Source organism: Rutidosis leptorrhynchoides, chromosome 9 (genome assembly GCF_046630445.1).
Source record: "Rutidosis leptorrhynchoides isolate AG116_Rl617_1_P2 chromosome 9, CSIRO_AGI_Rlap_v1, whole genome shotgun sequence".
NCBI lineage: Eukaryota > Viridiplantae > Streptophyta > Magnoliopsida > Asterales > Asteraceae > Rutidosis > Rutidosis leptorrhynchoides.
The window spans coordinates 47,464,176-47,536,264 of record NC_092341.1 but is presented as its reverse complement, the minus strand read 5'-3'; the positions used below and the strand labels follow the sequence as shown (position 1 = coordinate 47,536,264).

General features: G+C 30.8%; 1 protein-coding gene across 1 annotated transcript; it reads left to right on the top strand.

Annotated features, from left to right (window-relative positions):
* Window positions 1-19,886: 19,886 nt before the first annotated feature.
* On the top strand, window positions 19,887-23,041 carry LOC139866171 (protein neprosin-like). The gene is made up of 7 exons (XM_071854317.1): window positions 19,887-20,129; window positions 20,240-20,326; window positions 20,540-20,755; window positions 20,981-21,145; window positions 21,223-21,276; window positions 21,813-21,959; window positions 22,642-23,041. Exons 1-7 carry the CDS (start codon window positions 19,953-19,955, stop codon window positions 23,017-23,019), a joined length of 1,224 nt encoding a protein of 407 aa, XP_071710418.1. The 5' UTR covers window positions 19,887-19,952; the 3' UTR covers window positions 23,020-23,041.
* The last annotated feature ends 49,048 nt before the right edge of the window (window positions 23,042-72,089 follow it).

The following is a 72,089-nucleotide window of genomic DNA, read 5'->3' as shown; positions in this document are numbered from 1 at the left end:
ATCGGACACGATGGGCGGGGTATTTATATGTACGAATAATCGTTCATTTAACCGAACACGGGAATGGATTAATAGCCACTAGAATTATTAAAACATGGGTGAAATTATGTACAAGGACACTTGGCATAATTGATAACAAAGTATTAAAACCTTGGGTTACACTCAGTCGACATCCTGGTGTAATTATTAAACAAAGTATTAAAATCTTGTTACAGTTTAAGTCCCCAATTAGTTGGAATATTTGACTTCGGGTATAAGGATAATTTGACGAGGACACTCGCACTTTATATTTATGACTGATGGACTGTTATGGACAAAAACCAGACGGACATATTAAATAATCCAGGACAAAGGACAATTAACCCATGAGCATAAAACTAAAATCAACACGTCAAACATCATGATTACGGAAAGTTTAAATAAGTATAATTCTTTTATTTCATATTTAATTTCCTTTATTTTATATTTAATTGCACTTCTAATTATCGTATTTTTATTTATTGTTATTGTATTTAATTGCACTTTTAATTATCGTACTTTTTAATTATCGCAAGTTTATTTTATCGCACTTTTATTATTCGCAATTTCATTATCGTTATTTACTTTACGCTTTAAATTAAGTCTTTTATTTATTTAATATTTTACATTTGGTTTTAACTGCGACTAAAGTTTTAAAATCGACAAACCGGTCATTAAACGGTAAAAACCCCCCTTTATAATAATAATATTACTTATATATATATTTGTATTTTTATAAATTAAACTAATATAGCGTTAAGCTTTGATTAAAAGATTTTCCCTGTGGAACGAACCGGACTTACTAAAAACTACACTACTGTACGATTAGGTACACTGCCTATAAGTGTTGTAGCAAGGTTTAAGTATATCCATTCTTTAAATAAATAAATATCTTGTGTAAAATTGTATCGTATTTAATAGTATTTTCTTGTAAAATTTAATAGTATTTTATACCCCTTAGCTTTAACTATCAAGTATTTTTGGCGCCGCTGCCGGGGAACATCTAGCTTAAAAGCCGGAAGCGCAACGCTAATATAAAAAAAAAATTTATTTTTTACTAATATAAAAAATTACGCTTTTGTAAAAATACGTTTTAAATATTCAAAAATATAAAAATAAAAACAAAAATATAAATATTTTTAAGAGTTTGTTAAATATTTAAGTTTTATAAAGTTTCTTTATTTTTATTTTATAAAAAATATAAGTTTTATTTAAATATTTTGTGTTTATTTAAAATATAAAAAATTTTAAAAAAACCGAAAAAATAAATAAATCTATATAAATCTATTTTTTTAGATTGTTATTTTTATAAAATTATAAAGTATTTCTATTTTTATTTTAGTTTTTAAAACATAAGTTTTAGTTAGTTTTTATAAATATTTTATTTAAATATTTAAACAGAAAATATAAAAAAAACTGAAACGAACGATTTTTGGCATGCACCTAATCTGAAATTTCGAACCCCGCAACTTGCGGAGTTTTTCAGCTTCTAGAACCGCGACTCGCGGAGCCACTCTGACACGGGTACACAGAACCCTAATCAGGCATTAATTACGGTGTAATTATTATTATTAATAATTAAAAACCCTAATTAGGTTTTACTTTTTAATTAATTAAGTTTAGTTTATTTAATTGTTTAGTTATTTATTTAATTTATATATTTAGTTTATTTAGTTTAATTAAATTGTAAAATTAATAGTTTTATAAAATAAATAATATAAAAATAATATTTTTATAAAAATTGTACTTTTTACAACTTTTAGTATATTTTTATATTTTGTTCCTTTTTAATTATTTTAGCGTAATATTTGTGTTTTTCGCTAGTTTTTAGTTTTAAACTTAGTTTTTGCCATAGTTATTTTTATTTATAGATTTTTAGGCCTTGCCGTAAAATCCCTTAAGTGCTTTTTCTTTAGACTAAGATTTAGGTGCTTTAGAATTTTGCGACGCCTTTTTAAGTTTTAGTTTCTTTTTAAGTTATTGCCATTTGGGATATAGTTTTACTTGTAAGCTTTAATATTTTTAGAAGCAACTTTTAATTTTTAGTTTTTAGTGCCTTTTTAAGTTTCAACGCGCTACTTTCTTATTTTTATTTTTCGACGCCTTTTACCTATGTATCAATTATCACTCCACTTAGTAATCTCAATTTGCGATTATAATTTTAAGTTAGTGATAGTAATAAGGTTGGGTTAGTCGAGTGTTTTTAAGTTCTATAAGTCGTTTCTTTTTATTTCTTATTTTCCGACACCTTTTATTTTTCAACCCTTTTCTTTTTCTTTTTCGACGCGCTCTTTTTCTTTCTTATTTCTCGCTATTCTAGTTTTTAGGACATAGATTTTTTTTCTACTTCTTATCTAAATTTCTTAAAATTACGAAAATTTATTTTAAGTGGTTAAATTGATAGACATCAAAATTTTCTGGTTCGTAGTAATAGTTGGATTTGTACGTGGACCGGGTTATTGGAGCCAAACAGTCCTCAATTATATTGAGACCAAATGAATCCTGCCCCTCTGCTGCATCTTTTGGCTATTCGAAACGTGGGCAAAATCAGAAAAGTCTATTAATTGGATAACTTATATAATTTTTCTTTCCTTTTTAAAAACTAATAGGATATTCAGTGAATGCACCGAGCAAGACGTTCACCACCTTTTGTACGTTCACCACCTGTAACTAGATCAAGACATTTAGCAAATATTACCACCGTTGATTTTCCTTTAGAATCGTCATCCAGTCGACCAAGTACTCCAATTCAAATTTTCGATAATCCATTTTTTGAACCCGACCTCACAATTGAGAATCCGGAGAATATTCAGGGACGATTCATAGATCCTGAACCACTAAACTTTCCTCCGGAAACACCAATCATTCAAACAGAGATTGTTGAGGAATGAACCATTAAATCAGAATCCTCTAGTGATTCGGATTCAACAAATTCAATTATGGAGAATCTAGAACCTTTAAGTATGGAAGACCGAATGAGAGCTAAACGTACTGGCCAAGGTCACGCAATTACTCATCCAGACATTAATGCGCCAGATTATGAAATCAAAGGACAAATTCTACACATGGTGACTAATCAATGCCAATTTAGTGATGCACCGAAGGAAGATCCAAATGAACATCTTCGTACCTTTAATAGGATATGCACTCTATTTAAAATAAGAGAAGTTGAGGATGAACAGATATATCTCATGTTATTTCCCTGGACTTTAAAGGGAGAAGTCAAAGATTGGTTAGAATCGTTACCTGAAGGGGCGATTGATACATGGGACGTTTTAGTTGAAAAATTTCTTAAACAATTCTTTCCTGCATCTAAAGCCGTAAGACTTCAAGGAGAAATTATTACGTTCACACAGAAACCGAATGAAACTCTATATGAGGCGTGGACAAGATTTGGAAAGTTATTAAGAGGATGTCCGCAACATGGTTTAGACACCTGTCAAATAGTACAAATATTCAACCAAGGATGCGACATCACTACAAGAAAAGACATCGATATAGCAGCTGGTGGTTCTATTATGAAGAAAACCGAAACTGATGCTTACAAAATTATTGATAACACTGCTTCCCACTCACATGAGTGGCACCAAGAAAAAGATATCGTTAGATCATCTAAAGCATCTAGAGCCGATTCTAGCCATGACTTAGATTCCATTTCTGCAAAGATAGATGCTGTCGAGAGACGAATAGAAAAGATGACTAAAGATATCCACTCAATACGAATTAGTTGTGAGCAGTGTGGAGGACCACATTTGACAAAAGATTGTCTCAGTATTGAACTAACAATGGAACAAAGAGAGAATATTTCATACATAAACCAAAGGCCTGGAAATAATTATCAGAATAATTATCAACCGCCAAGACCGATCTATAATCAAAATCAGAATTATAACCGAAATATTCCATACAACAACCAACAAGGTCCTAGCAATCAACAAGTATCTAACAATACTTACAACCAGCAAAGACCTAATTTCAAAACAAACCACCACAAACTGATGATAAAAAGCCGAATTTAGAAGATATGATGACGAAGCTAGTTGAAACTCAAACGCAGTTTTTCACATCTCAAAAACAAACTAATGAACAAAATGCTCAAGCATTTAGAAATCAACAAGCTTCTATTCAAAACTTGGAACAAGAAGTAAGTAACCTAGCAAGGTTAATAGGTGAAAGAAAACCGGGAAGTTTACCTAGTGATACAAATGCAAACCCCCGGAATGAAACAGCTAAAGCCATTACCACAAGAAGTGGTACAACACTTAAACCACCTGAAATACCTGTAACTTCTGATGAAGCTATTCCTACTCCACAAGAACCACAACCTGAACAAGATAAGGAAAAAGAACCGGTAGTTGAAAAGGTTAATGAAGATAACACAGCTAAGGATAAACCTTATGTTAAACCATACCAATCACCACTTCCTTACCCGAGTAAAATGAAGAAAGAGAAACTTGAAGCCGAGCAATCCAAATTCTTGGATATGTTTAAACAGATAAATGTAAATCTTCCTTTCATTGATGTGATTTTAGGAATGCCTAGATATGCTAAATTTCTGAAAGATCTAATCTCGAATAGAAAGAAAATGGAAGAACTCTCGGCTGTTACTATGAATGCTAATTGTTCAGCAGTGCTGTTGAATAAGATACCAGAAAAACTATCTGATCCAGGAAGTTTCACAATTCCATGTTTTCTGGGTAGTCTTAGTTCAATAGAAGCATTGGCAGACTTAGGTGCTAGTATAAATTTAATGCCGTATTCACTATATGCTAAACTAGACCTTGGAGAATTGAAACCAACAAGAATAAGCATACAACTAGCCGATCGATCAATAAAATATCCTAGAGGGATAATGGAGAACATGCTAGTTAAAGTTGGTACTTTAGTATTTCCAGTAGATTTTGTTGTTCTGGACATGGAAGAAGATTCTCAAGTTCCTCTCATATTAGGAAGACCATTCTTAAACACGGCTAAAGCAATGATAGACGTGTTTGGTAAGAAATTGACCCTAAGTATAGAGGACGAGAGTGTTACCTTTTCAGTTGATAGAGCAATGCAACAACCGCAATCTGCAGATGATACATGCTATTATATTCAAACTATAGACTCACATGCAGAATTGTTAGAAGAATTTCCAGAATTACAAGGAACATGAGAATGTTCTTTAGGAGAAGGTAATGAACCAATTGATGAAGCTGAAATGTTAGCTACACTAATAGCTAATGGATATGAACCAACAACAGAAGAAATTCAAATGCTAAAAGAAGAAGACAGATATCGATATAAATCATCGATAGAAGAACCACCGACATTAGAATTAAAGCCACTTCCAAACCATTTGGAATACGCTTATTTGCATGGTGAATCTGAATTACCTGTAATAATATCGTCTTCTCTTACTGAAAATGAGAAATCACAACTCATTTCTGTGTTGAAAGCTCATAAACCAGCCATTGCATGGAAGATTCATGATATTAAAGGAATAAGTCCTTCGTATTGCACACATAAAATCCTTATGGAAGAAGGTCATAAAACGTATGTGCAACGCCAACGAAGACTAAATCCTAATATGCAAGATGTAGTTAAAAAAGAAATTATTAAACTGCTAGACGCAGGTTTAATTTATCCAATTTCTGATAGCCCATAGGTAAGCCCAGTTCAATGCATGCCTAAGAAGGGTGGCATGACTGTCATTACAAATGAAAAAAATGAGCTTATTCCTACTAGGACTGTAACAGGATGGTGTGTATGTATTGATTATAGAAAATTAAATGACGCCACCAGAAAAGATCACTTTCCCTTACCTTTCATTGATCAAATGCTGGAAAGGCTAGCCGGAAATAGTTACTATTGTTTTCTTGATGGATTTTCCGGATATTTTTAAATTCCAATAGCACCCGAAGATCAAGAGAAAACCACATTCACGTGCCCTTATGGTACTTTTGCTTACAAACGCATGCCATTTGGACTTTGCAACGCCCCTACAACCTTTCAAAGGTGTATGATGGCGATTTTTCACGACATGATAGAAGAATGCATGGAAGTTTTCATGGATGACTTTTCAGTCTTCGGTGATACATTTGAATCATGTCTAGTTAATCTGGAACGAATGCTTATTAGATGCGAACAATCAAATCTAGTACTTAATTGAGAGAAATGCCATTTCATGGTTAAAGAAGGTATCGTTCTTGGTCATAAAATTTCAAAGGAAGGAATTGAAGTGGATAGAGTTAAAGTAGATGTAATTGCTAAACTTCCACGTCCCACCAATGTTAGAGGAGTTAGGAGTTTTCTAGGGCATGCCGGTTTTTATCGACATTTCATAAAAGACTTTTCTAAAATTACCACTCCTATGAATAAACTCCTAGAAAAGGATGCTCCATTCATCTTTTCAGATGAATGTATCAAATCTTTTAATATTCTTAAAGAGAAACTCACTAATGCGCCGATCACGATAACACCAAATTGGAATATACCGTTTGAACTAATGTGCGATGCAAGTGATTTTGCAATGGGAGCCGTTTTAGGACAAAGGATTGAAAAACGATTTCAACCTATATATTATGCTAGTAAGACGTTACAAGGAGCACAAACGAATTACACAACTACTGAAAAAGAACTCCTTGCTATTGTCTTTGCTTTTGACAAATTTCGATCATATCTCGTTCTAGCTAAAACGGTGGTCTATACCGACCATTCTGCTCTTAGATACCTATTTTCGAAACAAGATGCTAAACCAAGATTAATCCGTTGGATCTTACTCTTACAAGAGTTTGATATTGAAATCCGAGATAAAAGAGGAGTAGAAAATCTCGCCGCTGATCATCTTTCTCGTCTTGAAAATCCCGAATTAGAAGTTCTAAATGAATCGGCCATACAAGACAACTTTCCTGATGAATATCTATTGAAGATAGATTATAATGAAATTCCATGGTTTGCAGACTATGCAAACTACTTAGTATGTGGATACCTTGAAAAAGGATTGTCGCACCAAAAACGAAAGAAATTCTTCAGTGATATAAAACACTATTTCTGGGAAGATCTACATTTGTTTAAAAGTTGTCCAGATGGAATAATACGCCGATGTGTATTCGGAGATGAAGCTAGTAAAATTTTAAACCATTGTCACACAGGACCAACATGAGGGCATTATGGACCTCAACTAACAGCAAGAAAAGTTTATGATGCTGGATTCTATTGGCCTACAATTTACAAAGACGCACACCTTCTTTGCAAATCCTATGATGCTTGTCAAAGGGCCAGAAAAATAAGTCAACGTGATGAAATGCCACAAAATGTCATTCAAGTATGCGAAGTATTTGACATTTGGGGTATTGACTTTATGGGTCCATTTCCAAAATCTCATAATAATCTCTATATTCTCGTAGCCATTGATTATGTATCTAAATGGGCGGAAGCACAAGCTCTCCCAACTAACGATGCACGAGTTGTAGTCAACTTTTTAAAACGTCTTTTTGCAAGGTTTGGAACACCGAAAGCTTTAATAAGTGATCGGGGAACTCATTTCTGTAATAATCAACTTGAGAAAGTTCTTAAAAGATATGGAGTAACTCATAAAATCTCCACTGCATATCATCCACAAACAAGTGGACAAGTTGAAAATACCAACCGAGCTTTAAAACGTATTCTAGAGAAAACCGTAGGATCAAATCCGAAGGAATGGTCCATAAAATTGGAGGATGCACTCTGGGCTTTTAGAACAGCCTACAAAACTCCAATTGGAACCACACCTTTTAGACTCATTTATGGAAAAGCATGTCATCTTCCAGTAGAAATTGAACACAAAGCATTTTGGGCTTTGAAGACATGTAATCTTGATTTACATGAAGCTGGACGTCTACGGTTAAGTCAACTAAACGAATTAGAAGAATTAAGACATGAAGCATACGAAAATTCATTAATCTATAAAGAAAGAACGAAGAAATGGCATGATAAAAGAATCAGAAGTTCAAAAGAATTCAAAGAAGAACACAGAGTTCTTCTTTTCAATTCACGATTCAAGCTATTTCCTAGAAAATTGAAATCAAGATGGTCTGGACCATTCATAGTCAAAAGAGTTTTCCCATACGGAACGATAGAATTAATAAATTCAAATGGAATTGAATTTAAAGTTAATGGTCACAGAGTTAAACATTACATAGATAGTCCGATGGAAGTCGACAAAGAAGTTAATCACAATTTCGATACCACGGCTAACTAAGTGTGGGGAGAATCAAGTCTTTTAAAGGATAATATGTATTTCTGTTAGAGTTAGATTTTTTGTTTTCGTGTAGTTCTCGAAAATGGAACCCGAATGGTCTTTCCCTAGCAGACCCTAAAGAACTAGTCTTCTCCCCCCATTCTGAATTTTTAAGTTTTTTAGGAAATGAAGACTGCCTGTGAACTAAACCATGGTCTAATGCTACACGCTTTGATCACTAAACATAATAATGACACACTTCTGAGTGAAATAGTATCAGTAATCAGAGAAAGATGGGATGGAGTAAGAAAAGAATCTAGATGCGAAGATAATAAGTTACAATTTGGTAAAGGAAAATCAAAATCCGCAGCGAAAAGAAGAGCACGACACCTAGAAAGATGTCACAAATGCGGAAAATGGTCACATGGAGGTAAATGTTCAAATAATCAAACCTATTCAAACACCGAATTTGTTACTTTATGCAGAGACGGACCGTTCATATGTTTAGAATAAAAAACACTGAATGCTCGAGGTTACGCCTATGTAGCCATGGAAAACCAATTAAACCGACTATCTTATGAATGGGATAGATCATATAACTAAGAATACTATCTCACAGGTAAGTCTGTACAGTTTTTATTTTTTAATTTTTTATTTTTAACCTTTTGATAATAAACGCTAATTTGTTCGCTATAAAGTATTAAATTGGTATTGAATAAAATTAGGTTTGGCGACCGAAATTATTGATATCATTCAAAAATTTATTACATCACTGCGAAATTTAACGTTTATTCTTAAGGTATAAATATCTTTAATCAATCAACTCAAAATATTTCAAAAATTCGTCATGAGTTAAATTAGGTCATGGAACCGAAATTACTTTACCGAAAAGAGGGGCGCATATTTTTGATAATATTTGATTGATTAAAGTGGAATAAAAGACCAAAAAGATTTTTAATTTTATTTTTACCATGCTTTTAAAATTAATATATAAATCTTAAATTAATATTGTGAACTCTGTAAAATCAATATATTTAAGTTTGTCAATATTTGAAAAATTAATATTTTTAATATAAGTTTGTATGTATAAAAACAAAAATATAATATAAGTTTGGTGTGATTTTTTAATATTATGCATTTTTAATTAAGTTTGGTGTAAATTTTTAATTTTATGCATTTTAAATTTAAGTTTGGTGTGAATTTAAAAACAAAAATTTACTTTATTTCGCTAAGTTAAAAATATGATTTTTAAAAATTCGTCGTAAGTTGAAGACTAGATCTTTGAACCGAAATTGCTTTACCCGAGGGAGGGACGAGAACTTTTATTATCATTATTTTTAATCTTATTGAATTAAAGTATGCCAAAAACATTAAAAAAAAAAAAAAACCCCAAAAATCTAAGCTTTTAAAACAATCGCTTGAAAAAGACAAATTTTAAAATTTTGTCGAGGGACGGACTAGGACATCGATCCGAAACGACCTCATCCTAAAACAAAGGAAAACAAAATTTTAAATTTATTTTATATTTGTTTTTATAAGTTAAGGCTTATTAAAAAAAAAAAAAAAAACCGTGAGTCGCGGAGTTTGAAGAACAAAATCACCGCGACTCGCGGAGAGACCAAAATCCAGAAAAAAATAAAACGGCCAGAACAGATCAGTCAACACACCCAACCCAAAATTACTGCGAAAATACACACGAAAAACACACACAAAAACCTCTGAAATTCACAATTTTTCACCATTTTTCATCACATTTTTTTACTAAAATCATGTTGAGAAGGATGCTATCAAGGAATTACTCAAGAAAAAGGGTAAATTTCTACACCTAAACACCATTTAATCCGAAAATTAGTGTTCTTGAGCAATTTTTTCCCCAATTCGATTTTAATGCTTTTTAGTGTAATTATGCTTAAATTGCTTGTGTATTATGCTTGTATAACCTAGATTGATGCTATTTAACATGATTAGAAGCCTTAAACTTCAAATTTTGAGTAATCTAGGATTTGTGTTCTTGAGCAAATTTGGGGCTTTTTGATATAAACAGGTTATGGCCGATTTTTGTCATGAATTATTGCTAAATTAAGTAGTGTAACATGTTTAGGTAGTTAAATGATCCAAACTTTGAGCCTAAACATGATTTTGAGAATTAAAGTGGACTTTTTCAAGTCTAAAATTCATGAACTTGATTTTTGAGAGATAATGCCATTTGAAACTTGTTTAATTGCTAGTAATGATTATTTTGACATGTTATTTGAGTTGAATGCTTATGAACTTGGTGAACATTTTCGTATATGCTTATTTGAAAAAGTGTAGATTTGATAAAAATATGAAAATGAGCTTATGTTTGATATAAATTGAACATGTCATTTTAATTATTTTGATTGATGATTTTGCTGACACTAATGCATATTTGGATGCACAAATATTGTGTTTGATGTGTTTTGCAGACTGAAAGGGGTGAATCTTCATCCCAAGCTCGCAATGCTCCTGCTGAGAATACGGAACAACAGAAGGTGGATAACTACTACAAACAAGATATACCTCATCCAGTCATGACATTTTCAGATATGCACTTGGAAGATTTGCACCCGAACCTGAGATTTGGCAGACTTTGGATAGATTATCCAAAATACCAAAGGAGCTTGCATACTCTTCATTCTAAAGCTGTTGAAGTACCTAGGGTAATAGAATGGGAACCGTTAGAAGCTGTAGAATTGGCCGGGCCAATTAGGGAATTACTTACACAGAGGTATGGTAATTCTACTTTTAACGATTGGGTACGTTTATTCAACATGCGTAGACCTGTATATAAAGTATGGTGTGAAGAATTATTGTGTAGTATAGAAATAAATGATCGGGTAGTTAGTTTAACCGATCGATCTTTTATTAGATTTTTGTTAGAAGGTTTGATGCGCCACATGTCTTTACTAGACATGGCTCAGGCTTTACGTATATATACGCCTGAGGAGTTAGCATATGCCGATTGTAGAGGGTTGATACTAAATGGTAGAAAGATAGACGAAAATTTTGATACGCATGGTGTATGGAGTCAAATGACTAGCCATCACCGATTTAAAGGGGGAAATTACTCATATTTGGATATAGATAGAGCAGAGTTAAGAGTAATTCATAGGTTTTTAGCCAATTCGATTACACAACGAGGTAAGAATAAGGAAAAGGTAAATGAACAGGATTTGTTTTACCACATGTGTATTCGAGACCCACAAAGTGCTGTAAGTATACCTTATTGTGTGGGTTATTATTTATCAGCTATGGTTAGGGGGATGAGACCGCATAGCATAATAGGAGGTGGTATATTTATTACTTTGATTGCTGAATATCTCGGTGTGGATATAAGTCGGGGGAGATTATTAGTCGAAGAACCAGAACCCCGCGATACAATAGGTTTAAATGTATACCATGGTGCGAAGGTTTTGAAGAGGCGAAATAACGCCGCAGTACAATACCATGGTAGACATCCACAGGTTGAGAGAAACCAACAGCCAGGTAATGTGGGAGGGGGAAATGAAATGACAGAATTGCAAAGGTTTATAGCTCCACAAGAGTACGAAAATGCTAGACATCGAGCATTTGAAGATTGGCAAGTTCATCAAAACCAAATCATAGCTTATTGCCAACAAATAGGTAGAAACTATATTCCTACTCCATCGCCCGTATTTCCTCCCTGGTCTATAGAGATCCAACCACCGTATCCTACGTATAACCCAGCCGAAGCATTTTATAACACATATGGTTATGCATGGAACCCCTACTGGTATCAGTATCATCCCTAGTCTACTTAGTTTTATTTATTTTATAATTTGTAATGTTGATACATTTAATACTTATGTTAATATTGTAATAGTTTTTATAATTTTCTAATTTTTTTATTAGATTTTAATAATTTTTGAATGTGGGGTAATATACCAAACTTCAAAAATATGTATATATGTTTGCAGTTTATCTTATGTACACAACAGGGTAAAACAACGCATTTTCAAAGACTGGCATTAAGTTCAGCAAAAGCAACTAATTTTGACGACAAGATGCAAAATATATGTGAAATAACAACAAGACGGAATGAACAAATGATGTGCACCATTTATCATTCAACACAAACAACAATATGTTTGGAAACTTTGGTAAAATTTAATCATTTCTACGCTAATCACCCTCAATAATTTAAATTGTTACTGATTTCTTGCAAATGAGGGCATTGCAAGATCTTAAGTGTGGGAAGGGGTTAAATTCTTTCGGATTTTTAAAATTTTTTATCTTAAACACTTGGTTACCATTAGAAATACTAGTAAAGTAGTAGTTGTATTAGAATCTAGTGCTCTCTGATAATAAAGAACATCCCTAGTCTTATATACTGACTACCCAATTCTAGTAAAATTTTTCAAAATTTTCAATTAAATGAACTCAAAATCATGTTTATACATATTTATGAACGATAAAACTAGGTTTTAACACCGAAATTATTGTTACCTCGGAAAGGACATAAATTGAGAAACAAACCAAAATGTTAAAATTCATTTAAAATGGAATAGAGGACAATAAAAAGGAAAATAAAAGCCAAGTGTGGGAAAATTTACCAAGATATTTTAAACATATGTCACATATTTCTGTAACAAATAACTGAAAATATTTTTGCTTTGGACTAAACTAAACTGTTTTACCCGATGAAAGAAAAGAAGAGATGGATCTACACGATGAATCAATTCCATCATTAAAAGGAAGTAAAGTCTTCCGAAAAAGATACGCGCTTCTTGATTTAGGTCATGAAGTTGTCGTCCAGACCAGCTGTAGTTTGATGAAAAATCTAGAAAAGTCATCTCTAAAATCAGCAGGAAATCCACGGACCTCAGCATAAAACAGGGTCGCCAAGTGGTCAGATTTATCCTAACCATGAGAAGGATTTATCTCGTAAAATGGGGGGCACCGTGCAAATTAGCTGGATAAGACTAATGAATCAGATCCCCAGAAAGGATAATCTCCTTAAAGATTAAAAATCAGCTTTTAAGACTGATATTACTCAATCCTAGAGATTGACCTTAAAGATTGAGAATTACAAACTCATGGAATTCAATGATATCTAAACTCGAGCTTGAACGAGAAAATATTTTGATCAAATTATAAACCGATTTGTTTTCTGAAAACCCATTTTCAATGCGTTCATTACCACTGAACATAAAATCCTAGGAATTCACCTGGAATTCATTAGGTCACCTGAACCAAATTGGGTGTCAACCATAAGAACGGTGGTTGCATAGCATGGTCGAAGACAGGACCTTGTGCCAGACCAGAAAATTATAAGGGTGAGCTTTACTATTGCTCCTACAAAGGATGGTAATTGCGTCCGACACTTTATAGACCATAATTAAAAGCATGTCAGGGGACATTGCATTAACAGTTGCTTGTTCAACGCTTTCCTTTACAACCGGACGGTAGTTTATCGAAAGGTAATATTCGGAGCAAGTATACTGGACGTGTTGCTTTCCCAATACAAGGTTAGCAAGTGGGTGACACAAAACCACAAGTTTTGAGCTAAAGTTTTCAAAACTAAAACCCACCAAACCCACAAAAATAATTTGCAAACACCGGTGAAGGGTTATTCCGGAAAACTTATATAGGGTAAAAACTAGATTTAATTTTCAAAAGATCAAATGTTTTCATAAAGATCCAATTTCTTAAAGGATCTAAATTTTTATAGTCATGTGGGACTGTAAACCACATCGTTACTACCATTGTTTATACCGCCGTAAAGAAATCACTAATGTACAAAGTGTGAAGAATAAAGAAGTGATTCTAGTATTTCAAGACTATATTGCTTGAGGACAAGCAACGCTCAAGTGTGGGAATATTTGATAATGCTAAAAACGAACATATATTTCATAGCATTATTCCTCAAGAAAGACAATATTTTAGTTGCAATTGTTCTATTTACAAGTGATATTCGTTTAAATAATAAAAGGTGAAGACAAAAGATAGATTCGACGAATTGAAGACGCAAACGAACAAAAAGCTCAAAAGTACAAAATACAATCAATGAGGTTCCATATATTGATAAGAAACGTCTCAAAATTACAAGAGTACAAGATTCAAAACGCAAAGTACAAGATATTAAATTATTCGCAAGGACGTTCGAAAATCCGGAACCGGGACCAGAGTCAACTCTCAACGCTCGACGCAACGGACTAAAAATTACAAGTCAACTATGCACATAAATATAATATAATATTTAAATAATTACTAAAATTATTTATATATTATATTTATTTATATAATCGTCTGCAAACAAAGAGCTAAAGTTGAGTGAGCTGTAAAATGAAACTCCGCGACTTGCGGAGTTCGAAGACCAAATGGGCCGCGACTCGCGGAGCCCCCAATTTTGAAACAGCCTATAAAAGCAACGCAGTTCGACGAGTAAAAATATCCATAAAATCTCTCTTTCTCTATATGTAAACGTAATATATATATATTTTTTAATTTTAATTTTAATTCTAATAATAAGGGTATGTTAGCGAATGTTGTAAGGGTGTAAGTCAAAATTCTGTCCGTGTAACGCTACGCTATTTTTAATCATTGTAAGTTATGTTCAACCTTTTTAATTTAATGTCTCGTAGCTAAGTTATTATTATGCTTATTTAATCCGAAGTAATCATGATGTTGGGCTAATTACTAAAATTGGGTAATTGGGCTTTATACCATAATTGGGGTTTGGACAAAAGAATGACACTTGTAGAAATTAGACTATGGGTAATTAATGGGCTTTATATTTGTTTAACTAAATGATAGTTTGTTAATGTTAATATAAAGATTTACAATTGGACGTCCCTATAAATAACCATATACACTCAATCGGACACGATGGGCGGGGTATTTATATGTACGAATAATCGTTCATTTAACCGGACACGGGAATGGATTAATAGCCACTAGAATTATTAAAACATGGGTGAAATTATGTACAAGGACACTTGGCATGATTGATAATAAAGTATTAAAACCTTGGGTTACACTCAGTCGACATCCTGGTGTAATTATTAAACAAAGTATTAAAATCTTGTTACAGTTTAAGTCCCCAATTAGTTGGAATATTTGACTTCGGGTATAAGGATAATTTGACGAGGACACTCGCACTTTATATTTATGACTGATGGACTGTTATGGACAAAACCAGACGGACATATTAAATAATCCAGGACAAAGGACAATTAACCCATGGGCATAAAACTAAAATCAACACATCAAACATCATGATTACGGAAAATTTAAATAAGCATAATTCTTTTATTTCATATTTAATTTCCTTTATTTTATATTTAATTGCACTTCTAATTATCACATTTTTATTTATTGTTATTGTATTTAATTGCACTTTTAATTATCGTACTTTTTAATTATCGCAAGTTTATTTTATCGCACTTTTATTATTCGCAATTTCATTATCGTTATTTACTTTAAGCTTTAAATTAAGTCTTTTATTTATTTAATATTTTACATTTGGTTTTAACTGCGACTAAAGTTTTAAAATCGACAAACCGGTCATTAAACGGTAAAAACCCCCCTTTATAATAATAATATTACTTATATATATATATTTGTATTTTTATAAATTAAACTAATATAGTGTTAAGCTTTGATTAAAAGATTTTCCCTGTGGAACGAACCAGACTTACTAAAAACTACACTACTGTACTATTAGGTACGCTGCCTATAAGTGTTGTAGCAAGGTTTAAGTATATCCATTCTTTAAATAAATAAATATCTTGTGTAAAATTGTATCGTATTTAATAGTATTTTCTTGTAAAATTTAATAGTATTTTATACCCCTTAGCTTTGACATCACGGGTACACATAAAAAAATATATATATGCAAGTTGAATAAAATTTGATTGTTTGATAACGATATGTAACAAAATTCTTGTTTTTTATCTGCAAATGGAGATCGATACGAATCAGATATAGTACAAATCATGAGCAGAAGATGAAAACTTTTTGTAAAAGTCGATTGTGATTTCTAACAGAATGGTACGATCGATTTGGTTGTTTAACTCTTTCAGAGACATGAAACAAAAATTGGATAAAGATGATAGGAACGTGAAACAGATTTGATTCTGTGTTTTAATCCGTATTCAATCTAAATTTAATAATTATAATATTAATACAAAAATACTGATTTGTATGTTGTATCTGTATATATATATATATATATATATATATATATATATATATATATATATATATATATATATATATATATATATATATATATCTGATTTTATATATCTGTATATATATCTGTATTTATATATCTATATGTATATATTTGTATTTACATATTATGATTAATCTTATTAATTAATAAATATAACTATAATAATAATACACTTAAAAATTTATATTAATATACTAGTAATCATAATAATATTATTATTAATGAATATGATAATAATAACTATAGAATTTATAAAGATAATATTATTAATATTAATAATATAATATTAATTATAATAATACTAATATTATTAATGATTATAATAATATTAGTAATAATAATACTATAACAGTTTATATATCAACTTCATATCAATATGTTATATATTGAAAATAATTATATATATAAAATAAAATATACTAATTTTAATATTAATATTAATATTGATAAAAATAATGAACGTAATAACTATATTTCTAATTACATATATTAATATTACAATTTATTAATTATGTAACATTTACTAATTATATTTAATATATATTGAATATTTAATATTCATACATTTTATATATATTACAATATATATATATAATATTAATTATATAGACATCATATATATATATATATATATATATATATATATATATATATATATATATATATATATACTTACATATATACACATTTATTTACACACAACAGTTCGTGAATCGTCGGAAATGGTCGAAGTTAAATGAATGCAAGAAAACAGTTCAAAAATTTTGAGACTCAACCTAACAGACTTTTCTTATCGTGTCAAAAATATTAAATCGTATCGAGAGTTTGGTTTAAAATTAGTCGAAATTTTTCGGGTCGTCACAATGTTAGTGCTATTTTTGTGTCTAGTAATCATATCCAACATCAGCACACTAAACATATTAAACTTGATATTCATTTTGTTCTGGAAAAGGTTGCACGTGGAGAAGTTAGGGTAATGCATGTTCTATCTCGTTATCAAATTGCAGTATTTTTACAAAAGGCCTTCCGCAGATTATCTTCAATGATTTTTGTTCCGGTATCAATGTCCGTGAACCTCCCGTTTTGACTGCGGGGGACTATTAGTCATTATACGTTTAGGAAATATATTTTTTATTATCTACAGAATAGATAGATATTATAGTTGTTATATGATTCTATTTTCTTATTTTATTCCTTGGTGACCAAGGCTTTGATATATATATATATATATATATATATATATATATATATATATATATATATATATATATATATATATATATATATATATATATATATATATATATATATATATATATATATATATCGATTGAATCAATGAGAAGAGACATTGCAATTCATACTATTATATAAACTTAATGAGATCAAATTGTGTTAAAAATTTATAGGCGAGCTTCATTAAGATCCAAAATTATGCACCACCCTAAATATTTATGATGATTTTGAGAACTTTGATAAGTGATAGCTATAACTTGGACCATTAAGGAGGTCCTGAAAATTGAATTACATACAACAATAATCAATTTGAATACATATTTTGTTGTGTAAGTATTCATGTACGTATGTCTAATTGATAGCTGTAAGACTGTTATTATTATTTCTCTTTTTGAAAATAGTCATAAAACTACATAAAAATAAAATCATAGTTGAAATATATGTATCTTGTTATGTGCTCTTAAGTCAAAACTGAAGCATTATATTTAAGAAGTACAGTTTTAAAAATTTACTTTAGTATATTAAAGTGTAACCTTGATTTTTTTTTTTTTTTTTTTTTTGAAATGCAAGATAGAAACTTTCATTAATCACGAAAACACAACATACATGTACATGAAACGTGGGTTACAGTGAACAGCCCAAATACACAAATTTTACATGGGAGCCGAGATAGCAACTCAAAACGAAACGAACACGAATATAGAAACACAACACGAGCACGAAATTACAATGTTATAGGCTTAAAAACACCGATGGATTTGTTAACCAGTTTTGCCAATTGATATGGTTTCCTTTGAGTTTTCTTGAGATCCAGTCGAACGCCTTTACTTGAATTTCGTTTATCAACACCGAGGGACACGAGATTTTATTCTTGAACACCGTAGAGTTCCTATTCTTCCAAAGATAATACACGCATACCCAACGAACCGCTTGCCAAATCTTGGAGCCTAGCTTTGAGACATTTGGTGATGAACCATCTCGAAGTAGTTGATTTGCATTTAGGCTTGGATTGAAACCGATACCCCACCAATTAAAGAGGCTTGACCACACATCCTTAGAGACTTTGCACGATATTAGAAAATGATCAACCGATTCGACATCCTCATCACACACCGGACAACGAGTGCTATGAAGATCGATACCCCGGTTGTCGAGTTCGACACGCACCGGGATTCTTTTTTTTTAAATCCTCCAAACAAAGACCTCAAGTTTTTTTGGAACAAGAGTGTTCCTTTCGGTTTCAGCAGACGGGGAAGACAGTCCAGGATGCATATGCGAAAAGATGATGTTATAGAGTTTTTTTACCGAAAAGATACCATTGCTTGCTAGCGCCCAGCTCATCGTTTGACGTTTGTTGAAATCGAACGAGATAGATTGGAGCAGCCTAGTGAGCTCGTCCAACTCCCCTTGAGTTCTGCCTGAAGGACAACGCGACCATTCCCAATTTACTAGCCTAGTGAGCTAGTAACCTTGATTTAAAAGTTCAATACATAATTCATTAATATACGTGTATAGGTATATATTCTAACCAACATAATTATTTAATCATCATTAAGTTTTGTGATTGATTGCTAACTCATGTTCTTTATTTTACTCACCTTTATGGTATTCAACTTGGCACAAACAATTAAAAAAGAAAAATATACATATACAATTATAAAATATTATTTAAGGTAAAGTATCACGGAGAACAATTTTTCTACCTAAAAAATATATAAATTGAAGTTGAGTAACATTATATATTATATTATTATATTATATTATATTTTTATATATAACATAATTGTTTAAACAAAAATTATTAGAAACTCCTACACGCCTAAGAAATTGTCAACATCAAATAAAAATAAATTTTTTAATAAACTTTTTAGGAAAAAAAATAGAATGATATAATATTACTTATAAGTATGTCTAATTATATGAGTAATAGTAGGGGTATCTTGTAGTTATGTGACCTTATAATAAGTCATTTAGATATAAATGTGGGATTGGGTATGTTGTTGTTGTTGTTAGATATAAAGTGAAAATATTTTGTAAAACATTTTAAAAACTCACTCTCTTTGTCTTTTGAAACCTCAAGCTGCTTCTGTCTTGTATGCATATGCATTTTGTATGTTTTCTTCCTTGTGACAAAAACTTGCTTGGAATAAAACCAAAAACTGTTTCTTGAATCAAATCTCACTTCTGTTAGAAGGAGACAACTCCAACTACATACAAACACAGATATATTATAACTAATGTTACCTTAGAATACAACCAAACACCAACAAAACAAAAATGGCTTCTTCTTCTTCTTCTTCCAAAATCTTATTTACATTTGTTTGTATACTAATGTTTGTACCCGTTGTACCGAAGAATGTAACCACTTTCAACCCAATGCAAGAGTTGAAAAAGCTAAAAAGAATTAAAAATCATCTCAAGAAGATCAACAAGCCTTCAGTCAAAACCATTAAGGTATTTTTGTTATTTAGTTTCATGTTTTTTTTCTTTCTATTTTCAACATTTTCTTGAATGTCAACTACTTGAATATATATTTATTTTTATTTTATATTTTTTGGAAGCAGAGTCCTGATGGAGACTTGATAGATTGTGTTCTTTCTCATCTTCAACCAGCATTTGATCATCTTAAGCTCAAAGGACAAAAACCATTGGTATTATTTACTTTTTAGCTACTGTTTTCGATTATATATATAGAAAATACAATGTCAAGATCTTAGATGGGTTGTGACATTTTATTTTTTTTTTATTTTACACGGATAAGGTTTTCCTGTTCAGACTCTTGAAGAAGGGAGTACTCAAATGTACGGAGCCTAACCAGTTATTATTAATATATATATATATATATATTTTTTAAATAATTTTAGGAACCACCATTGGAGAGACCAAAGGGACATAACTCAAGTGATGAAAACATGGAAACCAGTCAGTTATGGACACAAACAAATGAAGTTTGTCCAAAAGGTACTATTCCAATTAGAAGAACTACTGAAAATGATGTTTTACGAGCGAGTTCTCTAAAACGATTTGGAAGAAAGATCGTAAGAGGTGTTAGACGCGATACAACGAGCGGTGGTCATGAGGTTAGTACCAAATTTAACCTATTCACAATGCACTTAAATGCTATATTTCAACAAAAAACTTGTATGTAATTATTAATTACTTAATATGGTCATTTATATTGTAGCATGCTGTTGCCAATGAGGCCTTGCTTCATTGGTATCCATGTTTCATGGATTCGAGAGTGACCCAGGTTCGAGTCTAACAACTAACAACTAACCTTGCCTTTCAAAAAAAAAATATTGTAGCATGCTGTTGCTTTTGTGAATGGAGGGCAATATTATGGAGCTAAGGCGAATATAAATGTATGGGCACCTGCTGTTACAGATCCATATGAATTTAGTCTGTCACAAATTTGGGTTATTTCTGGTTCATTTGGAAACGATTTAAATACCGTTGAAGCTGGTTGGCAGGTACTTTTTAGCTAATTATTCCACGATGATTACTTGTTTTTTTAGTAAAGATGCTACATAATTAATGATTATTTCAGGTTAGTCCGGAGTTATATGGAGACGGTTACCCTAGATTTTTCACTTACTGGACAGTAAGTACCATCAACTTATTTTTTAACTGTATCATAATGTGAAATGAAAAAAGTTGGTGTGTGGTTACTAAAGGTTACAAAATGGGTGGGTCAGGTAGATTGCGGTAACCTTAGTGTTAATTTAGAGATAAAACCAGGTCTGTCTCAACAATGTAGAAGACCCTGAGCGAAAATAAAAATGGACCTTAGTAAACGTTAAATATTTTAATACTTATAAAAACGTTATACTTAGATTTATCTATTTATTTATTTGTTTACAATGCCTTTAACTATTTAAAATTTATTTTATTATAACTTTAATCGGCAATTTTTTATTTAATTTAATTTAAGATTTTGAGAAAAGTATATATATTCAAAATTTTAGGCCATTCTAAATTTATAAATTTATGGGCCATGGGCGGTTGTCCATCTTGCCCCTGCTTGAAAACGCATGTGGATAAAACATAATTCAAAATGAATTATTAATGACAATTGGGTTGAAATTGCTACCTTCAGATTTTCAATAGCAAACACCTAATGTTGTTTTATTGTAACAGACTGATGCATACCAAACAACTGGATGCTACAACTTATTGTGCTCAGGATTTGTTCAAACAAACAACAGAATTGCAATAGGTGCTGCAATATCTCCAAGATCATCTTACAATAGTAAACAATTCGACATCGGCCTTATGATATGGAAGGTAAATCTTAATAGCATGATTTATATTCTTGTCTTTTCAAGTAATTGCACTATATACTTCAAAGACTTTACATTTTGTGTGGGTCATCAATTAGGTGTCTATCTAACTTTCTACAAAGATACAGTTGCACATGCTTGTATGAATAATTTAATTTTTCTATTTTTTTGACCATTTTATGGACTAAAACTTGTAAAGCAGTTTTTTCTGCTAATAACACTAATCTTATTGTAGTATTAAATTATAAGATTCTCTTTTTTTCTTCGAGGAAGTGGTCTCCCATGTGTAGACTTTTTCTTTATGTTAGACGTAGACTATTAAACTAATGTAGCGAATATTACTAAGTTGATGTCATATTATATTTTTATAAAATAATCAGTATTGTAAATGTAAATTGCAATAGATGTTACTATGTATAAAACCATTTCTTTGGCCCCTAAATAGTCAAGAACCGTATGTTTTAGTTAATTTACATTGTCATATATATTTTTTATTCAAAAGGTCACTATGGTAATTTTACGTCATTAAGAAAGTTCATTCAGAATAACTATCAAACACATATTATCATAATCGAGTTCATTCGGTACATTTGAATCATTGAGAATTTGAACCATTAATCATTCATTGTTATCCTACGCACCCTTAATGTGTTTAAGCAAATCTAAATTTGTGTTTACATGTGTAGGACCCTAGACATGGACACTGGTGGCTGCAATTTGGGTCAGGACTACTGATAGGCTATTGGCCGTCGTTTTTGTTTAGTCATTTACAACGTCACGCAAGTATGATACAATTTGGAGGGGAGATAGTGAACACGAGATCAAGGGGATATCACACGTCAACACAAATGGGTAGCGGTCATTTTGCAGATGAAGGATTCGGAAAAGCTTCTTATTTTCGAAACTTGAAGATTGTTGATTGGGACAATAGTTTGCTTCCTTTAACAAATCTACATTTATTAGCTGATCATCCAAATTGTTATGATATAAAAGAAGGAAAGAATAATGTTTGGGGGAATTATATATATTATGGAGGTCCAGGTAGGAATGGAAGGTGTCAATAAAGGTAATAACTTGGTTTTTTTTTTTCTTCAATTATATGGTTAACTAATATAATTCTTTCATATGTGAGTTTTCTTTCATTTTTATTAATTTTTTTTTTTTTTTTTGGGTATATTAGGTGATATAAAATGATTGATATTATGGTTTGTTATTGAGTGTTGACTATCCTTATTTTATGGTGCATGTGCAATAGTGTGAAATGGTGTATGATAAAACAAAACCTTGACACATATATAAAAAAAAAAAGTCAATGACTTGGATATCTACTACTATTTCTGTGCTATTTTTTGGTTACTGAAAGGGACCTATAATTCATAAATGTAACCTAATCTTGGTGTACCAAACACACTTCTATCACCATCATCGTAACATTATTCATTTTATACGCCTTAACTAACTGTGAACGTACCTTCGGTTGCGGGTCATACGTGTAAACCCTCAATTAACTGTGGACCTGCGGGGCTGCGGTCGAGGTTCATACATGTAAACTAAGGTGATGTGTATTATGAGTATTGGTTGGAGCGCTAATATCCTCACAAAAGATCTCAGGTTCAAACCTCATTATTAGCATATCTTAGGGTAGAGGTTTGGAAACAATCACGGCATAACTTAGTTTGATCGCGTACATATGTGTAGAAAATTAACACCTCCCATGAACAACAAACCTTATTTGTTTACCCGTTTTATGTAACACATTTGTTCAACAAGTCAAAGAAACATCGTGCAAGGAAGGAGAACGCGGATGATGGTAAACTTTTGTTGAAATTGTAGTTACTCCATCCGTCCCAAATCTATTATCCTGTTTTGACTTTGAGTGTCTTTTTCTTCCAACTTTGACTTTAATTATTTTTGTTTGTATTATACATTATTCGATGAAATTTATATCAATGGAATGGTTTTCGAATGTATTATATAACGGTATAACATTCATCAAGTATTATGTAACACATAAAAAATAATTTAAAGTCAAAGTTGAAAAGAAAATACTTTTAAGATTAAAACATGATAATAGATTTGGGACAGAGGGAGTATAAAATTACAAAGGTTAGCACATGTGAGAATAGAACTATGTTTGTTATCAAGCACATATATAACAGAGGTATTCTATAAAAGTAACAAAATGGAGCTAAACAACCAACCTAAATATCACAGTCCATTCATTGTATGTAATATGACACAAAAAATCTCATGTTCATCATCGATTTTATGACATGTCACAATCTTTTCTTTAGCTTGATTTCGAAGTCTACCAATTAAGCCTATTACTCCGAAACTTCAGATATCCGGAAATAAACAGCCCTACAGGTATGAAAGCCCTAACCTGTTGAAGAAGAAATGGATCCTACATAATAAAATTTAATATACATCTCAGTTAACACTTATAAAATTAGGATTCCTTTAAACTCGGTCAACTTTGCATAGTTTATGGGAGATAAGACAAAACAGACTTGCAAACCCAACCCACATAGATTCTTGAGCATTTAACAAATAATGAACCAGAGGGGCAATTCCAAAATCTTGTTTTGTTTTTATTAATTGTAACACAAAAATTCAAACCATATCACATTTTTATAACAAGTCAATGATAGAAACCAACAATATCTAACTCAGTTCCCAATGGGTTTAAGATGTGTTTTCTTTGTAGTCACAAACTACTTAAAAACCATAAGTACGAACTCAAAAAACAGAAGCTATGAGAGATTATAGGCGTTAAAACAGTTGTGATTATTTTGATATTGTGTCTTCTTGTAACATTTAGATTTATCATGAATACAATAAATCATATTCACCTAGCACAAATAACAAACAACAAGATTTTGCAAGCTTTTGTGATGCCTCAAATACTAGATTGTGAACTTGATGATACCGTCCACTAGGAACAAAAATAGTTCATCATGATCATGTGTGCATTCCAACCATAAAGTCATCATAAAATAGGGGCGAAGCCAGGGTTGTAGATCACTGGTGGCACAAAAAATAACTGAGTATATCAAGTCATAACAAAAGCATATCTCGACTTGCGATTGCAAACTGCTCAACGAAAAATAAGAATTAATAACTGATAAACCTAATGATATTAAAGATGCTAAATCACCGAGAGAAAATGTCTCTTGTTGATGCCGAGTGATCTTAGAAAAATGACAAATAAAGCTTATAAAGTTACAATATATACAGATTGTGATATAGGTTGAGACATGCAATTTAGAATACATATAAAAGAAAATAATTGTGATGATTATTATCAATCATAAAACTCGTAAAAATTGTGATGATCAATATCAAATCATAAAAATCTTCTTATATTGTACAGCAATTTTCTTAGAAATCTTGATAAGATTACTATCGTAGACATGCTCAAGAATTGTAAAATTGACACTTTTAAAATGTCGACAAAGACTTTAGGCTTAGTCAGTGTTAACAATCTATATTCTATATGGTATATTAAAATATCTGCACCCTGTGAATTGGTCCATTAAGTGAAATTGAGTTGGGTGACTGGTGTCACTACAAGAAACTGAGGATGCTACTAATTTAAAAGCCCGCAAAATTTACACTTCAAGTGCATTCTTAATGGTGGCACAGTCACCCATTGAGCCTCATGTGGCTCCGCCATTGGCATAAAACACACAAATGTAGAAGATTAAACAGATGTAAAAGGTAGAGTTAATAGGCAAAAGGTTAGCTAGGGATTTACAAAGAAAAATTACCTTTTTAAAGATTACAAAATATATTTTCACACACTTGTTCAAGTATATCTTATACATAACTTTTCAGGTTTGTGGATGTACAAACAATGAAAAAGATACATCATGAGATTACGAATAATTTCGTTGCACCTATATAGGTCTCAAAACCTTGTACATAAGAATGTACTTAACATTATAACGTTTAGTAATGCGTACTTTCACATGATGTTAAGCCTAGTGAACAATATGTTGTAATCAGATGATTTTTTATAAACATACACAAAACCTTTAATATTCATATGCTTTAAAGAAAATCATGATATAGCCCCTCGAAGGTAAGATAACGTTCAGGAAGTAAAAAAAAAAAAAAAACAATTTCTTATTCCACATACATTGGCTGACCAACTATAAGATTTTAAAAACATATTCATGCATCTGATAATGGTCAAGATACGAATTTAGCTAATCATCTAGAAAAAAACAGAGATGTTTCATATGCTGTATACTCTGGGTACTCCTGAAATCTTCATAATAATATAAGATTACATGATAATAATATACAACAAATAAAATGCCCGTTCATGCTTTAATGTCCAACATCATACACTTCATCTAAGTATAAATCATTAAGATCAAGATCAATATCATCCTCGTTTCCACCCTCAGCTCTATTTGAAGGATCAACATTTTTGATGTTTTGAACTAGTTTTGACCAATGCCAAATCTCATCTACCAATGGTGAAACACCAGTAGATAGATTTTCAGTAACACTTACATGTATAAACTTGGTGTATGCAGCTTAATTTAAGAATTCAACATATTGTCCACGATATATATTCTATTCATACATGTATAAACTTGGTGTATGCAGCTTGATTCAAGTTTCACCTACAGTTATACGATATGAATTGTGATGGACCATGTTCAGTATCTGCTAACGACTCATTTTAGTGAGGACGTATATGAATATATGATATCTAACAAACACGACAATAACACTTTCAGTGATATCAGAACATGTGTGATTGGTCATTAGTTACATACACATGTTTTTAAATAGGCTTTACACGCACATTAGAAGTTGAATCTTGAGTTATTCAAATTGAATAAATTTGATTGAAAATCAGTCCCTGCACTACGTAGGAAATACCCAAGTTAAGTTATAATTGCCTAAGCTCATGGTATGCATTAAACAAGATTTATGCATTTCTAGCTATAATTCATCTCAAGTAAAGTTCTAAGTATTCAAATTGTATCCAAAATATAATCATGAGTTACATATGCGAACATTGGATAGTTTCAACATTCCTATTCACCACATATCACACACATGGAGTCTAAGTTCTATATATGGTTTAAGTTAACAAATCAAGATATACAAATCACAACACAATTCAATTCAATTCAATTAATACTGTACAATCCAAGTGCAACTTATTTAAACTAGAAAAATTAGGGCACCTGGATTTTAGAAATACCGAAATTAGAAGAGATGAAGTGAAATAAACACAAAGTAACTTTCTCAACGCTCCGGAGTAATATTTATTCCCATTATTTTTCCGATAAGTTTTTCTTTCACTCCGGCGATCAAAGCTCCTAAACATCGGCGAGCCAGAAAATGAGAGTATGATATGAGTGAGGGAGTTCTTTATTTTTTATCCATACAAACCTCACTTACTATCATCAAAAATTGATCTTGAATAGGCTGTGTTTTTGGGCCTATTTGATTGTTCTTCCCTTGTACTTTTATATTAATTGGACTTTTGAATCCAAGGAACTATAAGACGGGTTTGTTTTTCTGTTTGAACTTTTTTCTCAGTTGGTCCCTCTATTATACACCAAATCGCTACTTTGGTATCTCGGTTTTTAATTTGGCAATCAGCGTCCCTTAATTATTTTAATTTTGCAATTCGAGTCTCTCCGTCAAATTTCTGTTAAAAAGGTCCGTTAACCCCTGTCATGTGCAATGCATGTGAGGGTATAATCGTCTTTTTACTCTTTTCTTCATTAAAAACAAGGGACTACCGGCGCAAAATATTTTATAATTATATATTTTTAATTTATAAATTTATAAATTAAAAATCTTATAATCATAAATTAAAAATATATAATTATAAGATATAAGAAACCTAAATTAAAGATATAAGATTATATTGTTGGTTTTATAAGATTATATATTTTTAATTTATAAATTTATGAATTCTTACATCTTAACGATCGACAACAACGAGTTCATACTCCGTACGTTGGAAGTTTGTTATAATGGTGAATTGATGGAAGGGTGGAAGTATTACTGGAACACCGACAAAAAAACGTTTAAGTTGTGGGAGATTTCGATCTTCTTTTTATCAATCTTGCACGATATACTCAAGTTTGGTTATGTTTGTTTATTTAGTAAACAAATGACATGAACATGATAATTTGTTCGTTTGGCTAAATGAATGAACACATACATGTATCTCGTTCGCCATATTTGTCAGGGTTTATGGTCACATGTTATATCTATTGCAAACCAATTGATTAACTTACTGTAAATTTGAAAGCTTTTTATACATTATATAAAATTATTAATTAAGAGTGTGTTATATGTTTGTTTAAACTAAAAAAATCTTGAATCATGATTTATATATTATGTCTCTTTGTATGTTTTCACTGTGTTCGTTTATGTTTGTTAACTTATCAATGGCCGAACATAAACGAATATGAACACACTTATGTTTTTTAATGAAAAAATATGACTATATGAACATGATATTTTGTTGCAGTGAACTTGACTTTTTCTTGTATTTGTTTGTAATAGGTGAAGATTCTTGTAGATGATGATGGTAATGAAGGGGTTGGTGAGCTTTGTGTCAAAAGCCATTCATTATTCAAGGAATACTGGAAACGTCCCGAGGTATCAAATAAAAGGTTTAAAAAAACTTTAAATAATATGGAGTAGTAACAATATCATGTCACATGTTTTGTAGTTTAAAACTGAATCATTTAAAACTGTTGGGTAACTAAGGAATCATTTATAGAAGGTGGCTTTTTTAAAACTGGTGATGCTGTTAAGGTTGATGAAGATGGATATTATGTAATTTTGGGACTTAAGATTCATCTACTGATATCTTCTATCGTATTTTCGCTTTTTCTCGTCATGTAAATATACTCTATTGTTCTCGTCATTATAAATGGGGCTAAGGGGTTGCAAATGTATCAAACTTTACCAAAAGTTTTATTTTATTATACTTTAAAACTAATTATAGCATCCTTTGATCAGGTACTAATGCTGATATAATGAAGGTGGGTGGATACAAGTTATCAGCATTAGAGATCGAGGCGATTCTTTTGGCTAATGTTTTAAGAGAGAAATTGTAATATCACGATCTTGATTGGTTAAATTACCAGAATTCAAGATAAAAGATAGAACTATCAAGAAATTATGTTCTTGATATGTTTATATACTAGATAGAGTGTAAGAGTCGTGTAACATGGCACATGATGACGTTATGATCTGTGAATCATCACGTTCTATTAGAAACTCTGCATGACTTACTGTAATATAATCACGTTGATCAAGTGTCATTATATTATACTAACTCATGCTTCAGTTCCCAACACTACTTTAATAACATTCATAATTTAAGTTCAAACTTTTCAGAATTTAGAAACTAAAACAGCTTCCTTTCTGATGTAACACTGATATCGCGAAGAGATAAATGATTTCAGATAAGAATAGTTATGAAAATATCTTCAGAAATATTGAGGATATTTATAATGAAAGATACGATGATATCTTATAATTTCTAATATCGAAAGATGATAAAGAAGATTTATCCGTAAATGTTTAGAGTCAAGAGCAAGGTATTCGTTAATGACTTCAGCAGACACTGAATCATTTAGATTCTTTGAAGGCAGGTTTAGTCTTTGTGATTTATCCACAACCTCCTTCTTAGTTTGCTCAATTCATTTTTCAGTACCAAATTTTCTTATTTTCTGAGCTTTTACAACTCACTATTCTTTATCATTAAACTTTTGGCTGTTAAGGTTGTCTACTGTTTTTGCTGCTTTATTCAGCTTTTTTTTTTCTTTTTCAAAATGCAGAGTATTGATTTGTAGACTGGGTGCTTATTCAGAATTTCAGAATTGAAGTACGTAAGTCCAGGAGATAGACGTTATATGTATATATATTATTGTTGATGTAGAACGCTGCAAAATTCGAGAATAATGATTGAAGCTTTTTGATATGATAACTATCGTTACAAGATGCAGATGGGCATATGATGGGGTTTCGATAAATATAATGATTTTCGTAAAGTCAAAGATCAACAAAATTGTTGGTAAGTTTCCTGCTAATGTGGTGGGACATAAATGGTTCCCCGAAAACGAAGACGAAAAGGGCAAATGTATATATCAAGGTTACAATGAGGTTAATCTGAATGAAAAAGTCAAAGTTGATTTGCTGGAGGTGTGACAAAATTGGCTAATTTGGAAACAGATTGCAAAGTTATTTTCGGTAATAACAACACCAATGGATCATAGATTCGTGTTAAACTTCTACTTAAATTCCAAGAGTTTTCCAGGTGTATGACTATATCCATAAGTCTTTCCTTTCGTAGGTAACGTGTGGTTGGATCATCATCTTGGTTGTTTCTTAATTGAGATGTTTTTAAGAATCATGCAGGGTTTGAACGCAGATTGTAATCAACATATGATGTTTTAGAATTTTGAATAACATAATTATTTTTCTGGGTTTTATGAATAGGAGTGATGTTCTAGCACAGTTTTGAAGTCAAAGTATAACTTTGAAAGATGTAGGAATCTAAGAGTGATGATATCGGTTATATCTCGACTTGGATTCTAATATGTTAAAATCAGAATATGTAATTGAATTTGAATGAGTATGGTTGTTTTGATTTCTATGAAAGAATATATCTCGTTGTGAAAGTAGTGAGTATAGTTGATGATTTGTTGAATCAGAATCAAAGAATGTAACATATTAATTGTGAATTTATATATTTCTCGGGTATTACCTACCCGTTAAAATATTCTCACCATTAACAGTTTGTACAAAAAAATTTTTAATTACAATCTTTATGAAAATATACCTACATATATATTTTCTTTAGATATAATCATGGATTTAATGAGTTAACATAATATTAATCTCATCTGGTTTTCAATTAGAACCAGAATAAGTAATCTCTAAAACTTTTAGAAACTACATATTCTCTGCAGAATATTTCTTCGATGAAGTTATGAATCAATACTTCATCGTTTGTTGCTGTTGGTATTCCTTTGTATCTATGGTGCGTATGACGTTGATGTTCGAGGTACAGATTGTGATGTTGAGGTGTGTGATGCGGACGTTGTTGTTGGTGGTGGTAATGATACTATTGGTGTTGATGATGGTGGTACTGTTGATGCCGGTGATGCTGCTGGTGCTTGTAATCTTTGCACCATATTCTCCAAAGCTACTACCCGAGGGAAGCTCGTTGACTTCTTCTACTACACCGAGATGATTGGCGGTTCGGACGAGCGGATGAATAAGATCCAGAATTTGAGATAGTATATAATCATGACGAGATACTCTGGAGATGAGAGAGAAAATGGTATTACGAACAGGTTCGCCGGTAAGTGCTTCAGGTTCTTCGCCAAGAGGGGAATGTGGTGGATGGAAGGGATCACCTTCTTCTTGTCTCCAATGACTAAGTAGGCTATGAACCCATCCCCAATTCATCCAGAATAGGTGATGGCTGATTGGTTGGTTCATTCTGGTTACGCTGCCATTGGAGCTCGAGGAGTTCGAGGAATCAAGTGAGAAATCCATATTATATGATCGGATACAGATTTTTTGATATGAATGGGTGTTGAATACTGAATGATATGTTCGTCTCCTTGAATACGTATATATAGCAAAAAGATTCCGTAATTTACAGAGAAAATTTAGGAAAAGTGTCAGACAAAGTCTACTATGATAGATATGCTAAAATATGAGTTCGTCTGTACACTATCTATGCAATAAATGCAGGAAAACGTGTCTAGACTTAAGAATGATAAGTAAGTAATTTTCGACAAGAAATGATAAGCAAAACTCGACAAAAACATATATGGTCATAGTACAGACTCACTAATGCATCCTAACAATTACCAGTTAAGCACACTAATGCAAATTCTGGTTCACTATGACCTCAAGCTCTGATGCCAACTGTGATGACCCGTCCAAATCCATTTGGACGAATACATCATTCATTGATTTCATAGTGAGGTTTTGACCTCTATATGATATGTTTTGTAAACATTGCATTCTTTTGAAAAGGCACACCATAAATGAATATATAAATCCAAGGTTTTCAACATCTGATGATTTCTACGTATAGACAATCACCGTATATAATAGTTTTTAACAATACATCCGTTGACAATACAGTCAAATAAGATACATAGTGATGATTTTGTGAATGCAAAGTTTTCACAAATGAAGCATGTATGACTCCATGCACATAGCTTGTATAACGTATAAGCAAACAGCGGAAGACTTCTAGAAACGTGAGAATAAACATCCTTAAAAGTGTCAACACAAAGGTTGGTGAGTTCATAGTTTTAATGTTGCGCATAATCTGTATATAAAGGTGGATCACAAGATTTTAGTTGTTTCATCCGAAACGTTCATCAAAAGATTCTACGAAATTGAGCACCCTGGTAACTAAACTTTAACGTTATAATAAGTACCCCTGTTTTAACATACATGCAACCAACATGTACAATACACGCAATTCAACGTGTACTAAACTCAAATAGTATACGTCTGTTTTATAGTTCAGGCTAGGGTTTCTATACCTGGAACAGACGGGGACGTCAAGCCCTATGGATCCATAAATAACTACTCGCGCCCACCAGTTCTTATAACTGACAGTTACTAGTTACCAAAGCTAAGGGATTTTCGGTTCAAACTCGGTGTAAAATTTAGTATGTACTTGTGTCCATCGCGTATAAACTAAAGTGCATGTATTCTCAGACCAAAATATAGATTGCAAAAACAATTAAAAAGGGAGCAAATGAAACTCACGATACTGTATTTTGTAGCAATTATTCATATGACGGCACTGAACAAGTGCAAGGTTGGTGTCCGATTCACGAACCTATATATATATATATATATATATATATATATATATATATATATATATATATATATATATATATATATATATATATATAAAACATATAACAAGCTAGGTCAGGTCATAGTGTATCACAAATCCTAATGCTCGAGACCGACATGCAAAAGTTAACAAAAGTCATCTCAAAAAGTCAACTTTGACAATTGTTTAACAAAATGAGATGTGTCTTATATAAGAATTCATTTACTCGACTAGTAGTATTAAAAAATACAATTTATTAATCTTATTAACAAGTTGTTTAAATATTAATTGTAGATTCAAAAGCAATTTTAATTAACGTCAGTCATAATTTAGTTGACCATAGCTTTTAATCCATTCATCGAAATCACGCGATTTCTAAATGAAAAGTTATTAATTTTTCGATAGCTTTCCAACGACATGCATATCATATACTTATATTAGTAGCATATGTATTAAATTCGTGATTCATCATAAATTATTTAACGACGAAATTAAGCAAACAAGCATGCATAATCATATATACTCGAGCACCAGACATGGATACCCTATTAATATATAAAAGATAAGATATGAATGCTCGCGTATCAATATTGTGATTCAATATTGCAGGAAAGTACGTAGACGCAACGGAAATGATAAACGCTAGGTTGACCTCACGAACAATACCCACGAACATTACCCATAACCTTCATAGCTATAACCCATAATTTCCTTAGCTTTGACTTACTCGAAGACTTGTTTTGAAATCGTTTGGGCATAACCTCGTCGTAATATTTTATGTATAATAATACTAATAATAATACTCCTAACTAAGATTAATAATAAAATTAATCTTAATAACAATAATAATAATAATAATAATAATAATAATAATAATAATAATATAAATATATATATATATATTTATATATGTTACAGAGAGCGAGAGATATAGATTGAGGTGTAATTCGTCGAACACTGGCCTTTTTATAGCACATTTTTGATTTTGACTGCTCCGTAATCGTGGAGATTTTGTACCTTACAGCTCCGCGATCGCAGAGCTCCCTGAGCCATTTCACACCTGATTTGTTTTCTTGTTTGTCGACATATTATTTTATATTTAATATATATAATTTATATTAATTAATTTTATATTATATTCTATTCTCGTGCATGGTTGACTTGTAACTTTAGCTCCGTTGTCTTGTACGTTGACGCTTGACTTATGTCCCGGTTCTGGTTTCTCGAACGTCCTTTCGTACGCTTAGAAAACGCGTACTTTACGTTTTGCGACGTGTACATTTATCAATAATTAGACTTAATCAATGATAAACTATATTACCCGAAGTATAACTTAATCATTTGAGTGCTTTGGTCATTTGCTTCTATAAATCATCTCTTCATTACCTATTAAAATATATTTAATAATATCGAAACGTTTTATATCAAAATTACATTCTTTTAACAAAACATTTTAATAATAAAAATTCAATTATATTGAAAATGTTTTCTTACATTAAATATTATGATAGTTAAATAATTAACTTATGAAGAATCACGAGAAAAATATTGTAAAGCATGCATTGAAAATTAAGCATGAATCTCTACTACTTTTGTCTAATTCATGTTATTTGACACTTTGTTCTCACTTGTAGATTACACTAATATTTATTCCGAATATCGTTAAAAAGAAAAGTTTTCTTAAATCAAAGTGGACCTCACAACAGAGACCCGTAACAATAACACAATCTATAAGAGATTTGATAAATATCTTTTAATTCCGTAGATGAATATATTAAGCATATATTGAGACAAATACGCTTAATGTAAAGTATTATACATTTAATACTTTGTTAACGTTTTCAAGTTATATATATATATATATGTATGTAAATTTACATATGTATGTACATATATATATATATATATATATATATATATATATATATATATATATATATATATACATATATATGTACATACATATATGTATATATATATGTACATACATATATGTACATATATATGTACATACATACATATATATATATATATGTATATATATATGTACATATATATGTACATATATGTATGTACATATATATGTACATATATGTATGTACATATATATGTACATACATATATGTATATATATATATATATATATATATATATATATATATATATATATATATATATATACATATTCATATCCATTTATATAATCGTGCGTGAATCGTCGAAATTTGGTAGAGGTTAAATAAATACATGAACATAGTTCAAAATTTTGAGATTCAACTTAACAGACTTTGCTTATCGTGTCAGAATCATATAAGATTAAGTTTAAATTTGGTCGAAAATTTTCGGGTCGTCACAGTACCTACCCGTTAAAGAAATTTCGTCCCGAAATTTGAGTGAGGTCGTCATGGCTAACCATAAAAATGTTTTTATGACGAATATGAGTCGATATGTGGGGTTTTATCATGATTGAGAAGTATGAATAAAATAATTCGATTGCTCAAAGCGTATGAGTGAAGCTTATCGTAAAAGAATGAAATGAGAAAATAGTGATTCGTTTTATCTTTTGACGTAGTCACCGTTGATTTCCGGATTTCAAGGGATTTAGAGAAAATCTTCGTAATAAGATTTGGTTCTTCAGTAATTAAGGAAATTAGGATCTTCTTTGGTTAAATGCAATAATCTGTTTCGATTGCTCTGTCGGATATTTCACTATAAATGCACTACCTTCGTTTCTTTATTTCCTCAGCTCACATCTTCTATTCTTTCTCCCTCAATTCATACTTTAAAGTATTCGTCAATATGCTCCAACCAGTTCTGATTCTTGATATACTGCTAACTTTCATATCTGTCATTCTTCTTTTTCATCTGCCTCAGGAAGAATCTATTTACTTTTACTATACTCTTGGTTTTATAGTATTTTTAGTCCTCCCGTGTCGTTATATTGCTATATCATTGATATACATGGTTTGTAATTTCTGGGTTGTTGTTGAGCTTTATATCTTCCCTTATATTTCGATGTCTCTGCTTCTGTCTTTCTATAATCATTGACATCCACAGTTAATGCTCTCTTCTATTTGCTGCGATTTATACTCCCATTTCAATTTCGGAGCTTCATGATTTTGTTTTCTCTTCGCAAGTAATGGTCCAGAATTCATAGGTATGGAGTTTCGAATAAACATGGCTAATGTTTTAAGAGAGAAATTGTAATAGCATGATCTTGATTGGTTAAATTACCAGAATTTAAGATAAAAGATAGAACTATCAAGAAATTATGTTCTTGATATGTTTATACGATAGAGTGTAAGAGTCATGTAACATGGTCGTGTAACATGGCACATGATGACGTTATGATCAGTGAATCATCACGTTCCATTAGAAACTTAGCATGACTTACTGTAATATAATCACGTTGATCAAGTGTCATTATATTATACTAACTCATGCTTCAGTTCCCAACACTACTTTAATAACATTCATAATTTAAGTTCAAACTTTTCAGAATTTAGAAACTAAAACAGTTTCCTTTCTGATGTAACACTGATATCGCGAAGAGATAAATGATTTCAGATAAGAATAGTTATGAAAATATCTTCAGAAATATCGAGGATATTTAGATATGATGATATCTTATAATTTCTAATATCGAAAGATGATAAAGAAGATTTGTCCGTAAAGGTTTAGAGTCAGGAGCAAGGTATTCGTTAATGACTTCAGCAGACACTGAATCATTTGGATTCTTTGAAGGTAGGTTTAGTCTTTGTGATTTATCCACAACCTCCTTCTTGGTTTGTTCAATTCATTTTTCAGTACCAAATTTTCTTATTTTTTGAGCTTTTCCAACTCACTATTCTTTATCATTAAACTTTTGGCTGTTAAGGTTGTCTACTGTTTTTGCCGCTTCATTCAGCTTTTTTTTTTCTTTCAAAATTCAGAGTATTGATTTGTAGACTGGATGCTTATTCAGAATTTCAGAATTTCAGTACGTAAGTCCAGAAGATAGACGTTATATGTATATATATTATTGTTGATGTAGAACGCTGCGAAATTCGAGAATAATGATTGAAGCTTTTTGATATGATTTGTAGACTGGTTTGTCGATTTTTAAAACTTAAGTCGCAATTAAAACCTACTGCAAAAATAATAAATGTAAATAGAACTTATTTTAAAGCGTAAAGTAAACGACGATAATTAAAAGTGCGATAATTAAAAAGTTCCATAAATAAAATAAGGGTAAATAAAAGTGCGATGAGATATAAAATAAAGGAATTATGCTTATTTAAACTTCCGTAATCATGATGTTAGGCGTGTTGATTTTAGTTTATTACCATGGGTTAATTGTCCTTTGTCATGGATTATTCGATATGTCCATACGGTTTTGTCCATAATAGTCCATCAGTCATAATTATAAAGTGCGATGTTCTTCGTCAATTTATCCTTATACCCGAAGTCAATTATTTCAACTAATTGGGGATTTAAACCGTAACAAGGTTTTAATACTTTGTTAACAATTACACCAATTACCCTTGTATGTAATCCACCCCTGTTTCAATGAGTCCATTGACTATTAATCCATCCCCGTGTCCGGTAAAATGAATAATTATTGGTATTTATAAATATTCCGCCCACCGTACCCAGTCAAGTGTATGTGGTTATATATAAATACGTCAAATTATAAATCTCTATATTAATTTAACAAGGTATCATTTAGTTAATATAAAGCCCATTAATAGCCCATAGTCTAATTTCCACAAGTGTCGTTCTTTTATCCAAACCCCAATTATGGTACAAAGCCCAATTATCCAATCTTAATATTTAGCCTAACATCACGATTACTTCGATTTAAATAAGCATAATAATAACTTAGCTACGATACATTAATTTAAAAACAAAATTAACCATAACTTACAATGGGTATTAAGAGCGTAGTGTTACACGGACAGAGTTTCGACTTACAAACTTAAAACATTCGATAACATAACCTTATTATTATTAATCTTAAATTAAAATTAAGATTATAAATATATATTCGGATATAGATTAGAAAAAGAAAATAGAAAAAGATGTGTGTATTTTCGGCAGAAAACGTTGCATTTTATAGAATGTGGCCTGCTACAGTAACTCATGCGACCGCATGAGTTTTCTTCTTCCAGGCCATGCGGTCGCATGGCCGCCTTTTCCTGGTCATATACTTTTTAGCTCCTAGCTTGTCGACATATTTATTTAATATATATATATATATATATATATATATATATATATATATATATATATATATATATATATATATATATATAATTTTATATAATTATATATATATTATATTATATTATATTCATGTGCATAGTTGACTTGTAATTTTAGCTCCGTTGCGTCGCGCGTTGATAGTTGGCTCAGGTCCTGGTTCCGAATTTTCGAACGTCCTTTCGTACGATTTAATATCTTGTACTTTGCGTTTTACGTCTTGTACTCTTGTAACTTTTGAGACGTTTCTTATCAATAATTTGAACCACTTGGATTGTACTTTGTACTTTTGAGCTTTTTGGTCGTTTGCTTCTTCAAATCGTTGAATCTGTCTTTTGTCTTCACCTTTTATTATTTAAACGAATATCACTTGTAAATAGAACAATTGCAACCAAAAGCTTGTCTTTCTTGAAGGATAATGCTATGAAATATATGTTCGTTTTTAGCATTATCAAATATTCTCACACTTGAGCATTGCTTGTCCTCAAGCAATATAGTCTTAAAATAAAAACATACTTGAATCACTTCTTTATTCTTCACACTTTGTACATCTGTGATTTCGATATGGTAGTATGAACAATGACAGTAATGTTGTGGTTTACAGTCCCACATGACTATGAAAATTTAGATCCTTAAGAAAATTGGATCTTTATGAAAACATTTGATCTTTTGAAAATTCATGCTAGATTTTACCCTAGACAAGTTTTCCGAAATAACCCTTCACCGGTGTTCGCAAAACTATTTTTATGGGTTTTGTGGGTTTCAGATTTGAAAATTTTAGCTCAAAACTTATGGTTTTGTGTCACCCAATTGCTAACCTTGTATTAGGAAAGCAACACGTCCAGTATACTTGCTCCGTATATTACCTTTCGGTAAACTACCGTCCGGTTGTAAAGGAAAGCGATGAACAAGAAACTGTTAAGGCAATGTCTAATGACATGCTTTTGATTATGGTCTTTAATGTCGGATGCAATTACTATCATTTGTAGGAGCAATAGTAAAGATCACCCTATACTTTTTTGATCTGGCACAAGGTCTATCTTCGACCATGCTATACAACCACCATTCTTACGGTTGACACCCGATTTGGTTCAGGTGACCTAATGAATTTCGGTGAATTCTTAGGATTTTACGTTCAACAGTAATGAACGCATTGAAAATAGGTTTTCAGAAAACAAATTGGTTTGTAATTTTGATCAAAATATTTTCTCATTCAAGCTCGAGTTTAGATATCATCGAATTTCATGAGTTTGTAATTCTCAATCTTTAAGGTCAATCTCAAGAATTGAGTAATATCAGGCTTAAAAGTTGATTTTTGATCTTTAAGGAGATTATCCTTTTCTGGGGGTCTGATTCATTAGTCTTATCAAGTTAATTTGCACGGCGCCCTCCCTATTTTACGAGATAAATCCTTCTCATGGTTAGGATAAATCTGACCACATGGCGACCCTGTTTGATGCTGAGGTTCGTAGATTTTTTGCTGATTTTAGTGATGACTTTTCTAGATTTTTCGTCAACCTACAGCTGGTCTGGACGACAACTTCCTGACCTAAATCAAGAAGCGCGTGTCTTTTTCGGAAGACTTTACTTCCTTTTAATGATGGAATTTATTCATCGTGTTGATCCATCTTTCTTTCAGATATATTACAGTAAAACGGGTAAAACTGATTAGTATTGTTCAAAGTAAAAGTACCTGCAATAAGCTTGTACATATATGTGATATATATTTTAAAGAACTTGGTAAATTCTTCCCACACTTAGCTTTTATTTATATTTTTCTTTGCCTTTTTATTCTCCACTATTCCATTCTTAAATGAATTCAAGCGTTTTGGGTTGTTTCTCAATTTATGTCCTTTTCGAGGTAACAATAATTTCGGTGTTAACACCTAGTTTTACCGTTCATAAATATGTATAAACATAATTTTGAATTCATTTAGTTGAAAATTTTTCAAATTTTCACAAAATTTGGCAATTAAACTAAGTGTATCAATTAAATGTTTAAACCGAAAGAATTTAACCCCTTCCCACACTTAAGATCTTGCAATGCCCTCATTTGCAAGAAATCAGTAACAATTTAAATTATTGAAGGTGATTAGCATAGAAAAATGATTAAATTTTACCAAAGTTTCCAAACATATTGGCGTTTGTTTGTTTTGAATGATAAATGGTGCACCTCATTTGTTCATTCCGTGGTGTTGTTACATCACATTTATTTTTCTTTTTGTCGTCAAAATTAGTAGCTTTTGCTGAACTTAATGCCAGTCTTTGAAAGTTCGCTATTTTACCCTGTTTTGTACAATTGACAATATACATAAAATATAATCATGCATGGTAATTTGAAATGGAACTTATTATCCCACTTTCAAATCAAATATGAAATATTAGTACAAAATAATAAAAGTGTTAAAAATTACATAAAAGTATCACAATATTATATGTTTTAACATAAGTTGCTAAAAATAATAAAAGATAAAAATCACCGATGTAACTGTATCAATCTGGATAGGGGTTCCAGTTCATGTCATTACTCTGGTTCCATGGTTGGTGATAGGTGTCCTGGTAGGCTTGGTTGGGGTTATACAGGGTAAAGGGTGGTCGCATATTGGGCTGATGTGGCGGATAGTAAGCAGGTCGAGTCGGGACGTAGTTATGTGGCACCTGATATGATAGCTGGCTCATGATCTGGTGCTGATGATAGGTCCATCTATCATGCTGGCGTTTCCTGGAATGTTCGTACACATTCTCGGCGTGCCACTGTTCATACTGATGATGCCTAGCCTGGTTATTCATTTCTACCTCATACATATGCTGATAAACATCAGTATAAGTATCCCTAATGACATCTCTAATGTCATCCGCTTCCTCCATCTCCTCATTCGAACCCATTTCTACCTGTGGATGGTTGCCCTGATATTGTATTGCCTGATTGCGTCTCTGAGTCAATACCTTTGCACCTTGATAGACCCGCAAACCTAAAGTCTCGTCCTGTTCCCTACATACCATCATCGGACCCCCTTGATCCCTATCTACACCTAAATACTCTCCAATGAGAGTAACAAAAATACCTCCTCCTATTATTCCCCCGTCCTGTATTCCTTCCACCATTTTAGACAGATAAAAACCAACCCAGTAGGGGATATTAACAAAGCCTCTAGTATCTCGAATACACTTAAGGTAAAATAAATCGTGAAGGGTCATTTTCTCCTTGTTGTTACCTCTTTGTGTAATCGAGTTAGCTAAAAATCTATGTATAATATGAAGCTCGACTCTATTAATATCTAAATAGGAGTGTCTTTCACTCCGCGTAAAAACATTATAATCTAACATACGCCTCCAGACGGCGTCAGCATCAAAATTTCTATCTACCCTCTCACCATGATAAATCAAATTTGTACAATCAGGTAATAGTAATTCAGCGGGAGTGTAAATCTGTAAAGCCCTGGCCATGTCCAGCATGGACATCCTGTACATTCTACGGCCAAGTAAAAATCTAAGAAAATTCCTATCGTCTAACCTATCTACATCCTTATCTAACGCTATAGTACTCATAAGCTCAACACACCACTCCTTATATACAGGCCTACGAGTGATAAATAAACGTTCCCAATCAGGAAAAGAAGAGTCCCCATACCTTTGGATCAGTAGCAGCCTAACTGGGTTAGCTAGGTGGACCCTTTCCAAAGGTTCCCAATCGATTACCCTCGGTACTTCCACATTTTTCGTCACCAGTTTAAATTTGTTACTTTGGTACATTGGGTAAGCTCTCCAACTTCGATCAAATCTCAAATTGAGATGCAACAGCTCTTCATGAATCGTTGGGTGTTCTATTATATGGTGAATCGGAAATTGTACGTAGGCATTAATGAGTTCTTGTTCCGGATCATAATATGGTATGTGTTGATCAATATGATATTGTTGTTCTTGTTGTTGTTTGATGTTATGCGAGGTGTATATAAAATAGCTTAAATTTTTACTAGGAAATACTATTAAATACGATACAATTTTACACAAGATATTTATTTATTTATAGGATGGATATACTTAAACCTTGCTACAACACTTATAGGCAGTGTACCTAATCGTACAGTAGTGTAGTTTTTAGTAAGTCCGGTTCGGTCCACAGGGAATCTTTTAAACAAAGCTTAACGCTATATTAGTTTTATTTTATAAAAATACAAATATATATATATATATATATATATATATATATATATATATATATATATATATATATATATATAAGTAATATTATTATTATAAAGGGGGGTTTTTACCGTTTAATGACCGGTTTGTCGATTTTAAAAACTTTAGTCGCAGTTAAAACCTAATGTAAAATATTAAAAATAAATACAAGACTTAATTTAAAGCTTAAAGTAAATAACGATAAGGAAATTGCGATAAATAAAAGTGCGATAAAATTGTGATAATTAAAAAGTACGATAATTAAAAGTGCAATTAAATACAATAACAATAAATAAAAGTGCGATAATTAGAAGTGCAATTAAATATAAAATAAAGGAAATTAAATATGAAATAAAAGAATTATGCTTATTTAAACTTCCGTAATCATGATGTTTGACGTGTTAATTTTAGTTTTATGCCCATGGGTTAATTGTCTTTTATCCTGGATTATTTAATATGTCCGTCTGGTTTGTCCATAACAGTCCATCAGTCATAAATATAAAGTGCGAGTGTCCTCGTCAAATTATTCTTATACCCGAAGTTAAATATTCCAACTAATTGGGGACTTAAACTGTAACAAGGTTTTATTACTTTGTTTAATAATTACACCAGGTTATCGACTGTGTGTAACCCAAGGTTTTAATACTTTGTTATCAATTATGACAAGTGTCCTTGTACATAATTTCACCCCTGTTTTAATAATTCTAGTGACTATTAATCCATTCCCGTGTCCGGTTAAATGAACGATTATTCGTACATATAAATATCCCGCCCATCGTGTCCGATTGAGTGTATATGGTTATTTATAGGGACGTCCAATTGTAAATCTTTATATTAAAATTAACAAACTATCATTTAGTTAAACAAATATAAAGCCCATTAATTGCCCATAGTCTAATTTCCACAAGTGTCGTTCTTTTGTCCAAACCCCAATTATGGTACAAAGCCCAATTACTCAATTTTAGTAATTAGCCCAACATCATGATTACTTCGGATTAAATAAGCATAATAATAACTTAGCTACGAGACATTAAATTAAAAAGGTTGAACATAACTTACAATGATTAAAAATAGCGTAGCGTTACACGGATAGAATTTCGACTTACACCCTTACAACATTCGCTAACATACCCTTATTATTAGGATTTAAAATTAAAATTAAAATTAAAATATAAATATATATATTATGTATATATTGAGAGAGAGATAGATTTTTTTTGATCAAACTGCGTTTGCTTTTATAGGCAGTTTTTGAAATTGGGGCTCCACGAGTCGCGTAATTTTTTGCCTTCAAACTCCGCAAGTCGCGGAGTTTGTAATTCCAGCTCACCCAGCTTTGGCTCTTTGTTTGTCGACGGATTATATAAATAAATATAATATATAAATAATTTTAGTAATTATTTAAATATTATATTATATTTATGTGCATAGTTGACTTGTAATTTTTAGTCCGTTGCGTCGAGCGTTGAGAGTTGACTCTGGTCCCGGTTTCGGATTTTCGAACGTCCTTGCGTACAATTTAATATCTTGTACTTTGTGTTTTGAATCTTGTACTCTTGTAATTTCGAGACGTTTCTTATCAATAATTGGAACCTCTTTGATTGTCTTTTGTACTTTTGAGCTTTTTGGTCGTTTGCATCTTCAATTCATCGAATCTGCCTTTTGTCTTCACCTTTTATTATTTAAACGAATATCACTTGTAAATAGAACAATTGCAACTAAAAGCTTGTCTTTCTTGAGGAATAATGCTATGAAATATATGTTCGTTTTTAGTATTATCAAATATTCTCACACTTGAGTGTTGCTTGTCCTCAAGCAATATAGTCTTGAAATACTAGAATCACTTCTTTATTCTTCACACTTTGTACATCAGTGATTTCTATACGGCGGTATAAACAATGGTAGTAACGATATGGTTTACAGTCTCACATGACTATAAAAATTTAGATCCATTAAGGAAATTGGATCTTTATGAAAATATTTGATCTTTTGAAAATTAAATCTAGTTTTTACCCTAGATAAGTTTTCCGGAATAACCCTTCACCGGTGTTTGTAAATTCTTTTTGTGGGTTTGGTGGGTTTCAGATTTGAAAATTTTAGCTTAAAACTTGTGGTTTTGTGTCACCCACTTGCTAATCTTGTATTAGGAAAGCAACGCGTCCAGTATACTTGCTCCGTATATTACCTTTTGGTAAACTACCATCCGGTTGTAAAGGAAAGCGTTGAACAAGCAACTGTTAAGGCAATGTCCCCTGACATGCTTTTAATTATGGTCTATAACGTGTCGGACGCAATTACTATCCTTGGTAGGAGCAATAGTAAAGCTCACCCTTATAATTTTTCGGTCTGGCACAAGGTCCTGTCTTTGACCATACTATGCAACCACCGTTCTTACAGTTGACACCCGATTTGGTTCAGGTGACCTAATGAATTCCAGGTGAATTCCTAGGATTTTACGTTCAATGGTAATGAACGCATTTAAAATGGGTTTTTAGAAAACAAATCGGTTTGTAATTTTGATCAAAATATTTTATCGTTCAAGCTCGAGTTTAGATATCATTGAATTCCATGAGTTTGAATTCTCAATCTTTAAGGTCAATCTCAAGGATTGAGTAATATCAGTCTTAAAAGCTGATTTTTAATCTTTAAGGAGATTATCCTTTCTGGGGATCTGATTCATTAGTCTTATCAAGCTAATTTACACGGTGTCCTCCCCATTGTACGAGATAAATCCATCTCATGGTTAGGATAAATCTGACCACTTAGCGACCCTGTTTGATGCTGAGGTCCGTGGATTTCCTGCTGATTTTAGTGATGACTTTTCTAGATTTTTTGTCAACCTACAGCTGGTCTGGACGACAACTTCATGACTGTAACATCCGTGTTATATCCGTCCCACATCGGTTGGAGAGGGGAACGAAGCATGCCTTATAAGGGTGTGGAGACCTTTCCTAGCATGACGCGTTTTGGGACCACAAGCGCAGCAGATCCCATGAGAACTCTGCAGTTAAGCGTGCTCATGCGAGAGTACTACCAGGATGGGTGACCTCCTGGGAAAGTGCTCGTCGTGTTTGGTTGCCAAGAAAAATCCGTGAGCAACCTACGGGGGAGACAAGGGTACGTCCCTATCTCTGCAAAGCGGACAATATCATGCTACGGGGAACGTTTTACCTGTGGTGTTACAGAATGGTATCAGAGCCAGGCCCCGGACCAAACGTGCACAGCGAGGACGCTGTGTCCCTTTAGGGGGAGGATTGTAACATCCGTGTTATATCCGTCCCACATCGGTTGGAGAGGGGAACGAAGCATGCCTTATAAGGGTGTGGAGACCTTTCCTAGCATGACGCGTTTTGGGACCACAAGCGCAGCAGATCCCATGAGAACTCTGCAGTTAAGCGTGCTCATGCGAGAGTACTACCAGGATGGGTGACCTCCTGGGAAAGTGCTCGTCGTGTTTGGTCGCCAAGAAAAATCCGTGAGCAACCTACGGGGGAGACAAGGGTACGTCCCTATCTCTGCAAAGCGAACAATATCATGCTACGGGGAATGTTTTACCTGGGGTGTTACAATGACCTAAATCAAGAAGCGCGTTTCTTTTTCGGAAGACTTTACTTCCTTTTAATGATGGAATTGATTCATCGTGTAGATCCATCTCTTCTTTTCTTTCATCGGGTAAAACAGTTAATTTAGTCCAAAACAAAAGTATCTTCAATTATTTGTACAAAAATATGAAAGGATCCGTTCATATACATTATAAACGATTCACAATAGTTGATTACATCGCGAGGTATTTGACCTCTAGATGATACGTTTTACAAACATTGCATTCGTTTTAAAAAGACAAACTTTCTTTACATCAAAAATTGACGGCATGCATACCATTTCATATTACATCCAACTATAATTGACTTAATATTAATCTTGATGAACTCAACGACTCGACTCCAAGTAATATCCTTAAAATGAGCTAATGCACAGCGGAAGATTTCTTTAATACCTGAGAATAAACATGCTTTAAAGTGTCAACCAAAAGGTTGGTGAGTTCATTAGTTTATCATAATCAATCATTTCCGTAATAGTAATAGACCACAAGATTTCAGTTTCTATAAATATCGTACACTCGCAAGTGTATAAAAGTATTCTATAAGTTGTAGGCACCCGGTAACAAGCCTTAACGTTCATGTTTTACCCTCTGAAGTACACCAGATCAGGTGTGTTTAAAATAACCTCGAAGTACTAAAGCATCCCATAGTCAGGATGGGGTTTGTCAGGCCCAATAGATCTATCTTTAGGATTCGCGCCTACCGTACATAGACAAGTAGTTTAATGTTACCAAGCTAAGGGTATATTTCTGGTTTAAACCCACGTAGAATTAGTTTTAGTACTTGTGCCTATTTCGTAAAACATTTATAAAAACAGCGCATGTATTCTCAGTCCCAAAAATATATATAAAAGGGAGCAAATGAAACTCACAATACTGTATTTCGTAGCAATTATGTATATGACGGCACTGAACAAGTGCAGGGTTTATCTCGGATTCACGAACCTATATTAAGTATATATATTTATATGTTGGTTAATATCTGTCTAACAATTTAGGTCAAGTCGTAGTGTATCACAATCCTAACGCTCGAGATCGACATGCAAAAGTCAACAAAAGTCAACTTGACCCAAAATGACTTCCAAAATCTATACATGATTATTATATAACTTATATATAGTCGTTTTATATATTTAAATATAATTATCAGATCTTATTATACTAAATAATACAAGTCATTTATTAATAAATAAAAATTTATATTAAAATTCATATATGATAAAAATATACTTTTATATATCTCAAGTAATAAAATTTATAAAATTCACTTAATATCATAAAAATATAGTGGTATGTATTATTAATGTAATTATATTACGTGTGGTAAAAATATCTTTGTACATATATTTATTTGATAAAATAATATTGATAATAATAATAATGATAAAAATAATAAAATGATAGTTTCAATAAAAATATTAATTTTTAGTAATAAAGATAATTTTAGTAATAACATCAACTAATAACAATTATAATAATCGTTTTAATAATAATATTAAAATTAATGATAATTCAGTTGACCATATTTTTTAATCCGTTCATCGAAACCACACGATTTCTAAATGAAAAGTTATTAATTTTTCTTCATCTTTTCAAAGACATGCATATCATATACCTTATCTCAGTAGCATATGTATCAAATTCCTGATTTATCATAAACTATTTAACGATGAAACTAAGCATACAAACATGCATAATCATATATACTCGAGCACTAGTCAGGGATACACTATTAATAAATAAAAGATAAGATATGAATGCTCGCGTATCAATATTGTGATTCAATATTGCAGGAAAGTACGTAGAGGCAACAAAAATGATAAACGTTAGGTTGACCTCACGAGCAATACCCTCGATCAATACCCATAACCTCCATAGCTATAACCCATAATTTCCTTAGCTCTATCCCGTTTGAAAACTTATTTTGAAATCGTCTGAATATAACTCTGTCGTAGTATTTTATGTATACTAATAATATCTTGAAATAATACTAAGTAATATATATATATATATATATATATATATATATATATATATATATATATATATATATATATATATATAATTCGATTGAGAGAGTTTAGAGAAATATATTTTCAAGTTTCTATGAAATAATGAAACCTATTGAATTCTATTTATAATAGATTTTTGAATTATTAAAATATGAATTATTAAAGTGAATTATTAAAGTATGAATTATTAAAGTGAATTATTAAAGTATGAATTATTAAAGTGAATTATTAAAGTATAAATTATTAAAATGAATTATTAAAGTGAATTATTAAAGTATGAATTATTAAAGTAAATTATTAACGTATGAATTATTAAAGTTAAAGTAAAGTAAAAGTAAAGTAAAGGTAAAGTTAAAGTATAGTAAAAGTATAAAACTATGTACGTATAATACGCGTATAAATATATATAATATTAATTTAAATCGTTATATATATTTGATAAAATAAAATAAAATATCGTTATTTTTATCATACTGGTTAAGTAATGAGTGGTCAAAAAGAATAGATTTCTTAAATCACAGTGGACCTCATAACATAGGCCCGTAATCATATCATAATGTATCTGATAATTCAATCATTTGATATTATCTCTTAATTCTGTCAATAAATATATCGAAACAAATACGTTCATGTAAAGTATCATATATCTAATACTTTGTTAATATTTTCAGTTAATATTATATATTATATATACATATCTATATACACATAATTGTTTGTGAATCGTCGAACACGGTCAAAGGGTAATTGATTACATGAATGTAGTTCCAAACTTTTTGAGATTCAACATTACAAATTCTGCTTATCGTGTCGGAAACATATAAAGGTTAAGTTTAAATTTGGTCAGAAATTTCCGGGTCGTCACAGTACCTACCCGTTAAAGAAATTTCGTCCCGAAATTTGATCGAGGTCGTCATGGCTAACTTTAAAAATGTGTTCATGACGAATATGAGTTGATAAATAGAGTTTTATCATCATTGAGTAATATAGATAAAATAATTTGATTACGCGAAGAGTATAAGTGAAGCTATCGCAAGAGAGTGAAATGAGTAAACGTATATTTGTTTTAACCGATGACGTAGTTATGATGGATTTCCGGAATTCATGGGATTTAAAGAAAATCTTTGCAATAAGATTTGGTTCTTCGGCGATTAAGGAAATCAGGATCTTATTTGATTAAATGCGATAATCTGTCTCGATTTCTCTGTCTGATATTTTACTATAAATCCACCCCCTTCGTTCCTTTATTTCCACAGCTCACACCTTCTAGTCTTTCTCCCCAATTCATACTTTAAAGCATTTGTTAATATGCTTCATTCAGTATTGATTCTTGATATACTCTTAACTTTCATATCTGTCATTCTTCCTTTTCATCTACCACCGGAGGAAGTTATTTTCTTCTACCATTACCTTGGGGTTATTGTGTTTTTCATTCTCTCGTGTCTTTATATTGCTATACGCATTGATATACATGGTTTGTAATTTCGGGGTTGTTATCGGGCTTTATATTCTCCATTATATTTCGGAGCTTCATGCTTTCGTTTTCTCTTCCCGACCTTAAGTCAAGCGGATAATGGTCCAGAATTTGTAGATATGAATTTTTGGAAGAATATAGTTAATGTTCCAAGAAGAAAATCGTAATGGCACGATCTTGATTTGGCAAATTACCAGAATATCCGAAAATATAGAGCTATCAAGATGATATGTTCTTAATATGTTTGGAAATTGGGTAGAATGTAAGAGTCGTGTAAATAGTACATGATGACGGTATGTTCTGTGAATCATCACGTTCCATTAGAAACTCAGTATGACTTACTGTAATATAATCATATTGATCAAGTGTCATTATATTATACTAACTCATACTTCAGTTCCCAACACTACTTCAAAAACATTCCTATTTTAAATTCGAATTTTTTTTTCTTCAGAATTTAGAAACTAACACAGTTTCTTTTTATGTTGTAACGCAGATATTGCGAATAGATAGAAGATTTCGGATAAGAATAGTTGTGAAAATATCTTTAGGAATATCGAAGATATTTATAATAAAAGATACGATGATATCTTAGAATTCTTAACATAGATGGATGATGAAGAAGATTTTTCTGTGAAGGTTTAGAATAAGAAGTAAGGTGTTTGCTAACGATTTCAGTAGACACTAAATCATTTGGATCCTTTGAGGGCAGGTTTAGTCTTTGTGATTTGTCCACAGCCTCCTTCATGGTCTGCTCAATCCGTTTTCCAGTTTCAAACCTTCTCTTTTTCTCAGCTTTACCACCATACTATTCTTTATCATCAAACTTTTGACTGTTAAAGTCGTTTATAGTTTTTGCTGCTTCATCATTTTTCCAATTTCGGAGAACTAGTTCATAGTTTGGGATGTTTTTCAGAAAATTCACATTCGAAGTATGTAAGTCTAGGAGATAGACGTTATATGTATACATATAACTTTTGACGTAAAATTGTCGCGAAATTCAAAATACTGATTGCTAATTCCCAGTAGTTGGTGTGACAATTATTGTTACAGGATGTAGGTGAGTACATGATGGGGTTTTAATGAATAAGTATAGTGGCTTTTCGGAGAGGCTTAAGTCGAAGGTTAATGAAGTTGTTGATAAGTTTACTGCTAATGTGGCGAGATATGAAAGGTTCCCCGGTAACAATGATGAAGGGGTAATTGTTATAATAAGGTTTATTCGTATAAACAAATGAAGGTGATTTGCTGAAGCTGTGACAAAACTGTCTATTTTGGAAAGAGATTGAAAAATTATATTTGGTAATAAATATCAAACGATATGACACGGATACGTGTTAAACTATAACTTTGGTTTCGAGAGCTTTTCAGGTGCATGACAGTGGGTAATGTGTGGTTGGATCATCATCTCGCATATCTTTAAGAATTTCGAAGTGTTTGAACACATATTGTAATTGTTAATATACATATGATGTTCTAAGATTTTGAATGATATAAATATTTTTGTGAGTTCCATGAATAGAAATGAGGTTCTAGGACAGTTTTGAAGACAAAGTATAGTTTTGAAAGATGTAGGAATCTAAGAGTGATGATTTCAGTTATATCTTGAATCGAATTCTGTGATTTCAAAATCAGAATATGTTATTAGATTTTGAATGAGTATGGTTGTTTTGATTTCTATAAAAGAATGTATATTGTTGTGAAAGTAGGGAGTATAATGGATGATTTGCTGAATCAGATTCGAAGAATGTAACATATTAATTGTGAATTTATATATCTCTCGAGTATTACCTACCCGTTAAAAACAATTTTCACAATTAATATTTTGTACAAAAGAATTTTATTACAGTCTTTATAGAAATATATATGTGTATATTTCTTCAGATGTAATATAGATTTAATGAGTTAATATTAAATTAAACTCATTTGATTTATGGTTAAGGCTAGGATAGATAATTTCTAAACTTTAGAAATTACGTAATCGTCGTAGAATGTTTCCCCAATGAAGTTATGAATCAATACTTCATCGTTGTGGTATTCCTTGGTATCTACATGGCGTATGACGTCGATGCTCATGGGACAGATTGTGAAGTTGAGGTTTGCGATGCGGTTGTTGTTGGTGTGGTAATGGTACTGTTGATGTTATTGATGGTGGTACTAGTTATGCTGCCGGTGCTGCTGCTGGTGTTTGTAACCTTTGCACCATATTCTCCAAAGCCACTACCCGAGCGCGAAGCTCGTTGACTTCTTCTATTACACCAGAGTGATTGTCGGTTCGGATGAGTAGATAAATAAGATCTAAAATTTGGTGTAGTATATAATCATGACAAGATACTCTGGAAATGAGAGAGAAAATGGTGTTTCGGACAGGTTCGTTGGTAAGTGCTTCAGGTTCATTGCCAAGAGGGCAATGTGGTGGATGAAAGGGATCACCTTCTTCTTGTCTCCAATGGTTAAGTAGATTACGAACCCATCCCCAATTCATCCAAAATAGAGGATGGCTAATTGGTTGATCCATTCCGGTCACGCTGCTTTCGGAGCTCATGTGGAAATCCAAATCGACATAGCTGTCGGAATCCGAGGAACTCGAACTGGTTGAGGGATCCATCTTGTATGATCAGGGGAAGAATTTTTGGTATGAAATAGATTATAGAATTTAGATTTGGTATTCTACAATACATAATTTACATATGTATATATAATACCAAAAATCCCATAAATTACGGAAGAATCTTTGAAAGATGTCAGTCAAAGTTCACAGTAACAGATATGCTAAGATAAGAATTCGTCTATACATTATTATGCAATAAATGTAGGAAAACGCGTCTAGACTTAAGAATGATAAGTAGGTAATTTCCTAAGGATGGTAAGTAGATGATTTCCGACTTAAAATGATAAGCAAAACTTTTGACATGCAGACACGGTCGAAGTCCAGACTCACTAATGCATCTTAACAACTATCAGTTAGACACACTAATGCAAGACCTGGTTTGCTAAGACCACCGCTCTGATACTAACTGAAAGGATCCGTTCATATACATTATAAACGATTCACAATAGTTGATTACATCGTGAGGTATTTGACCTCTAGATGATACGTTTTACAAACATTGCATTCGTTTTAAAAATACAAACTTTCTTTACATCAAAAATTGACGGCATGCATACCATTTCATATTACATCCAACTATAATTGACTTAATATTAATCTTGATGAACTCAACGACTCGAATGCAACGTCTTTCAAAGTATGTCATGAATGACTCCAAGTAATATCCTTAAAATGAGCTAATGCACAGCGGAAGATTTCTTTAATACCTGAGAATAAACATGCTTTAAAGTGTCAACCAAAAGGTTGGTGAGTTCATTAGTTTATCATAATCAATCATTTCTGTAATAGTAATAGACCACAAGATTTTAGTTTCTATAAATATTCGTACACTCGCAAGTGTATAAAAGTATTCTATAAGTTGTAGGCACCCGGTAACAAGCCTTAACGTTCATGTTTTACCCTCTGAAGTACACCAGATTAGGTGTGTTTAAAATAACCTCGAAGTACTAAAGCATCCCATAGTCAGGATGGGGTTTGTCAGACCCAATAGATCTATCTTTAGGATTCGCGCCTACCGTACATAGACAAGTAGTTTAATGTTACCAAACTAAGGGTATATTTCTGGTTTAAACCCACGTAGAATTAGTTTTAGTACTTGTGCCTATTTCGTAAAACATTTATAAAAACAGCGCATGTATTCTCAGTCCCAAAAATATATATAAAAGGGAGCAAATGAAACTCACAATACTGTATTTCGTAGCAATTATGTATATGACGGCACTGAATAAGTGCAGGGTTTATCTCGGATTCACGAACCTATATTAAGTATATATATTTATATGTTGGTTAATATCTGTCTAACAATTTAGGTCAAGTCGTAGTGTATCACAATCCTAATGCTCGAGATCGACATGTAAAAGTCAACAAAAGTCAACTTGACCCAAAATGACTTCCAAAATCTATACATGATTATTATATAACTTATATATAGTCGTTTTATATATTTAAATATAATTATCAGATCTTATTATACTAAATAATACAAGTCATTTATTAATAAATAAAAATTTATATTAAAATTCATATATGATAAAAATATACTTTTATATATCTCAAGTAATAAAATTTATAAAATTCACTTAATATTATAAAAATATAGTGGTATGTATTATTAATGTAATTATATTACGTGTGGTAAAAATATCTTTGTACGTATATTTATTTGATAAAATAATATTGATAATAATAATAATGATAAAAATAATAAAATGATAGTTTCAATAAAAATATTAATTTTTAGTAATAAAGATAATTTTAGTAATAACATCAACTAATAACAATTATAATAATCGTTTTAATAATAATATTAAAATTAATGATAATTCAGTCGACCATATTTTTTAATCCGTTCATCGAAACCACACGATTTCTAAATGAAAAGTTATTAATTTTTCTTCATCTTTTCAAAGACATGCATATCATATACCTTATCTCAGTAGCATATGTATCAAATTCGTGATTTATCATAAACTATTTAACGATGAAACTAAGCATACAAACATGCATAATCATATATACTCGAGCACTAGTCAGGGATACACTATTAATAAATAAAAGATAAGATATGAATGCTCACGTATCAATATTGTGATTCAATATTGCAGGAAAGTACGTAGACGCAACGAAAATGATAAACGTTAGGTTGACCTCACGAGCAATACCCTCGATCAATACCCATAACCTCCATAGCTATAACCCATAATTTCCTTAGCTCTATCCCGTTTGAAAACTTATTTTGAAATCGTCTGAATATAACTCCGTCGTAGTATTTTATGTATACTAATAATATCTTGAAATAATACTAAATATATATATATATATATATATATATATATATATATATATATATAATTCGATTGAGAGAGTTTAGAGAAATATATTTTCAAGTTTCTATGAAATAATGAAACCTATTGAATTCTATTTATAATAGATTTTTGAATTATTAAAGTGAATTATTAAAGTATGAATTATTAAAGTGAATTATTAAAGTATGAATTATTAAAGTGAATTATTAAAGTATAAATTATTAAAGTGAATTATTAAAGTATGAATTATTAAAATGAATTATTAAAGTGAATTATTAAAGTATGAATTATTAAAGTGAATTATTAAAGTATGAATTATTAAAGTTAAAGTAAAGTAAAAGTAAAGTATAGTAAAAGTATAAAACTATGTACGTATAATACGCGTATAAATATATATAATATTAATTTAAATCGTTATATATATTTGATAAAATAAAATAAAATATCGTTATTTTTATCATACTGGTTAAGTAATGAGTGGTCAAAAAGCATAGATTTCTTAAATCACAGTGGACCTCATAACATAGGCCCATAATCATATCATAATGTATCTGATAATTCAATCATTTGATATTATCTCTTAATTCTGTCAATAAATATATCGAAACAAATACGTTCATGTAAAGTATCATATATCTAATACTTTGTTAATATTTTCAGTTAATATTATATATTATATATACATATCTATATACACATAATTGTTTGTGAATCGTCAAACACGGTCAAAGGGTAATTGATTACATGAATGTAGTTCCAAACTTTTTGAGATTCAACATTACAAATTCTGCTTATCGTGTCGGAAACATATAAAGGTTAAGTTTAAATTTGGTCAGAAATTTTCGGGTCGTCACAAAATATGTGATATATATTTTGAATAACTTGGTGAAAATTTCCCACACTTGGCTTTTATTTTCCTTTTTATTGTCCTCTATTCTATTTTAAATGAATTCTAACATTTTGGTTTGTTTCTCAATTTATGTCCTTTCCGAGGTAACAATAATTTCGGTGTTAAAACCTAGTTTTATCATTCATAAATATGTATAAACATGATTTTGAGTTCATTTAATTGAAAATTTTGAAAATTTTTACTAGAATTGGGTAGTCAGTATATAAGACTAGGGCTGTTCTTTATTATCAGAGAGCACTAGATTCTAATACAACTACTGCTTTACTAGTATTTTTAATGGTAACCAAGTGTTTAAGATAAAAATTTTAAAAATCCGAAAGAATTTAACCCCTTCCCACACTTAAGATCTTGCAATGCCCTCATTTGCAAGAAATCAGTAACAATTTAAATTATCGAGGGTGATTAGCGTAGAAATGATTAAATTTTACCAAAGTTTTCAAACATATTGTTGTTTGTGTTGAATGATAAATGGTGCACATCATTTGTTCATTCCGTCTTGTTGTTATTTCACATATATTTTGCATCTTGTCGTCAAAATTAGTTACTTTTGCTGAACTTAATACCAGTCTTTGAAAATGCGTTGTTTTACCCTGTTGTGTACATAAGATAAACTGCAAACATATATACATATTTTTGAAGTTTGGTATATTACCCCACATTCAAAAATTATTAAAATCTAATAATAAAAGTTAGAAAATTATAAAACTATTACAATATTAACATAAGTATCAACATTACAAATAATAAAATAAATAAAACTAAGTAGACTAGGGATGATACTGATACTAGTAGGGGTTCCATGCATAATCGTATGTGTTATAGAATGCTTCGGCTGGGTTATACGTAGGATACGGTGGTTGGATTTCTATAGACCAGGGAGGAAATACGGGCGATGGAGTAGGAATATAGTTTCTACCTACATGTTAGCAATGAGCTATGGTTTGGTTTTGATGAACTTGCCAATCTTCAAATGCTCGATGTCTAGCATTTTCATACTCTTGTGAAGCTATAAACCTTTGCATTTCTGTCATTTCATTTCCCCCTCCCACATTACCTGGCTGTTGGTTTCTCTCAACCTGTGGATGTCTACCATGGTATTGTACTGCGGCGTTATTTCGCCTCTTCAAAACCTTCGCACCATGGTATACATTTAAACCAATTGTATCGTGGGGTTCTGGTTCTTCGACTAATAATCCCCCCGACTTATATCCACATTGAGATACTCAGCAATTAATGTAATAAATATACCACCTCCTATTATACTGTGTGGTCTCATCCCCCTAACCATAGCTGATAAATAATAACCCACACAATACGGTATACTTATAGTGCTTTGTGGGTCTCGAATACACATATGGTAAAACAAATCCTGTTCATTTTCCTTTTCCTTATTCTTACCTCTTTGTGTAATCGAATTAGCTAAAAACCTATGAATTACTCTTAACTCTGCTCTATCTATATCCAAATAAGAGTAATTTCCCCCTTTAAATCGGTGATGGCTAGTCATTTGACTCCATACACCATGCGTATCAAAATTTTCATCAATTTTCCTACCGTTCAATATCAACCCTCTACAATCGGCAGATGCTAACTCCTCAGGCGTATATATATGTAAGGCCTGAGCCATGTCTAGTAGAGACATGTGGCGCATCGAACCTCCTAACAAAAATCTAATAAAAGATCGATCGGTTAAACTAGCTACCCGATCATTTATTTCTATACTACACAATAATTCTTCACACCATACTTTATATACAGGTCTACGCATGCTGAATAATCGTACCCAATCATTAAAAGTAGAATTACCATACCTCTGTGTAAGTAATTCTCTAATTGGCCCGGCCAATTCTACAGCTTCTAATGGTCCCCATTCTATTACCCTAGGTACTTCAACAACTTTAGAATGAAGAGTATGCAAGCCCCTTTGGTATTTTGGATAATCTATCCAAAGTCTGTCAAATCTTAAGTTCGGGTGCAAATCTTCCAAGTGCATATCTGAAAATGTCATAACTGGATGAGGTATATCTTGTTTGTAGTAGTTATCCACCTCCTGTTGTTCCACATTCTCAGCAGGAGCATTGCGAGCTTGGGATGAAGATTCACCCCTTTCAGTCTGCAAAACACATCAAACACAATTTTTGTGCATCCAAATATGCATTAGTGTCAGCAAAATCACCAATCAAAATAATTACAATGACATGTTCAATTTATATCAAACTTAAGCTCATTTTCATATTTTTATCAAATCTACACTTTTTCAAATAAGCATATACAAAAATGTACGCCAAGTTCATAAGCATTCAACTCAAATAACATGTCAAAATAATCATTACTAACAATTAAACAAGTCTCAATTGGCAAATATATCAAATAAATCAAGTTCATGAATTTTAGACTTGAAAAAGTCCACTTTAATTCTTAAAAATCATGTTTAGGCTCAAAGTTTGGATCATTTAACTACCTAAACATGTTACACTACTTAATTTAGTAATAATTCATGACAAAAATCGGCCATAACCTGTTTATATCAAAAAGCCCCAAATTTGCTCAAGAACACAAACCCTAGATTACTCAAAATTTGAAGTTTAAGGCTTCTAATCATGTTAAATAGCATCAATCTAGGTTATACAAGCATAATACATAAGCAATTTAAGCATAATTACACTAAAAAGCATCAAAATCGAATTGGGTAAAAAATTACTCAAGAACACTAATTTTCGGATTAAATGGTGTTTAGGTGTAGAAATTTACCGTTTTCCTTGAGTAATTCCTTGATAACATCCTTCTTAACATGATTTTAGTAAAAGATTTGATGAAAAACGGCTAAAATTACGAATTTCGGAGTGTTTGTGTGTGTATTTTCGGGTGTTTTTCGCAGTATATGTGTGTGGGTGGTGTGGACTGATCAGTTCGATCCCTTTTATTTTTTTTTTCTGGGTTTTGGTCTCTCCGCGAGTCGCGGCATTTGGACCTTACAAACTCCGCGAGTCGCGGTGCTTTTTTTTTAATAATCCTTAACTTATAAAACAAATATAAAATAAATTTAAAATTTTGTTTTCCTTTGTTTTAGGATGAGGTCGTTTCGGATCGATGTCCTAGTCCTTCCTTCAACAAAATTTTAAAATTTGTCTATTTAAAGCGCGGTTTTAAAAGCAAAGATTTTTGGATTTTTTTTAATGTTTTTGGCATACTTTAAATCAATAAGATTAAAAATAATGATAATAAAAGTTCTCGTCCCTCCCTCGGGTAAAGCAGTTTCGGTTCAAAGAACTAGTCTTCAACTTACGACGAATTTTAAAAATCATATTTTTAACTTAACGAAATAAAGTAAATTTTTGTTTTTAAATTCACACAACTTAAATTTAAAAATGCATAAAATTAAAATTTACACCAAACTTAATTAAAAATGCATAATATTAAAAATTCACACCAAACTTAATTTTAAAATGCATAAAATAAATTCACACCAAACTTATATTATATTTTTGTTGTTATACATACAAACTTAAAAATATTAATTTTTCAAATATTGACAAACTTAAATATATTGATTTTACAAAGTTTACAATATTAATTTAAGATTTATATATTAATTTTAAAAATATGGTAAAAATAAAATTAAAAATCTTTTTGGATTTTTATCCCACTTTAATCAATCAAATATTATCATAAATATACGCCCCTCTTTTCGGTAAAGTAATTTCGGTTCCATGACCTAATTTAACTCATGACAAATTTTTGAAATATTTTGGGTTGATTGATTAAAGATATTTATACCTTAAGAATAAACGTTAAATTTCGCAGTGATGTAATAAATTTTTGAATGATATCAATAATTTCGGTCGCCAAACCTAATTTTATTCAATACCAATTTAATACTTTATAGCGAACAAATTAGCGTTTATTATCAAAAGGTTAAAAATAACAATAAAAATAAAAACTGTACAGACCTACCTGTGAGATAGTATTCTTAGTGATATGATCTATCCCATTCATAAGATAGTCGGTTTAATTGATTTTCCATGGCTACATAGGCGTAACCTCGAGCATTCAGTGTTTTTTCTTCTAAACATATGAACGGTCCGTCTCTGCATAAAGTAACAAATTCGGTGTTTGAATAGGTTTGATTATTTGAACATTTACCTCCATGTGACCATTTTCCGCATTTGTGACATCTTTCTAGGTGTCGTGCTCTTCTTTTCGCTGCGGATTTTGAATTTTCCTTTACCAAATTGTAACTTATTATCTTCGCATCTGGATTCTTTTCTTACTCCGTCCAATCTTTCTCTGATTACTGATACTATTTCACTCGGAAGTGTGTCATTATTACGTTTAGTGATCAAAGCGTGTAGTATTAGACCATGGTTTAGTTCACAGGAAGTCTTCATTTCGTAAAAACCTAAAAAAAATAAAAATTCAGAATGGGGGGAGAAGACTAGTTCTTTAGGGTCTGCTAGGGAAAGACCATTCGGGTTCCATTTTTGAGAACCACACGAAAACAGACAATCTAACTCTAACAGAAATACATATTATCCTTTAAAGACTTGATTCTCCCCACACTTAGTTAGCTGTGGTATCGAAATTGTGATTAACTTCGTTGTCGACTTCCATCGGACTATCTATGTAGTGTTTAACTCTGTGACCATTAACTTTAAATTCAATCCCATTTGAATTTATTAAATCTACTGTTCCGTATGGGAAAACTCTTTTGACTATGAATGGTCCAGACCATCTTGATTTCAATTTTCCAGAAAATAGCTTGAATCGTGAATTGAAAAGAAGAACTTTGTCTCCTTCTTTAAATTCTTTTGAACTTCTGATTCTTTTATCATGCCATTTCTTCGTTCTTTCCTTATAGATTAACGAATTTTCGTATGCTTCATGTCTTAATTCTTCTAATTCGTTTAATTGATTTAACCGTAGACGTCCAGCTTCATGTAAATCAAGATTACATGTCTTCAAAGCCCAAAATGCTTTGTGTTCAATTTCTACCGGAAGATGACATGCTTTTCCATAAGCAAGTCTAAAAGGTGTGGTTCCAATTGGAGTTTTGTAGGCTGTTCTAAAAGCCCAGAGTGCATCCCCCAATTTAATGGACCATTCCTTCGGATTTGATCCTACGGTTTTCTCTAGAATACGTTTTAAAGCTCGGTTGGTATTTTCAACTTGTCCACTTGTTTGTGGATGATATGCTGTGGAGATTTTATGAGTTACTCCATATCTTTTGAGAACTTTCTCAAGTTGATTGTTACAGAAATGAGTACCCCGATCACTTATTAAAGCCTTCGGTGTTCCAAACCTTGCAAAAAGACGTTTTAAAAAATTGACTACAACTTGTGAGGACCCGTCCTAATCCATCCGGACGTAGTCCATCTCGATTATAAACGATTCACAATAGTTGATTACATCGCGAGGTACTGGACCTCTATATGATACATTTTACAAACATTGCATTCATTTTTGAAAAGACAATCTTTCATTACATCGAAAGTTGACAACATGCATACCACTTCGTAGTATATATTACTAAAATGGACTTAATAATAATATTGATGAACACAATGACTCGAATGCAACGTCTTTTGAAATATGTCATGAATGACTCCAAGTAATATCTCTAAGATGAGCAAATGCACATCGGAAGATTTCTTTCGTACCTGAGAATAAACATGCTTTCAAGTGTCAACCAAAAGGTGGTGAGTTCATTAGTTTAACATAAATAATCATTTCCATCATTTTAATAGACCACAAGATTTCATATTTTAATACACATCCCAAACATAGAGATAAAAATCATTCATATGGATTGAACACTTGGTAACCGACATTCACAATATGCATATAAGAATATCCCCATCATTCCGGGATCCTCCTTCGGACATGATATAAATTTCGAAGTACTAAAGCATCCGGTATGAAAGGACCCATCCTAATCCATCTGAACGAAGTCACCAACATCTGGGTCCATTGCGATGATCGACTCCAAATAATGTCTTTACAAATGAGCAAATGCACAGCGGAATGTTTCTTTCGTACCTGAGAATAAACATGCTTTAAAGTGTCAACCAAAAGGTTGGTGAGTTCATTAGTTTAACATAAATAATCATTTCATAATTTTAATAGACCACAAGATTTCATATTTCCATTTCTCATAAACATACGTCCCATGCATAGAGACAAAAATATCATTCATATGGATTGAACACCTGGTAACCGACATTCACAATATGCATATAAGAATATCCCCATCATTCCGGGATCCTCCTTCGGACACGATATAATTTCGAAGTACTAAAGCATCCGGTACTTTGGATGGGGCTTGTTGGGCCCGATAGATCTATCTTTAGAGTTCGCGTCAATTAGGGTGTCTGTTCCCTAATTCTTAGATTACCAGACTTAATAAAAGGGGCATATTCGATTTCGATAATTCAACCATATAATGTAGTTTCAATTACCTGTGTCTATTTCGTAAAACAGTTATAAAAAACAGCGCATGTATTCTCAGCCCAAAAATATAAAGAGTAAAAGGGAATAATGAAACTCACGCATATAAATATTGTAAAACAGTTATTAAAACAGTGCATGTATTCTCAGCCCAAAAATGTAATGATTAAAAGGGAGCAAATGAAACTCACTATACTGTATTTTGTAGTAAAAATACATATGACGACATTGAGCAAGTGCAGGGTTGGCCTCGGATTCACGAACCTATATCATTTGTATATATATATTAAAACCTATAATCGTAATCGAACAAATTATATATATATTTTTTAGTGATTTTATATCAATATCTTATATATTTTATTATGTATTCATTTTGTATATTAAATATAATCTGTGTTTGCAAATTAATAGTTATAATAATATTAGAATAAGTAATCTAATGGTAATAATAATTGTAATACTAATAATAATAATAATAATAATAATAATAATAATAATAATAATAATAATAATAATAATAATAATAATAATAATAATAAAAATAATAATAATAATAATAATAATAATAATAATAATAATAATAATAATAATAATAATAATAATAATAATAATAATAATAATAATAATAATAATAATAGCAATAATAATAATAATAATAGCAATAATAATAGTTTTAATAAATAAATAAAAACGATAGAGTTAAGGTAATGATACTTTTAGTAATTATAGTAATTAATAATAATACTAATCAGATTCATCTTAAACTTCGTGTTAAATTTCTAGATTTATAACTGTCGTTCCTATTTTGTTAATTCATAAACATACTCCTAATTGTACATACCTTCATATAATTATAAGTATTTTCCATAATTTTACCATATTAACATATTGTTAACTTCCAAATATCAATGTTATTAACATGTTCATATTTATATTAATAATAATAACAATAATACAATAATGATAATACTAATAATTTTTAATGATAGTACTAGTTATAATAATACAAGTTTTTTTTTTATATAACCATAATAATAATTATGTTATTATTATTAGTAATAACAATAGGAAATAAACATAATATCAATGAATAATAATACTAGCAATAATAAACAATAATAATACTAATATTAATAATTACAACAATAATAGTCATATTAATAATGTTCATATTAATAATACTAATCATAACAATAACAATAACAATAATAATAATTAGTATTAACAATAGTATTAATAATAATAATAATAATAATAATAATAATAATAATAATAATAATAATAATAATAATAATAATAATAATAATAATAATAATAATAATAATAATAATAATAATAGAAAAGGGAATAAGGTGTATACCCTCTTAAAAAATAAAAGTTCCAAAGGAGACTCGAACTCGCGACCTCCCGCTACTACCCCAACACCCTTAACCGTTGGGCCGTCGCCCTTTTTCTGTTTTATAACCCGTTTGTTTTAATATAACCTGTATATCATTTAATCCTTACTCTTCTTCCTCCTCCAACATAAACGATTCCAACCCAATTCAAACTATAACCGAGAATCACAAGTGGATTTAGGAGTTAAAATAAATTAATCAGTATGGGATACTTCTATGAAATCAAACAAAACAAAAAAAAATGAAAAAAAAAACATAAATAAGAAATAGCTGCTGTCGCAGCTTTTAAAAAAAAAAACAATATAGATTTTCGATTTTTAGGACGTTTTAACAGAAACTTTCTACACGAAATAATTTGGAAATCATGTATACAAACTTTAGGAATCATCAATTATTCCATAAACTCAAAAACGAACTCGAATTTTTGAAATTACAAATCAGTTGACTTTTAAATTTTTACGTTTGACTCTTCAAATTCGAGTTTGATTTGACGAATTAAAACCTGAAAATTTGGAGAAACCTTCACGAAGTGATTTAAAAGCTTTCTGTATTTTTACTTCTCTTCAATTTGTTTCGAAACAGATCCGAGGTTTAATGGGTTTGAAGGATGAAAAAAAAATATATATAAACTAAAGAACGAATTGTCTTTCTGCTATTTTTCTTTCGCACAATTAAAATGATATCATCATATTGTGATAGAATGATTGATACAGAAGTATTAGTTGACCTTTGTAGGAGTCGAAAAGTAATCACGGATCAGGAAGAGAAAAAAAAAATGAAGAAAACAAAACACTGATTGGAAGTATATACGGGTTCTTTTTTTTTATATTTATATTTACATATAATATATATAATACTAAAAATAATAATATTAATAATAATAACAATAGTAACTCTTAAGGAATATGGTAATAATATCTAGATATTATACTAATTTTTGATACAAATATTAATATACACATGAATATAATAATAATAACATGTTAATTATATTATAACTTGTAACTCTATATATATTTGTATATATATTTATATATATATTATTGTATTTAGATATATCTGTATACCTATATGTATTATATTTAGTCTCATTAATTAGTAAATATAATTATAATAATACTTCTTATAGTAATGAGAGTAATAATATTGTTGTATTAATTTTTAATATGTTTATATTACATGTATAATTTGTAATTTTTATTACATAGTAACTTACATTGGATAGTAATTTCTTAAATATATGTATATCTATATAACAATAAATATTAATAGAAATTTAATATCATGTATCTTATTTTACATATTTAATTTTAATTGGTAAATTATATTTCATAATTTTAAGTTAATATACATATACTTACATTTATATATATCTATACATATTTATTTACAAATAATTGTTCGTGAATCGCCGGGAATGGTAAAAAGGGCAAATGCATTTAAGTAAACTGTTCCAAAGTTTTGAGACTTAACTTAACAGACTTTGCTTATTGTGTCGAAATCATATAAGAATAAAGTTTAAATTTGGTCGGAAATCTCCGGGTCATCACAGTACCTACCCGTTAAAGAAATTTCGTCCCGAAATTTGAGTGAGGTCGTCATGGCTAACAATAAATATGTTTTTCTTGACGAATATGAGCTGATAAATAGAGTTTTCATCATTACAGAATAATACAGATAAAGTAATTCGATTATTCGAAGAGCACGAATGAAACTATCACAAAAGATTGAAATAGGAAAAAAATAAGGATTTGTCTTAACTTTTGACGGAGACAGGGTTGAATTCCGGAATTTAAGGGATTTATAGAAAATCTTCGAAATCAAAAAGATTTGATTCTTTGGCGAATAAGGAAATTAAGATCTCTCGAATTAAATGCGGTGATCTGCTTTGATTACTCTGTCTGATATTTTCATTATAAATTAAACTCTTCCGTTCCATTATTCTCACCCTTCCCATACTTTCCTTCTTATTTCATACATCCAAAAGATTCTGAAAATGCTAAATCCAGTTCTGATCCTTGTCCTCATCCTTATTATCGCAACAATCATTCTCCTTTTCCAACTTCCACCAGAGGAATCTGTTTTCTTCTACTTCGCCCTCGGGATTATAATGTTTTTAATTCTCCCGTGTCTTTATGTTGCGATAAACATTGATATACACGGTTTGTAATTTATGTGTTGTTATCGGCTTTATATTCTCCCTTATATTTCAAAGCTCTATGCTTTTATTTTCTCTTCCCGACTTCCAGTCAAGCGGTTAATGGTCCATAATTTGTAGATATAGAGTCTCGAATGATTATAATGTTCTAAGCAGGAAGGAACGTGATAGCACGATTTGATTTTCAAATTTATCAACATCACGGAAGATAGAACCATCAAGAATACATTTTCTTGGTTTGTTCCGGAGTTAAGTAGGATGAAAGAGTTATGTACCATGGCACATGATGACGTTATGATCTGTGAATCATCACGTTCCATTTAGAAACTCAGCATGACTTACTGTAATATAATCACGTTGATCAAGTGTCATTATATTATACTGCTTCATGCATCAGTTCCCAATATTACTCCAATAACATTCATATTTTTAAACTCGAAAGTTTACAGAATATAGAAACTAACAGTTTCTATATGATGTAACACTGATATCAGGAAGAGATTAATGATTTCAGATAAGAATAGTTATGAAAATATCTTCAGAAATATGGAGGATATTTATAACGAAAAATACGATGATATCTTGGGATTTCTATTATCGATGGATGATGAAGAAGATTTATCCGTAAGGGTTTAGATTTGGAAGCAAGGTATTTGCTAAAGACTTCATCAGAAATAGAATCATTTGGATTCTTTGAAGTCAAACTTATTCTTTGTGATTTGTCCACGGCTTCCTTCATAGTTTCGCATAATCCGCTTTTCAGTACTAAATTTCTATTGAATGTTTTCAATATAACGATACACAGGAAGCACGAGGAGGTATATAATTTCGGACGAGGATATTTATGAAAATATCCTTAGAAATATCGAAGATATTGATGATGAAATTTTGAAATTTCTAAGTTCGATGGTTGATGGGGAAAGACTTTCTGCAAGATTTTAACATGAGTACAGAGCAAGATATTCATTGAAGGTTTCATCGGATCCAGAATTATCTGGATTCTTTGAATATATGGTATGGTCCTTGTATTTGTCCTTGGTCTCCTTCATAGATAGCTCAATCTGTTTTTCAATACCCAATTTTCTATCGAGCGCTCCCAACACTCCTTTCTTTATCATCAAACTTTTGGTCGTTTAGACCATCTACCATTTTTCTGTTTCCTCTGCATTTAATGCTTTGATATCTGAATCATCGATTATTAATCCAAGGTGGTTTCAGGAAAATTGTGTTTTTAGATGATTAAACGCTGATGGTAATATGGTGGAATACGAAAGGTTCCCTGGTAACAATAAAAGAGCACGCGTATATATCAAGATTATAATAAGGTTGTTTCGAACGAAAAGTCGAAGTTGACTTGCTGGAGCTGTGACAAAATTGACTAATTTTGAAAAGGAATTGCAAAGTTATTTTTGGTAATAACAATGCCAAAAAATTTAACACAGATACGTGTTTAACGTTTACTCAGGTTCCGAGTGTTTTCAGGTGCATAACTATATGCATTAACCTTTTCTTCCGTAGATGAAGTGCGGTTGGTTCATCCTCTCGATTGAGGTGTTTTCAAGAATCATAAAAGGTTTGAAAATAGACTGGAATTGTCAAGATACAAATGAGGTTTAGGATGAAATCAAGTGGCAACTTGAAGAATTATTTAGTTTCATATGTTATAATCAGTATTTTAATTCATTTTGATTGTCCAATATTATTCGTCCACAGTTAACAGTTCAATAATTTATATACAGTTTAATATATAATATTCGAAGTAATTAATACGTGTCGTGACCCGTATACGTCTCAGACTCGATCACAACTCAAAGTATATATATTATTGTAGAATGAACCTCAACCCTGTATAGAGAACTCGATCATTACTGCATATAGAGTGTCTATGGTGATTCCAAATAATATATATAGATGCGTCGATATGATATGTCAAAACCTTGTATACGTGTCCTGATATTTAAAGTGCGTAAAATAAATAACAGAAATTAAATAACGATAAATAAAGTGCGTAAAGTAAATAACAGAAATTAAATGACGATAAATAAAATTGCGAGAATGTAAATTGCGATAAACAAAAATGTAATCAGTTAGCTAGGAACAGTTAACTAGGATTTTGTTAGCGTGGATTCTTAATAGAATTTCATATTGTTAATTAATCTGTTTCTAATCAATTTTTATTGTGTCCATTATTTCTTCGTTATGCCACTTGATGGATTCTGATAGATCAAAATCCAAATATGTAATTGGATGAATATGGTTATTATGTGGTGAACGGATTTGTATATCGGTGGATGTAAGTAGGATAGTATATGACTTGTTGAAACAGATTCGAAGAATGTACAATGTAACTTATTAATGTGAAATTTAAATAGTCCTCGGGTATTACCTACCCGTTAAAATATTTTCACCATTAACAGTTTGTACAAGAGAATTTTTAATTACAATCTTTATGAAAACATATATACCTATATATTTTCTTCAGATTTATTCATGGATTTAATGAGTTAATATGATATTAAACTCATTTGCTTTTCGGTTGAAACTAGAATAAATAATCTCTAAAACTTTAGAGATTACATATTCGCCATGTCGAACGAAGATAAATGAGGTAGAGCGATACGTAGAACGAAGATCATACCCAAAGTACATATGATGATATTGAAGCATGGATTGTTGATGGTACTGGTGCTGTTATTGATTGTACTGTTGGTGCCGGTGATGTTGCTGAAGCCGGTACATTTTGCACCATATTCTCCGAATAGATTTTTCGAGCGCGAATTTCGTTGACTTATTACTCCAGGATGATTGTCGGTCGGAACGAGCGGATGAATAAGGTTCAGAATTGTGGATAGAATATAATCTTGTTGAGTTACCCTGGAAATGAGACTGAAAATGGTGTCTCGAACAGGTTCGCCGGTAAACGCTTCAGGTTCATTGTCAAGAGATGAATTCGGTTGGTGGAAGGGATTGCTTTCTGCGCATTTCCATTAATTAAGTCGTCTACGATCCCATCAGATGAATTGATAATGGCTGATTGGTTGATTCATGGCGATGATGCTGTTTTCGGAGCTTAGGTGAACATCTATGTCGGAATAGCTGTCGGAATAACTATCAAAATAGCTATCGGAATCTGAGGGACTCGAACTGGTTGCAGGATTCATCTCGTATGATCAGATGAAGGATTTTCGATAAGAAATAGATTATAGGATGTAGATTAGTACCCTGCAATACATAATTTATATATATGCATATATAATACTAAAATACCATAAGTTACGGAGAAATCTACGGAAGTTGTCAGGCAAAGTTACAGTAACAGATACGCTAAGATATGAAGTAGCAGATACGCTAAGATATGAATTTTGTCTATACACTATTCATGCAGTAAATGCAGTAAAACGTGTCTAGACTCAGAATGATAAGTAAGTGATTCTCTAAGAATGATAAACAGGTAATTTTCAACACGAAATGATAAGCAAAACTTTTGACATGCAGACACGGTCGAAGTCCAGACTCACTAATGCATCCTAACGACTATCAGTTAGACACACTAACGCAAGACCCGGTTCGCTAAGACCACTGCTCTGATACCAACTGAAAGGACCCGTCCTAATCCATCTGAACGAAGTCACCAACATCTGGTTCCATTGCGATGATCAACTCCAAATAATGTCTTTACAAATGAGCAAATGCACAGCGGAATGTTTCTTTCGTACCTGAGAATAAACATGCTTTAAAGTGTCAACCAAAAGGTTGGTGAGTTCATTAGTTTAACATAAATAATCATTTCATAATTTTAATAGACCACAAGATTTCATATTTCCATTTCTCATAAACATACGTCCCATGCATAGAGACAAAAATATCATTCATATGGATTGAACACCTGGTAACCGACATTCACAATATGCATATAAGAATATCCCCATCATTCCGGGATCCTCCTTCGGACATGATATAATTTCGAAGTACTAAAGCATCCGGTACTTTGGATGGGGCTTGTTGGGCCCGATAGATCTATCTTTAGAGTTCGCGTCAATTAGGGTGTCTGTTCCCTAATTCTTAGATTACCAGACTTAATAAAAGGGGCATATTCGATTTCGATAATTCAACCATATAATGTAGTTTCAATTACCTGTGTCTATTTCGTAAAACAGTTATAAAAAACAGCGCATGTATTCTCAGCCCAAAAATATAAAGAGTAAAAGGGAATAATGAAACTCACGCATATAAATATTGTAAAACAGTTATTAAAACAGTGCATGTATTCTCAGCCCAAAAATGTAATGATTAAAAGGGAGCAAATGAAACTCACTATACTGAGTTTTGTAGTGAAAATACATATGACGACATTGAGCAAGTGCAGGGTTAGCCTCGGATTCACGAACCTATATCATTTGTATATATATTAAAACCTATAATCGTAATCGAACAAATTATATATATATATTTTTAGTGATTTTATATCAATATCTTATATATTTTATTATGTATTCATTTTGTATATTAAATATAATATGTGTTTGCAAATTAATAGTTATAATAATATTAGAATAAGTAATCTAATGGTAATAATAATTGTAATACTAATAATAATAATAATAATAATAATAATAATAATAATAATAATAATAATAAAAATAATAATAATAATAATAATAATAATAATAATAATAATAATAATAATAATAGCAATAATAATAGTTTTAATAAATAAATAAAAACGATAGAGTTAAGGTAATGATACTTTTAGTAATTATAGTAATTAATAATAATACTAATCAGATTCATCTTAAACTTCGTGTTAAATTTCTAGATTTATAACTGTCGTTCCTATTTTGTTAATTCATAAACATACTCCTAATTGTACATACCTTCATATAATTATAAGTATTTTCCATAATTTTACCATATTAACATATTGTTAACTTCCAAATATCAATGTTATTAACATGTTCATATTTATATTAATAATAATAACAATAATACAATAATGATAATACTAATAATTTTTAATGATAGTACTAGTTATAATAATACAAGTTTTTTTTTATATAACCATAATAATAATTATGTTATTATTATTATTAGTAATAACAATAGGAAATAAACATAATATCAATGAATAATAATACTAGCAATAATAAACAATAATAATACTAATATTAATAATTACAACAATAATAGTCATATTAATAATGTTCATATTAATAATACTAATCATAACAATAACAATAACAATAATAATAATTAGTATTAACAATAGTATTAATAATAATAATAATAATAATAATAATAATAATAATAATAATAATAATAATAATAATAATAATAATAATAATAATAATAATAATAATAATAATAATAATAGAAAAGGGAATAAGGTGTATACCCTCTTAAAAAATAAAAGTTCCAAAGGAGACTCGAACTCGCGACCTCCCGCTACTACCCCAACACCCTTAACCGTTGGGCCGTCGCCCTTTTTCTGTTTTATAACCCGTTTGTTTTAATATAACCTGTATATCATTTAATCCTTACTCTTCTTCCTCCTCCAACATAAACGATTCCAACCCAATTCAAACTATAACCTAGAATTACAAGTGGATTTAGGAGTTAAAATAAATTAATCAGTATGGGATACTTCTATGAAATCAAACAAAACAAAAAAAAATGAAAAAAAACATAAATAAGAAATAGCTGCTGTCGCAGCTTTTTAAAAAAAAAACAATATAGATTTTCGATTTTTAGGACGTTTTAACAGAAACTTTCTACACGAAATAATTTGGAAATCATGTATACAAACTTTAGGAATCGTCAATTATTCCATAAACTCAAAAACGAACTCGAATTTTTGAAATTACAAATCAGTTGACTTTTAAATTTTTACGTTTGACTCTTCAAATTCGAGTTTGATTTGACGAATTAAAACCTGAAAATTTGGAGAAACCTTCACGAAGTGATTTAAAAGCTTTCTGTATTTTTACTTCTCTTCAATTTGTTTCGAAACAGATCCGAGGTTTAATGGGTTTGAAGGATGAAAAAAAAATATATATAAACTAAAGAACGAATTGTCTTTCTGCTATTTTTCTTTCGCACAATTAAAATGATATCACCATATTGTGATAGAATGATTGATACAGAAGTATTAGTTGACCTTTGTAGGAGTCGACAAGTAATCACGGATCAGGAAGAGAAAAAAAAAATGAAGAAAACAAAACACTGATTGGAAGAATATACGGGTTCTTTTTTTTATATATTTATATTTACATATAATATATATAATACTAAAAATAATAATATTAATAATAATAACAATAGTAACTCTTAAGGAATATGGTAATAATATCTAGATATTATACTAATTATTGATACAAATATTAATATACACATGAATATAATAATAATAACATGTTAATTATATTATAACTTGTAACTCTATATATATTTGTATATATATTTATATATATATTATTGTATTTAGATATATCTGTATACCTATATGTATTATATTTAGTCTCATTAATTAGTAAATATAATTATAATAATACTTCTTATAGTAATGAGAGTAATAATATTGTTGTATTAATTTTTAATATGTTTATATTACATGTATCATTTGTAATTTTTATTACATAGTAACTTACATTGGATAGTAATTTCTTAAATATATGTATATCTATATAACAATAAATATTAATAGAAATTTAATATCATGTATCTTATTTTACATATTTAATTCTAATGGTTAAATTATATTTCATAATTTTAAGTTAATATACATATACTTACATTTATATATATCTATACATATTTATTTACAAATAATTGTTCGTGAATCGCCGGGAATGGTAAAAAGGGCAAATGCATTTAAGTAAACTGTTCCAAAGTTTTGAGACTTAACTTAACAGACTTTGCTTAT

Coding starts and splice junctions, on each gene's coding strand:
- LOC139866171 (XM_071854317.1), top strand. CDS start 19,953: ATGGCTTCTTCTTCTTCTTCTTCCAAAATCTTATTTACATTTGTTTGT. Junction 20,130..20,239: donor CTTCAGTCAAAACCATTAAG/GTATTTTTGTTA, acceptor TTTTGGAAGCAG/AGTCCTGATGGAGACTTGAT. Junction 21,146..21,222: donor CCGTTGAAGCTGGTTGGCAG/GTACTTTTTAGC, acceptor TGATTATTTCAG/GTTAGTCCGGAGTTATATGG.